This window comes from Littorina saxatilis, linkage group LG15, assembly GCF_037325665.1.
Source record: "Littorina saxatilis isolate snail1 linkage group LG15, US_GU_Lsax_2.0, whole genome shotgun sequence".
NCBI classification, from domain to species: Eukaryota; Metazoa; Mollusca; class Gastropoda; order Littorinimorpha; family Littorinidae; genus Littorina; species Littorina saxatilis.
The window spans coordinates 43,440,925-43,499,822 of record NC_090259.1 but is presented as its reverse complement, the minus strand read 5'-3'; the positions used below and the strand labels follow the sequence as shown (position 1 = coordinate 43,499,822).

General features: G+C 41.9%; 3 protein-coding genes across 9 annotated transcripts in view; 2 read left to right on the top strand and 1 right to left on the bottom strand.

Annotated features, from left to right (window-relative positions):
• Positions 1 to 8,285: 8,285 nt before the first annotated feature.
• LOC138949398 (carnitine O-acetyltransferase-like) lies at positions 8,286 to 30,298 on the top strand. 6 transcript variants are annotated; one of them, XM_070321213.1, is made up of 15 exons: positions 8,308 to 8,416; positions 8,781 to 8,888; positions 12,013 to 12,198; positions 13,382 to 13,462; positions 15,037 to 15,155; positions 16,440 to 16,493; positions 18,550 to 18,718; positions 20,304 to 20,475; positions 21,627 to 21,805; positions 22,235 to 22,335; positions 22,699 to 22,818; positions 23,528 to 23,650; positions 26,052 to 26,250; positions 27,193 to 27,330; positions 29,183 to 30,298. In XM_070321213.1, the coding sequence occupies exons 3-15, from the start codon at positions 12,040 to 12,042 to the stop codon at positions 29,399 to 29,401; spliced, it is 1,833 nt and encodes a 610-aa protein (XP_070177314.1). In that variant the 5' UTR covers positions 8,308 to 8,416; positions 8,781 to 8,888; positions 12,013 to 12,039; the 3' UTR covers positions 29,402 to 30,298. The 6 variants fall into 6 exon arrangements, with proteins under 6 accessions (XP_070177313.1, XP_070177314.1, XP_070177318.1 ...); XM_070321217.1 differs by having other exon boundaries at positions 8,781 to 8,892; XM_070321212.1 differs by lacking the exon at positions 8,781 to 8,888 and having other exon boundaries at positions 8,286 to 8,416.
• A 2,297-nt stretch (positions 30,299 to 32,595) lies between these two features.
• On the top strand, positions 32,596 to 51,987 carry LOC138949395 (dolichyldiphosphatase 1-like). Its single transcript, XM_070321209.1, has 8 exons — positions 32,596 to 32,740; positions 33,346 to 33,446; positions 34,376 to 34,460; positions 35,881 to 35,977; positions 36,257 to 36,349; positions 37,936 to 38,064; positions 41,045 to 41,134; positions 42,695 to 51,987. The coding sequence occupies exons 1-8, from the start codon at positions 32,620 to 32,622 to the stop codon at positions 42,732 to 42,734; spliced, it is 756 nt and encodes a 251-aa protein (XP_070177310.1). The 5' UTR covers positions 32,596 to 32,619; the 3' UTR covers positions 42,735 to 51,987.
• A 3,987-nt stretch (positions 51,988 to 55,974) lies between these two features.
• Positions 55,975 to 58,898, bottom strand: part of LOC138949394 (uncharacterized) — a 49,438-nt gene continuing 46,514 nt past the window's right edge. For both annotated transcript variants that reach the window (XM_070321207.1, XM_070321208.1), the window contains exon 14: positions 55,975 to 58,898. This exon is cut by the window's right edge and continues 568 nt beyond it. The gene's annotated coding sequence lies outside the window, so the exon portion shown is untranslated.

Genomic DNA, 58,898 nt, shown 5'->3' with positions numbered 1-58,898 from the left:
GGGTGGTCGGGTAGGCACTTGAGCTTCTCGGCCTGTACCATAGTCTTGGCTTCTCTTCTCTGACAGAGGGGTTGGATGGTGGTAAGCTTCTCCATTTCCTTGATGGGCGTGGATTTCATTGCACCAGTGATGAGTCGGAGGGCCTGGTTTTGCACACGGTCAAGGGTCTGCAGGTTTGTCTTGGCTGAGGTTGACCACGCTGTGGAGCCGTACTCGAGGTGGGGTCTGATTGTTCCCTGGTATACTGTCTTCAGTATCTTCTCGTTCGCTCCCCAGGTGGTACCTGCCAGCTTCCTGAGTATGGCTAGCTTGCGCCGGGCCTTCGTCTCTGCCTGTGCAATGTGTGGTTTCCAGGTCTGCCGCCTGTCAAAGGTGACACCAAGGTACGTTGCTTCTTCATCCTCTCTCAGAGGAGTTCCACCAAGCCTAATGGTTCCGGCTTTCTGCTTTGGCGACAGTGTGAATAGGGTGGTGGAGGATTTCTCCTTGTTGATGGAGACGCACCAATCTTCTGCCCATGCGTTCAGCCTATCTGCCGCTTGCTGCATTCTGTAGGTGGCAGTACTTGCGTGCTCCTCCTTGCACCAGATCACAAGGTCGTCTGCGTAGAGAGCAGCTTTGATCCCCTTGGGCATCTCAGACACCAGATCGTCGATGAAGAGAAGGAAGAGTGTGGGGGAGAGGACTCCGCCCTGAGGGACGCCATGACGAAGGAGGAACTTCTTGCTTTTGGTCTGGTCGACGTTAACTCTTGCCCTGCGGTTATAGAGGTAAGAGCGAATCCACTGGTACATGTTGCTGGACACGCCTTTCCTCAGCAGTTTTACAAGGAGTCCATCTTTCCAGACCTTGTCAAAGGCCTTCTGAAGATCTATCCAGGTGACGAAGACCAGCTTCTGTTCCTGAAAGGCATCTTCAACTTCTTGCGCCAGGTAAGTGACCTGATCTTCAGTGCTGCGGAACTGTCGGAATCCAGCTTGCTCAGGGGCGAGGAGGTTCCTGGATTCCAGGTACCACCTGAGGCGCTCGTTCACAATTCTCTCCAGGGTCTTCACAACACAGCTGGTGAGGCTGATTGGGCGATAGCTGGTGGCCTTCTTTGGATCCTTCCCTTTTTTTAAGATGGGGATCATGATCGCTTCTCGCCAGAGTTGTGGTAGCGATCCTTCTTGCCAGCTGCTGTTGAAGACCTCGAGTAGCTTGTTCTCTGCTGCACTACCAAGGTGGGTTAGCATCTCGTTGGTGATGCCGTCTGGGCCAGGGGACTTCTTCGCCTTTGACTTTTTCAGAGCTGAGTGCAGCTCGTGGAGTGTGAGTGGTTGACTCATGGCGTCCACTGTCGACTGTCTGGCAGGTCTCTCTCTTTTCTCTCTTCTTGCTTCTCTCTGTTTCTCGGGGCTAACATGGAGGTTGCTCTCAGCTGCATAGCTTTCAGCAAATTGGTTGGCAGCATGCTTTCCAGTTAGCACCTTCCCGTTCTCTTCTAATGTGATCTTTCCTCTGCTGGTGTTCTCATCATTCAACTGCTTGGTGAGCCTCCAGAGCTTTCTGCCATCCTTCTCAAGGTTCAGAGAGCTTGTTTTCTCTTGCCAGCTTCTCCGTCTTGCCTGTAGCTTCTTTTTGAGAAATTTGGCTTTGGCTTCCTGGAGGCGGATGTTGTTGTTTTGTGACGGGTTGACTTCTGCTTCCCTTCTGGCGTCTGCCAGATCATCATCCAGTTCCTGCAATTCATTGCTCCAGTAGGGCTTATAGTCTCTCCTGGCACCCCTGGGAATGGACTCACGCGCTGCTCTGAGGATGCTCATGTTGAAGTCCTTCGCCACCATGTTGATGTCTCGACCCTCGACTCTGATGTCTTTGGTGAGTTCGCTGGTGCGGTGTCTAAAGAGGAACCAGTTCGCTCTTTTGTAGTTCCACCGTGGGAAGGAAGCTTCAGTGCAGGACTCCATGCCCAGGGTCAAAAAGACTGGCCGATGGTCACTTCCACCTAGCTGTTCTCCGACCTCTCTGCTGGTTAGCTGGTGCATGTCTTCCGTGCAGAAGGCTAGGTCAGGAGTTGATGTAGTGTGCCATCTTCTGGAGTAGAATGTAGGGCAGTCAAAGGGACTGTTCAAAAGGATGAGACCTTTGTCGTCCTGCCAGTTCTCCACCTCTTCTCCTCTCCGATCCAGGTGGTCATATCCCCAACTCTGTGAATGACTGTTGAAGTCACCCACCACGATGAAGTTGGAGGCCTTTGCAGGGATCGTGTCAAGGGCGAGGTGTCTATCATTGGGGCAGTAGAAGTTGACAAGATGGAATTCTGATGTCTTCGTCTGGATTCGAATCACCTGATATTCGGAGTCCTCCATGTGCGTTTCTATCAAACAGGCATTGATGTTGTTCCTGATGAGGGTCAGGATTCCTCCTTTGCTTCGGTCTGTTCTGTCGGACCTAAGGCATTGGTAGCCTCTCACTTTGAAGGACTTTTGGGGTGTCAGGTGCGTCTCCTGAATACAGCAGATGTTGATGTTCTTCTCATGCAGGATATGCTCCAACTCTGTCTTCTTGTTCAGGATACTTTCTGCGTTCCAGTGCATGACCTGAAAAGGTCGCTGCTGACTGGGTTTCTTCCTGGTTGTGGTGGTGCCAGTCACTTTCCTCCCGCGTCCCCTGGCGTGACAAGACGGACGGGAGGGACCTCCAGTAGTTGGGGCTGGGTCCCTTTGAGGCATGGGACCCGACGCTGCTCCACCCTGGGGGGTCCTCAATGGGCGAGCGCCATTTCCATCTGTGCTGGTTGATTGTGTCATCATTTGCGTAAGTGCGTGTACCCGTGGTTTGTTAGAATGCGCCGTGCGGCCCGGGTCCTCCGTCTTCAGCATTCGGGGTTTTCTGTCGGGGTTACCTCACCCTTAGCTCATGGCCCGTACGTCCTACCCTGAGAGCACAGGGGGGAGGATTTTCCGGGATCCCACCCGGAGCCAGTTTGGTCCGCGGCCGCAAGCGGCTGATCTCCATATCTGAAGACCGTTCCCCTATCCGCCACCCGGGGACGCGCTGGGTTGGGGGTGGTCGCCCCACTGAAAATCTCACACTGGGTTAAGAAAGATCAGCCTGTCCCACCTGGTGTTTCTAAGACAACCGGCAAAGGCAAGGGAAGACCTGAATGCAAATATGGTTACCACCTGGTGTTTCTAAGACAACCGGCAAAGCCAAGGAAGACTTTACACGCAAATACTGATACCTACTTCAGTAATTGAAATGGAGGGATTCCAAAAAAGGAAAAAATAGTTACCGTGGTTACCACAAGGTGAACATCTGGTTGAAATAGAGGTAAATTCAGTGTATCAACAATATCGCCATAGTTATTACTACAATGTGAACAGCGAGGTGATCATCTGCTGAATTCTGTGTGACCATGGTTACTCCAATGTGAACACCCCGTTTTAAATGGAGTTGAATTCAGTGAGATGGTGTTGCCATGGTTTCAGCAGTGTGAACAGCCAGGTGAACTGCAGCTGAATTTTGTGAGTCTGTTTTACCATGGTTACAATTACGTGAACATCATGGAGGAGAGTATGATTCAGTCACTGATTCACTGTGACCATGTTACTATGGCAGGGATGTTTTTTGCCGTAGGCAGTCGTCAAAATGCCGAAACTTATCTAATATCACTGAAAACTTTGCCGACATTTTGGCAGAATTGTAATATCACTGAAAACTTTGCCGACATTTTGGCAGAATTGTAATATCACTGAAAACTTTGCCGACATTTTGGCAGAATTGCTGAACTTTTTTTATTGTGGGGGAAAAGGTGCAACAAGGACTGCAAAAAATATCTCAAATTGCCAAAACTTTTATGTCCATTTCGGCAAATTTGCTGAAAAAAATAAAATCTTAGCTAGCTCCCTGCACATGTTGAACTTGAGGTGTGTATCACTGTGACTGTAGAAGCATGCTTATTGTGGAAATACTGATCTCACAAAGCCTGCAGTTGCTGGAATGGACGGTAAAGGGATGGGTTCATAATGTCAACATAATGTTAGAACAATTAAAAATGCTGACTCCAGTGCAGATGTCATGATACATGACAACGACACGGATATCTTTTGCATTACTGAATCGTGGCTCCCCTATAAAGGAGCTAACGCTAAGATCAAGGACTTAACACCCCCCGGCTACAAAACGCTGCCTTACTCTCGGGAAGGGCGCGTAGGAGGTGGGATTGCAATTATCATCAAGGAATCCCTTCTCCCTAACATCAAACCAAAAACAGACTTCAACTTCCCCCACCCGTCTTTTGAGCTCGTTGAGCTGACTCTTGTCCTTCCATCTGACACCCTTCACCTCTTCGTCATCTACCGCCCCCCACCTAGCCGTAAGAACAAGCTCACACATATGCAGTTTAAAAACGAGTTCCCGGATTTTCTGGAGTACTGCAATGGGCTTAGGGGCAAATTGCTCATCGTCGGTGACGTCAACGTCTGGTTCGATGATGCGCGCCATCCCCTCACTGAGGATATGTGGGATATTCTCAACGTATTCAAACTCTCCCAAACCATCACCGTTCCAACACAGCGCAACGGACACACCTTGGATTGGGTTGTTTGCCGAGATGATGAATCGATCATCAAGTCTTTGACTATGGATTACACTCTACCCTCGGATCACTACTGTGCTGTACTGGACTTATTTCTCCCTAAACCTGAACATCGCCCTACCTTCGTCATGAGAAGGAATATCGCCGCTGTTGATGTTGCTGCCCTGACAGAGGACATGCTGGCCTCCATCAACTCTTCCGTCCATCCCGCCGCTCATCAACTCGACCAGTATCTCAAAGATGCTCTAGATTCGCATGCCCCGCCAAGACGTCGCAAGGTGTCGTCGCGGTCTTCATGTGAATGGTATAGCGCTGTCGCTGATGAGCTGCGGCCACTGAAGCAGGAGCGACGCAGAGCTGAACGCCGCATGCTGCGACCGTCGAGCACGTACATCGACACAGAGATTTTTAACAGAGCTAAACACCAGGTTAATCGCTTTGTTGAAGCTGCCAAAACTGCATATAACTCAGCCCAGGTACTCGCAGCTAAGACTATGAAGCAGCTGTATTCTGTCACAAATAGTCTGCTTGGTAAAGAGAAAAACTGTCCTCTCCCGACCATATACACTCCAAGTCGTCTACCCTGTGAATTTTCCGATTACTTTAGAATTAAAGTACAGACAATACGAGAAGAACTTGACTCTCAGCTAACCTCTACCACCAGCAAATTCACAGAGAAAAAATTCTCAGGAACATCTTTCTCGGGTTTTCACCATGTGTCAGAATGTTTTGTCAGAGAAAAAATTGCTGAATCCAACCGTAAGACATGTGAGCTTGACCCATTGCCCTCGTGCATTCTCAACCAGTGTATTGATGCGCTAGTTCCATGCATTACCGGTATCGTCAATGACTCGCTGGCCACCGGGATCTTCCCATCTGTATACAAATCGGCGGTAGTCCGCCCTCTGCTTAAAAAACCTTCCCTAGACCCTAACTGCCTAAAAAACTTCAGACCCGTCTCAAATCTTCCTTTTTTCTCGAAATTACTTGAAAAGATAGTTCTCTCTCAGATCATTGGGCACCTCACCCAGAACAAGCTCCTCGACCCCCATCAGTCCGCGTATAGGGCTGGCCACTCAACAGAAACCGCTCTCATCAAAGTTGCAAATGACCTTCTCTTAGCTCTCGATCAAAAGCATGTGTCTGTCCTTTCTCTATTAGATCTCTCGGCAGCATTTGACACTATTGACCACTCCGTTCTCCTGACAAGACTTCACAATTCTTTTGGTATTTGCCACACTGCCTTAGCTTGGTTTAAGTCCTACCTCACAGACCGCTCTCAGATAGTCTCCATTGACGGCTTCCAATCTGCTCCATCCCCGTTGACTTTCGGTGTCCCCCAAGGATCTGTACTTGGCCCGGTGCTATTCATCATGTACACGAAACCAATATCTAATGTCATCTCTCGCCACTCTGTTTCCTATGAAAGCTTTGCTGATGACACTCAGTTACAAAAATCTGGCCCTATTACTGACCTCCCCAACACAATCGAGACAACTAAGAACTGCATCTCTGACTTGAAATTGTGGATGACCGAAAATAAATTGAAACTTAATGACGACAAGACCGAGATCATGCTAGTTGTACCCCCTTCTCTTAAAAAAGAACCATCCCTTCCTGCCCAAATCTCTATAGCTGGAACTGATATTCAGTTGGCTTCTCAAGTACGAAACCTCGGTGTCATCTTCGACGAAACTCTCTGCTTCAAACAACAAGTCTCCACTGTCTGTAGAAATGCCTACTATGAACTGAGAAAAATTAGCTCCATACGCCACTGCCTTTCTTCCGATGCTACAAAAACCCTCATTTGCTCTCTCGTTCTTTCAAGGCTAGATTACGGAAATGCCCTTCTTTCTGGTTCATTTGACTATCTCATTGAAAAACTGCAGAAAGTACAGAACAACTCCGCTAGATTAATCACAAAGACCCCTAAAAGACACCACATCACACCTGTTTTGAGATCCCTTCACTGGCTGCCTGTAAGAAGTCGTATTCAATACAAAATTGCATGCATTTGTTTCTCTTTCTTTCATGGTACAGGACCTGCTTATCTCTCTGAGATGTTATCAAAATATTCAAACCTCTCCTCTCTTCGCTCTGCAACAGATACCAATGTACTTAGTAAACCAAAAAGAAACAGAAAATCAACTAACTATGGATTTGAGAGATCCTTCAAGTACCAGGGACCTCTTGTCTGGGAGAAAATCCCCCGGAGCATTAGGGATTCCCAGTCACCATCTGCCTTTAGAACAGCCCTCAAAACACACATGTTTAAGTTAGACCTCTGAAGGAGATCCCATGATCGGTGAGTCATCGGCGCTGCCACGTGTATTATATACTAAAGTGTGGCGTTCATGAGGATGTGTATGTGCCTGTGTGTGTTGTACTAGAATAACGTATGCGTACATGGAATGACATTGCGGGTTACCTGAACATTGACAATGACGAAAGAAAGATTGTGTGTGAGTGTGTGCGCGCGCGTGTGTGTGTGTGTGTGTGCATGTGTGTGTGCGTGCGTGTGTGGGTGTGTGTGACCATGTTTGAATTTATTCGGATTTAGTTCTCTTTCCTTGTTTGTATTATGATTGTGTAAGTGTAAAGCGCTCTGGGCTCGTCACCACGAGGTTTACGCGCTATATAAGTAATCGTTATTATTATTATTATTATGTACCAGTAACAAGCCAAGAGACTTTTGCTGTAAGGAATTTGTTGACAACGACTGCTTGTATGATGTACTGTATTATATATGTGTGAAAAGTTAGCATGTGAAAAGAGAGAGAGTGAGAATAAGAGAGAGAGAGAGGAAGAGAGAATCATTGTTTATTTGAAGAAAACAAAATAAACATGAAAGAAAATAAAAAATGGTCTTTGTGTAGATATTCACTATGTATGTGTCACAGTGTGTATGTGTGTGTGTGTATGCATGTGTGTCTGTGTTTGCTAATGTGTGTGTCTGTGTGCCTCTCTCTGCATCTCTTTGTCTGTAAAAGAAGCAGATCTCTGCTTAGTCTAATACCCAGTTAAATAAAGAGTTGTCATTGTGAGTTTGGTTGGTTGTGCGCGTAGTATGCATGCATTAGCCCTTAGGCTGGTTGTCGCGACATATGTCGCGCTGCTTTGCGTATACTGTCACCTGGTTGTCACGACATATGTCGCGCTACTGGCTCAGTCTGTTTGGTCGGTTCCGATTACCTCCCATGGATGCGAAAACCTATATGACCGTTTTTTGTTATTTTTCTCTCTGTTAATTCACCAGTGGCTATGTAACATGTGTTACAGAATTGCACCAGTGTAAGGGTTAATAAGTGTGTGTATGTGTGCAAGCATGTATGCCTGAATGTGTTTTAGTGCTGGCTATTGGTAATATATAAGGGTATCAATACAAATTCAGAGAATTAACTAACAAACAAACAAAACATGAACGATTCAATTTCAGACCAACAAACAAATTATTATGCACATCATTTTTTGAGTGAATAACCAAGACATTATCTGACCCAGTACAAAAAAAGGCTGTTAACAAAAATAAGCAGGTACAAATTAAGTCAGACAACCACTCTTAAAAAAAGAAGAAAAAAATCATCACAAATGGAACAGACAAAATAATGTGGCAATCAAATTCTCAGCACATCGTCACGGCCAGCCCACCCTTTCACCGCGACCGAGACTTATATGGGCCAATCAGTGTTCAGCAAAGTAAGCGCATGCGCTGTAAAATCAAAACAATCTTGAACTTTGTACGAAGGTCCACAGCAGACTTACATTGCTTGACAAAGTGTGTCACCGCAGGTGGCAAGGTCCAAAATGTTGCACACAGTCAGACAGCTTCGGCTGGTGAGTTGAAGTTTAATAAATCTGACATGTTTAGGAAATAGGGGAAATGCTGCGACCAAAAACACGGTTGTGGCCGGACCATGCCAGGTGCTGTTCTGTAGCAGATGACAGACACTACAAATAATCCAGAGTAAAACCAGGGCGGTTTGTCGCAAACTAGTCTAAAACGCCCACTTTTCTCAGTCTAATCAGCAACCCGTACTGTCTGTCTTCTGGGTCACAGTATAGCCCCCTCACTGCTTGGAGTTATCTTCTTGCCGGAATGGAAATAGACGTTTATCCTGGTTGAGATAAACCAGTGGCAGTGTACCAATGCTCGTTCCACATATACTAGGATGTTGTGTGTGTGACTTGCGTTGTGTAGGTATGTGTCGGGAAGCTGCGTGTGTCACAATGACAACAACAATAACGGCGAGGGCCATTGCTGCGTCATGTTCCGGAGACTGGGGGCGAAGGGACTTTGTACCCAGGGGTAGGTAGGCAGTAAAGTTCAGACTGTCTTTGCTTGCAAGCAACTAATACAAAAGCTTGGATTACCTCAGTAGGTGAGTGTCTGTGACAAGTGGGCATTGGCTTTCTACCACTTCGTCGACGTATCAGCAGCTTGTGGGCACAGATTTTTGAAAGTGGTGCCAGTTCACTTTGTATACCCAGGGGTAGGCATAAGTCTGCAAAGTCTAGACTCTGGCTTAAATTTGCTTGCAAGCAACTAATACATTATGGCCTCCAAAACTTGGACTAACTCAGTAAGTGAATAACTGTGGAAAGTGATCGAGCTGTTGGTTTTATACCACTTCCTCAACGTACTATCAGGTGGGAACAGATTGGTCAAAGTGGTGCTATAGACTTTCACTAAATTTCCACCCAGGGTGGGTATAGATAGTTTAAAGTCCAGACTCAGACTTTGCTTGGAAGTAACTAATAAATACATGGCCTGCCAAAGCTAGGACTTACTCAGTAAGTAACTGTGAACAATGGGCAGTTGGATTTCTACCACTTCCTGAACAGATTTCTTATTTACTATCAAGTGGGCACAGATTTTGGAAAGTGATAACAGCCCTTTCACTTTTTTTACTCAGGGGTACGTATCAGCAGTAATTAAAGTCCTGACCAGTTTGTTTGCTTCTACGACATGTAAAGTATATGGGCTCAGAATTCATACATTAAAATTATTCTTGGCTGGGTTTTAAAGCTGCTCAAGTACGATCGTACCCTGTATCAGCATCCAGGCTTGTTCTGCAACTAGCTAGTTTATCAACTATAAATGTTAAGATGTGCTTTTTTCTCTTTTTTTTTTAAACTATGGAAGTCGATCAATCTCACTCTCATGTCAGATGTAAAAGTGAACTTTTAGTGTTCATACCCATCATTATGCTGACCATATAGCATCTTGAACACACGGCCAGTACCGTGTAACTGGCCTTGATACGGAACGATCCAAGGGGGGCAATCTCAGTCATCTGAAAGAGGGAAATCCAAACGCAATCCGCTTTGTTCGATTTTATGGGCTTGGACGATAGAGAAAAATAAGAAAAGCAAAAGCTGGAATCCAGTCTGGACGAAACTGCTATCAAGAACGCAGAATTGATTTTTCTGAGTTTTTGTTGTTGCCGTAAGCGCCATGTTTACCGGAGCAGGAAACTCTTCCAGAGTTAAGGCCCCTTCGTTGATGCATGTCAACAAGCATCAGATGTGCGAGAAGCAAAATTGTGCCGCAACTTCGGTTTTAGCTCGACACGGCGATTACGGAAAAAAAAGAAGAAAAAAAAAACCTCAGAAAAAAATCAATTCTGCGTTCTTGATAGCAGTTTCGTCCAGACTGGACTCCAGCTTTTGCTTTTCTTATTTTTCTCTATCGTCCAAGCCCATAAAATCGAACAAAGCGGATTGCGTTTGGATTTCCCTCTTTCAGATGACTGAGATTGCCCCCCTTGGATCGTTCCGTATCAAGGCCAGTTACACGGTACTGGCCGTGTGTTCAAGATGACCATATAGCTGACAGCTATTAATTGTTATGCTGTAACAAATCATATGATGCTGTAAAAGTTAATAGACCGGCCTGCCCCCCCCCCCCCCCTTTTTGAGTCACTTGAGAAAAAGTGACTCTATGTAATCGGTCAGTGTTAGTCTGTCCGGCCGGCCGGCCGGCCGGCCGGCCGTCCGGCCGGCCGTCCGTAGACACCACCTTAACGTTGGACTTTTCTCGGAAACTATCAAAGCGATCGGGCTCATATTTTGTTTAGTCGTGACCTCCAATGACCTCTACACTTTAACGATGGTTTCGTTGACCTTTGACCTTTTTCAAGGTCACAGGTCAGCGTCAAAGGAAAAATTAGACATTTTATATCTTTGACAAAGTTCATCGGATGTGATTGAAACTTTGTAGGATTATTCTTTACATCAAAGTATTTACATCTGTAGCCTTTTACGAACGTTATCAGAAAAACAAGGGAGATAACTACCCTTTTCTGTTCGGCAACACACAACTTAACGTTGGGCTTTTCTCGGAAACTATAAAAGTGACCGGGCTCAAATTTTATGTGAACGTGACTCCCAGTGACCTCTACACTTTGACGTCTGCTTTGGTGACCTTTGACCTTTTTCAAGGTCACAGGTATGTCTTGAAGGAAAAAAATTGAAATATCATATCTCTGAAACTATTCATCGGATTTGATTCAAACTTTATAGGATTATTCTTTACATCAAATTATTTACATCTGTATTGTGTTGTGAATAGCAATTTCTTCCTGTCCATCTGATGCCTCATATAATATTCAGAACTGCGAAAGTGACTCGATCGAGCGTTTGCTCTTCTTGTTATTTTTATTGGTTATTTGAATGAAATGAGTTTGATCAGTAATGTCTTGTCAAGATGTAATGTGAGATTGTGTGACAGCTGCACCATAGCTGAAATGTTTGTTTTCTGAAGAAATACTTCTTGAATGTTTTTTTGTTTTTTCATGCCTGTTGTTATCATGCCTGTTTATACTAGTTTTATGGAGTTGAACCAAAAGTAGCTCCTCTTACAAGTGACATGCACACTGTTTTTATGGTACGACAGATACACACATAATGTGATAATGTAGTACCCTGCGTGACAATTAATTTAAAATGCTCAATGGTATTGCACAACCCTGTTTTGTTTTGATACCAGAAAGTTTGTGGGAATGAATACTGTTTTTTGTTTTTCAGAACACTATGAGTATGAGGCAAAGTGTTTGTACCACAGACATCCAAACCTAGGCTAGTAGGGACATTACCTAGCGTGAAGCTGAAAACAAAATGTTTTTCTGTGTCATCTTCTTAATTTATTTACTTGCAGTTTGCCTTGAAGGGTGAAAGATTTACCAGAAATTTAACCAAACATCATGGAATGGCAGTTTTACTAAACTTATTGTAATAATAATAATAATAATGTTAAATTTATAAATTGCCCCTTTCTTGCCAGAGCTCATGGTGATCCACAGAAAATGAGTAAGTTCATACAAACAGTGAGAGAATGTATGTGAAACAATAACATAAAACATCAAGGCACAGACTTGCATTAAATTTCAGAAATGTACAAACTCACTGATTCTGTGTTTTTTTCTCAACAGGTGAAAGGTGTAGGTGATATTTTCAGGATGTCAGGCGAGATGAAGGTGACCCCGCGGGGTCGCATGTTTTCAGTGCAGTACCAATTGCCGCGCCTCCCCGTCCCCCCGCTGCAGCAGACGATGGATAAATACCTGCGCAGCGTACGACCGCTCGTCACTGAGGAGGAGTTTGCAAACACACAGCAGGTACACACACACAATGATATGTAACACACAGATTGAGTCACAGACATACACATACATATTATTATTATTATTATTGTGATCATGTTTATGCGCCTAATCTAGATATAGCCCTAGGCGCTTACATATTAATTTCTGCCGTTTGAAATGGAATTTTTTACAGACAGACAGACAAACAGACATTTTTTTACACACAATATATAACGCATTCACATCGGCCAGTAAAGCTCAGTAGCCTATTAGGCGAGCATTCACCTTTCACGGCCTTTATTCCAAGTCAAACGGGTATTTGGTGGACATTTTTATCTATGCCTATACAATTTTGCCAGGAAAGACCCTTTTGTCAATCGTGGGATCTTTAACGTGCACACCCCAATGTAGTGTACACGAAGGGACCTCGGTTTTTCGTCTCATCCGAAAGACTAGCACTTGAACCCACCACCTAGGTTAGGAAAGGGGGGAGAAAATTGCGGCCTGACCCAGGGTCGAACACGCAACCTCTCGCTTCCGAGCGCAAGTGCGTTACCACTCGACCACCCAGTCCCATATCCATGTTGTCATGGAATTTTGGCGCAACTCATTTCTTGGCGACTTTGATGTTTTTGTGCTTTAGACTAAGTAAATCATTCTTCATGAGAAATATTCTCTTAAGTATAGTTGAAATTACATGATTTGATATTCTTTTATTGTTCTATACATGCTAGAAACAAATATAAACACTATATCATAAAAAAGTTAATCAATTTTGTCCTTCTTCTGAAAAGTTACGTCAAAATTCCACGACTACGTTGATATGTACACATAGAGTGATTCAAGTGACCCATTGAAATTTTTGATTTGCCAGTCAGGTATTTAGTTTTATGTCACAGTAGTGTCTTTGTTTGAGTCAGGCTGAAGAGTAAGGATAAACAAAGAATCAGAATTATGGTTGACAGCAGCAGTGTTCACACAGAACAACTCTTAAATCTTAACATTGATTTCAGTTTGCAGTGTCAATTGTAAGGCCAAGTCAGACTGACCTTCTGAGTTCAGTAATGACCTGTCGATTTTAATGGGGAATTAAACAAGTGGTCCATTTTGTAGTGAGCCTAGGTTATTCTCTGTTCGTTTTTATACGTAGTCAATTTTTGTGTTTCCAAACTCGGACTCTCAACTGGATTGTATGTTTCTCTTTGTGTGAGTGCAGATCGTCAAAGAGTTCTTGAAGTCTCCTGGACCTGAACTGCAGAGGATTCTGGAAAAGCGAGCCGAGGAGAAAACCAACTGGGTAATCAATCAATCAATCAATATGAGGCTTATATCGCGCGTATTCCGGGGGTATAGTTCTAAGCGCAGGGATTTATTTATTTCCTTTAAACAGTATTTTATTCGTAAACAGACACATGATAATATAACAACATCATTAAGAAGGAGCACAACAAGTTTAAAACTTATGGTAAGTGCTCACATAAACATTCCTGAAATTTCATGGCGGATTATGATCAATGCGACACATTTTTTGAAAAAAGAGATGAGACAAAAAAAAATATATATGTATATATATATATATAAAAAAAAGGGAAAAAAAAGGAAAAAAAGAAAGGGAGAAAAACAGCAAGGAAAACTTAGTTTGAATTATCGAACACAATCTGTGTCAATACCGAAAACGAAAACAATTACAAAACGAGAACGAAAGACACAACAAAATATCAAAAAAAAGATGGGCCCCAAGTAATATATTTAGAAAAACCCACACCAACATCGAACTAAGGTGTCCCAAAGCGGTTTGATTTCTCAATATAGCTTTGGACAGCAACAAAAATAGCACTATTTTCAAATATGGAAATGTTTGAATCACCTGTCAGGAGTGTGTCAATATTAACAAATTCTGGAGCTAATGTACCGATTGTTGCGGTTCTTGCATCATTAAACAGGGGACATGATAGCAAATAGTGATGAACAGTTTCAGCAAAATATAACCACAAGAACATTTTATTTATTTTATTTTATTTTATTTTATGCGATTTATTTATGCCGTGTGAGATGGAATTTTTTTTACACAATACATCACGCATTCACATCGGCCAGCAGATCGCAGCCATTTCGGCGCATATCCTACTTTTCACGGCCTATTATTCCAAGTCACACGGGTATTTTGGTGGACATTTTTATCTATGCCTATACAATTTTGCCAGGAAAGACCCTTTTGTCAATCGTGGGATCTTTAACGTGCACACCCCAATGTAATCGGGTTTTAAAAGGAAGGAATCTTAATATGGGGATCAATTTACAGAGGGTATGAAGAGAAAATCTTTAAAAAAAAAAAAGCTAGGCCTTAAAATTGGGGGGTGGGGGGGGGATGGATAATGTACATTGAGGCTCTTAGGGATTCCAGTTTGTTTGTTCGTTCATGGGCTGGAACTCCCACGGCTTTTACGTGTATGACCGTTTAGGCAGCCATACGCCGCTTTCGGGGGAAGCATGCTGGGTATTTTCGTGTTTCTATAACCCACCGAACTCTGACATGGATTACAGGATCTTTTTCGTGCGCACTTGGTCTTGTGCTTGCGTGTACACACGGGGGTGTTTGGACACCGAGGAGAGTCTGCACACAAAGTTGACTCTGAGAAATAAATCTCTCGCCGAACGTGGGGACGAACTCACGCTGACAGCGGCCAACTGGATACAAATCCAGCGCGCTACCGACTGAGCTACATCCCCGCCCCAGGGATTCCAGTGTGACTAAACAGTCGTGAAGAGGAGGGCTGCTTGGGGTCTAACACAAAAGCTTCATCTGTCCGTCATTACACTGGCCGATGTGTCGTACTGTGTTTTCACAGCGGCCTACGTTGCATGTTTCAGTTGTCGGAGTGGTGGAAGAATGTTGCCTACCTGGACTATCGGATCCCTGTGGTGGTGAACTTTAACCCTGCCGTTGTCTTCCCGGAACAGAGTTACCGTGGCAGCAAGGAACAGCTCAGGTGAAGTATTTACTTGCTTTAGTGTTTGTCATAGTTATTCTCTTGCCATTTTTGTCACATTTAGTCATAAACTTGACTAAATGTTTTAACATAGAGGGGGAATCGAGACGAGGGTCGTGGTGTATGTGTGTGTGTGTGTGTGTGTCTGTGCGTGTGTGTGTGTGTAGAGCGATTCAGAGTAAACTACTGGACCGATCTTTATGAAATTTTACATGAGAGTTCCTGGGTATGATATCCCCAGACATTTTTTTCATTTTTTCGATAAATGTATTTTATGACGTCATATCCGGCTTTTTGTAAAAGTTGAGGCGGCACTGTCACACCCTCAATTTTCAATCAAATTGATTGAAATTTTGGCCAAGCAATCTTCGACGAAGACCGGACTTCGGTATTGCATTTCAGCATGGAAGCTTACAAATTAATTAATGACTTTGGTCATTAAACATCTGAAAATTGTAATTAAAATTATTTTTTTATAAAACGATCCAAATTACTTTTATTTTATTTTTCATCATGTTCTGATTCCAAAAACATATAAATATGTTGTATTCGGATTAAAAAGAAGCTCTGAAAATAAAAATATAAAAATTATGATTAAAATTAAATTTCCGAAATCGTTTCAAAAACTATTTCATCTTATTCCTTGTCGGTTCCTGATTCCTAAAACATATAGATATGATATGTTTGGATTAAAAACACGCTCAGAAAGTTAAAACGAAGAGAGGTACAGTAAAGCGTGCTATGAAGCACAGCGCAACCGCTACCGCGTCAAACAGGCTCGTCACTTTCACTGCCGTTTGCACTAGCGGCGGACTACGTTCAGTTTCATTCTGCGAGTTCCACAGCTTGACTAAATGTAGTAATTTCGCCTTACGCGACTTGTTTAGTTTTAAGGAAGGGACCACCAGGGTATGTCCTTTTCCCATTGTTGGTTTTGTTTGGTTGTTTGGAGTTTTTGTGTGTTTGTTTGTTTGTTTTTTGGGGGGAGATTTTTAGTGCACTTTGAGTTGCATAGGTTTGCTTATTTTGAAATCTTTTATTTTAACCTTTAATTGTGTCGTTTTCTTTGTGCTTTTATTTCCTACTTTGGTAGTGTGTTCATGCAGTTAGCTGGCACGTTTCACTTTCACATCATGGGAGCTACAGACTTTTACTTTATTTTTTTTACATGTCAGAAAACATGGAACGTCTGAGAGTAAAAACTTCTTACCCTGTTAAAGTTGTTGAAGGAAGACCTTTATTTCCTATTGCTGTATGTTAGTGTGTGCGTTTGTGTGTGTGCAGGTTTGCTGCCAAGTTTGTGGCAGGTGCCCTGGATTACAAGATGATGGTGGATGAGTGAGTATCTTAATGTTTGTGTGTGTTTGTAACCCTTAACACTATTAAGTGCTGTTCACATGGCAGACTTTCCACCAACTTTCTCTGAACTTTCAAGTGATTTTAGTCGGCGCCGAGTCAGTCAAAACCGCTGCCCATGTGAACATTATAAACGCTCAAACTAGTTTTAAGCAGCGATTCTCGCCCACCTCAGCTATCGGAGCTACCTCCTAATTTGTTTGTTTGTTTGTTTAACGCCCAGCCGACCACGAAGGGCCATATCAGGGCTGTGCTGCTTTGACATATAACGTGCGCCACACACAAGACAGAAGTCGCAGCACACGCTTCATGTCTCACCCAGTCACATTATTCTGACACCGGACCAACCAGTCCTAGCACTAACCCCATAATGCCAGACGCCAGGCGGAGCAGCCACGAGATTGCCAATTTTAAAGTCTTAGGTATGACCCGGCCGGGGTTCGAACCCACGACCTCCCGATCACGGGGCGGACGCCTTACCACTAGGCCAACCGTGCCGGTCTACCTCCTAATGGGTTAAGAGCAGTTTGGAGAGCTATATATAACTATATTTATAACATGGTGGATACAGCTAACCAATCAGTAAACACAATAAAGAAAGTTTGCACAAAACCTGCGCAAAGTCATGGGCGAGTCGAGCAGCTGTTAAATCAAACCTAAATGGTCAGGGCCGTTCACATGGCACACTTTCTGCCCACTTGGCCTTGGAATGCGGACGCGCGCACGGGGGTAAGGCATTGGCCTCCTAATCGGGAGGTCTTGAGTTCGAATCCCGGTCGCTGCCGCCTGGTGGGTTAAGAGTGGAGATTTTTTCCGATCTCCCAGGTCAACTTATGTGCAGACCTGCTTAGTGACTTAACCCCCTTCGTGTGTACATGCAAGCACAAGACCAAGTGTGCACGGAAAAGATCCTGTAATCCATGTCGGAGTTCGGTGGGTTATGAAAACACAGAAATACCCCGCATGCCTACTCAGAACTTCTTCTGGACAACTCGGATGGTCTTCTGCGTAGTGGTTGGCACGAGATTCTTTTTCTTCTTCGACAGTTCATCCTCCGATACTGTAGCAAAACGTTTCATCTTTTTTTCACTTTCGAGTATGCGGACGACTGAACTTGACCGCTAAAAAGTAGTCCTTTCGGAATCATTACGCCGAGTCTGAACATGAGGTCTGAACATTGTTTTTAGGCAGGATCTAAGTGAAAGCGAGGCTGTTCTTATCTCTGTATACAGTCGAGAGAGAGAGAAATACATGTCGAGACATTACCTGTGTAGATGCTTGGAGGCAAACCTCTGTGCATGATGCAGTATTACTATTGTACGATATGGTGCGAATGTTTCAGACAAACATTACCTGTGGAAATGCTTGGAGGCAAACCTCTGTGCATGATGCAGTATTACCATTGTACGATATGGTGCGAATGTTTCAGACAAGCATTACCTGTGGAGATGCTTGGAGGCAAACCTCTGTGCATGATGCAGTATTACCATTGTACGATATGGTGCGAATGTTTCAGACAAACATTACCTGTGGAGATGCTTGGAGGCAAACCTCTGTGCATGATGCAGTATTACCATTGTATGATATGGTGCGAATGTTTCAGACAAACATTACCTGTGGAGATGCTTGGAGGCAAACCTCTGTGCATGATGCAGTATTACCATTGTACGATATGGTGCGAATGTTTCAGACAAACATTACCTGTGGAGATGCTTGGAGGCAAACCTCTGTGCATGATGCAGTATTACCATTGTACGATATGGTGCGAATGTTTCAGACAAACATTATCTGTGGAGATGCTTGGAGGCAAACCTCTGTGCATGATGCAGTATTACTATTGTACGATATGGTGCGAATGTTTCAGACAAACATTACCTGTGGAGATGCTTGGAGGCAAACCTCTGTGCATGATGCAGTATTACTATTGTACGATATGGTGCGAATGTTTCAGACAAACATTACCTGTGTAGATGCTTGGAGGCAAACCTCTGTGCATGATGCAGTATTACTATTGTACGATATGGTGCGAATGTTTCAGACAAACATTACCTGTGGAAATGCTTGGAGGCAAACCTCTGTGCATGATGCAGTACTATCAGATCCTCGCTGCCTGCCGTGTGCCTGGCCACAAGAAAGACACCCACGTCATCTACCCCTCCAACGAACCTGACCCGCCAAAACACATCGCCGTCATTCACAACAACCACGTGAGTTACTGTGCAAAGCAATACACATCCAAACATATCAATTATCCAAACATATCATCCACAGCAACCACGAGAGTTACTGTGCAATGCACTATGCATCCAAACATATCAGATATCCAAACATATCATTCGCAACAACCAAGTGAGTCACTGTGCAAAACAATGCACATCAAAACATATCAATTATCCAAACATATCATCCAAAGCAACCACGAGAGTTACTGTGCAATGCACAATGCATCCAAAGATATCAGATATCCTAACATATCATTTGTACCAACCACATGAGTTAAAAGTGCAGAGCAATACACATCTGAACTTATCAGATATCTAAACATATCATCCACAACAACCACGTGAGTTACTGTGCAATGCAATACATGTCCAAACCTATCAGATATCTGAACATATTCTTCACATCATTTTTTGCGAGTTGCTGTGCAATGAAATACCAACCTAAAGTATATAAGGCCACACAAAAAAATAGGTCTGTTTACGGTAACCCGACCGACCCTATTTTTTTCGCGCGACCCTAGACTTTTTTTTGGCATTTGGGGGAGAAAAAAAAGAAAAAAAAATCTTGTTTTTTTTGCAAAATAACGTAAAAATATGGTTTTTTGGAGAAGAAAAAAAAAGGAAAAAAAACCCGACCTACCGACCCTATTTTTTTGGCCTATGTTACCGTAAACAGACCTTTTTTTTTTTGGGCCTAAGAATGTCGTTCACAACCATGGGATCCCCTGTTCAAGATGATATTTATGCCAACATATATTTTTCGTCTTTCCTCTTCTGGGTTCATGAGCTCAAACTCCCATGTGTTTTGCGCGAGTGGATTTTTACACCTAAGATCGTTTTATTCCCCCGGCTATTTGGGCAGCCATACACGGAGGTTGCATGCTTTTTAAGAATTTCTTCTTTTATGACATCATTTTGTAAGATTTTTGGCGGTCGTAAAAGAGGGGACTTCACTGTATCACACATATTGCTGATTGGCCGTACACCTCGCGCCCCCTAATTGGCGTAGAGGTGCGTCCCCGGGGTGGTGGATGGGGGAGCCTTCTCTACTAACTTCTGAGAGAAGGTCGCATCACTCTCGATGCCGTGAACCTAATTAGGATCTTTTTCTTGTTTCTTCTCTATTTCTGCCTCCCCAAAGTCCTTTTACTTTCCTTTTCTCACCCATAAAATTCTTCACTTATTACCCTTGTTAAGTGGTTCTTGTATAGAATATAGTCAATGTTTGTAAAGATTTTAGTCAAGCAGTATGTAAGAAATGTTTAGTCCTTTGTACTGGAAACTTGCATTCTCCCAGTAAGGTCATATATTGTACTACGTTGCAAGCCCCTGGAGCAATTTTTTTATTAGTGCTTTTGTGAACAAGAAACACTTAACAAGTGGCTCTATCCCATCTCCCCCCTTTCCCCTATCCCATCTCCCCCCTTTCCCTCGTCGCGATATAACCTTCGTGGTTGAAAACGACGTTAAACACCAAATAAAGAAAGAAAGAAAGATTGGCCGTACAGTCCTGAAAACCTTGTTCTTCATCCTCTACTGGCATTAAGATATGTTTGCGTGTGAATTGCAGATATTTTCAGTGGATGTGTACGGCAATAAAGGGAAACCACTCAACACACACCAGCTGCAGAAACAGTTAGAGATAGTAGCAGATCAGTCGAAGCATGAGAGTCCCCCTATCGGTATGCTGACAACGCTGGATAGAGACACTTGGGCATCGACGTATGCTGACCTTATTAAAGGTATGTGTGTGCTTGTTGTTTTACAAAAGATGACGGAGGCAGACCTGGGAACCTGTACGATTTTGCCGTACTTTGTACGCATGATTGTCCAGAATACGATCAGTACAGTCAGTGGGAAAAAATACGACGTAACAAATTCCTAGCCTACTTTTCTTCATAAGCGCATCCCGAAACCGATCCAGTATTTTGACACATGATTACAGTTTTTCTCAGTAAACATTGAAAGAAGCATTTGTTTTAACTGTATTGGTGAAGCATGTTTGAATCATGGATGTTAAATGCTGTGTGGAGTACGCTCATTTTTCTGAAAATACACCAAGTTTGTTTGAGAATACTAAGTGCAAAACAGGGGTTCCCAGGTCTGCGGAGGATAGAACAGTGGTATTTTTAAATATCAAGCATCAGAAAACAAAACAGAACGGTCATTTATGAACCATCTGGACTCGTACACCGAGACAACACTCTATATGTCTGACTTAGTGGCCTTGAAAGTGTAGAGTGGTTCATTCTTCAGAAGAATTTTAGACGCACGACGAATGCAGAAGAAGAAGAAGTAAGCGCAACAAAATCATGTCATTGGTTGATAGTATGTGTGTTTTAGACAAATAGAACAATGAAAGGCAACCATGAATTAAAAAAATGCAACACGATCCTGTCATGGTTAATAATGTCTGGGTTTCAGACAAGAAGAACGGGCGGGGATGTAGCTCGGTCGGTAGCGCGCTGGATTTGTATCCAGTTGGCCGCTGTCAGCGTGAGTTCGTCCCCACGTTCGGCGGGAGATCTATTTCTCAGAGTCAACTTTGTGTGCAGACTCTCCTCGGTGTCCGAACACCCCTGTGTGTACACGCAAGCACAAGACCAAGTACGCACGAAAAAGATCCTGTAATCCATGTCAGAGTTTGGTGGGTAAATGAAACACGAAAATACCCAGCATGCTTCCTCCGAAAACGGCGTATGGCTGCCTAAATGGCGGGGTAAAAACGGTCATACACGTAAATTTCCACTCGTGCAAAAAAAAAACCGAGTGTACGTGGGAGTTTCAGCCCACGAACGCGGAAGAAGAAGAAGACAAGAAGAACAACACAGGCAACCATGAATTAAAAAAATGCAACACGATCCTGTCATGGTTAATAATGTCTGGGTTTCAGACAAGAAGAACAAGGCTGCCATGAAGGAAATCCAGCGCAGTATCTTCGTGCTGTGTCTTGATAAACCCCTTGGGGACGGCAACAGCCCCCCACAGCGAGCCCTTGTTGCCGCAGAAATGTTGCATGGAGGGGGAGCACGTCTCAATTCCGGCAACCGCTGGTATGACAAAACACTACAGGTAGGGAGAAACCAAGCGGATTGTTTAGTACCCTGAACATCTCGTCTGGGTGTGCAGGCTCTCACACGTACGCACACACACACACACACACACACACACACACACACACACACACACACACACACACACACACACACACACAACACACACACAACACACAACACACAACACACAACACAACACACAACACACAACACACACACACACACACACACACACACACACACACACACACTTGAATTTATCTGATTGGCCCATGCATACGTCGATGCCCAATTGGGTTGGACTGAATAAAGTTTGTGTTGTGTCAACAGTTTACAACAGGAATGTACAAGGTATCATTGTCTAATTAATTTGGTGATTTATGAAGAACGTGTTTTGCACTCATAGAGAATGTGTGGGTTTGACTAGTTTTGTGTGGTTGAACAGTTCATCGTCGGGGGGAACGGGGCCTGCGGACTGAACTACGAGCACACCACCGCTGAGGGTCCTCCCATTGCTGCCATCATGGATCATGTCCTCGACTTCACGTAAGTGTCTTTGTACTGTGTGCATGTTTACCACACTCTGGTCGTTGAGTACACTTAATGGGAATGTTTACAACATTTTGTGTGAGATTTTAGTGTCATTTGTGTTAGTTGTTTTGTGTGCATGTGTGTGTTTGTGTTTTTGTGTGAACTTAGTGTGTTTGTAAAGCTGACTTTGTAAGTGTTAACCATACATTGTATGAATATCTGATGTTACTTTTGATGGGAATGGTTTGAGTGTCTGATGTTATATGCCAAGCTGTGTATCAGTGCTTAATGTTGCACTGGACATTTACATCCGTATGTGATGTTTTGCTGGACACTGTCTGAGTGTGTGATATTCATCACAACTCTGTCTGTTAACAGTCAGAAGAACGCAGAGGACACTTTGCCGGCAGCGGATGTCGCTACACCGCGACGCCTTGATTTCAACCTCACCCCTAAAGCCACCTCTTGCATTGCGCTAGCAGAACAAGAAATGACATCGTAAGTAATTAAACAGATTGAAATGCATGCACATGGGCAGGCTTACATGCTCCCCCCCCTCCCCTTCCCTAGCAGACATGCCCCAAGAAAAATCAATAACATCCAATAAAAGTAAATGTTTGTACATTTTTTTGTCAAGCCGATGAAACTTTCACACCTTGTTGCTAGCATTGTCTTAACTTAACTGCTTGTCTCCCAGGTACGGATATATCCGTACCCACTCATATGGTTCTATCTGACCACGTACGGATATATCCGCTCAGACTGTTAGCTTCAGTTGCTTCCTGTAACGTTGATCTAACGCCTGCATTCCAGACTGTTGATACACAGTTACTACAATTCTGAGTGACCTGCTGCAGCACAGCTGGTCTCGGCTAAAAAAAAACTTGGTCAACATAGGTGGGGTAGAAAGTGTTAAGAGACGATGCTTGGAAATAACTCGGTCGGGTTTGAATGGGTTTTGAAAGAGTGACTACTGTTGGAAAATATGAGGCACGCTTTTCCACGTGACATCATAGGCCAGTCACTGACGAGGGGTGTGTTTCTTACATGCGGTCCTTGTCCTACGGATCAGGTTCTGTTCTTCAAGGAAAGTGTGTGTGTGGGGGGGGGGGGGGGGGGGGGTGGGGGGTGATCTTAGAAGAAAAGTACTAAAATTGACCTACAAGCGTGTCAGTCTGACCCAGACTTTGATTTCATTATGTTTCAGACTTGTGAAGGATGTGCAGATTACAGTGTTTACGTTCAGCGACTATGGCAAGGACTTTATCAAACACTCCCGCCTCAGTCCCGACGCTTACATCCAGGTGGCTCTGCAGCTCACTTACTACAGGTAACTTTTTTTGTTTGTTTAAGTTACACTTTCACTTTACTACGGGTAACATTTTTTAATCTTTTTTGACAACTACATGTAACAAAACACAAATCATTTTCACAGGATTTTTTTTTTTTTTTACATTTTAATTACTTAATTATCCTATAGCTGGGAAATTTGGGTCGCTGTCTCCAAGTGGAAAGCTAGCAGCACCAGGAATCTCAGTCACTCAGCCAGGTGCTCAGTCAGTCGTTTGGAAGAGCAAATATGGGGTAGATAAGAGGGGAGATAGGTGCACGGAGTTTTGGTTTTGTTTTTTGTTTTTTACTGGGCTAGCTCAGAGGTGTAAGCCTTAACTGGGTTTAGTTTAATCAATCAATCAATATGAGGCTTATATCGCGCGTATTCCGTGGGTACAGTTCTAAGCGCAGGGATTTTTTTTAAATTTAAAAAAAAATTTTTTTAATGCAATTTATATCGCGCACATATTCAAGGCGCAGGGATTTATTTATGCCGTGTGAGATGGAATTTTTTTACACAATACATCACGCATTCACATCGGCCAGCAGATCGCAGCCATTTCGGCGCATATCCTACTTTTCACGGCCTATTATTCCAAGTCACACGGGTATTTTGGTGGACATTTTTATCTATGCCTATACAATTTTGCCAGGAAAGACCCTTTTGTCAATCGTGGGATCTTTAACGTGCACACCCCAATGTAGTGTACACGAAGGGACCTCGGTTTTTCGTCTCATCCGAAAGACAAGCACTTGAACCCACCACCTAGGTTAGGAAAGGGGGGAGAAAATTGCTAACGCCTTGACCCAGGGTCGAACTCGCAACCTCTCGCTTCCGACCGCAAGTGCGTCACCACTCGGCCACCCAGTCCACAGTTTATTCCTTTCTGCACTATTAAATAGAAACGGAACATTTGAAAGGTGAAAATTGTGCCACCGAACTGGTTACAGTCGAACTCGCTTAAGACGAATCACTGGGGATCGGAAAAAAAGTTCGTCTTAACCAAAATTCGTATTAAGAAAATTGATTGATTTTTTGTTAATTTTTTTTTTTTAAGTCTTGTACATTTTATGGTGTTTCAATTTGTTTCTTTCGCAACTTTCATGCTGCTTCACGTTTAGACAATAAAGTGACATATTCAGTTACATGTTCATGTGTGTCTCATGTTGAGTGATGATTGTTGAGTTTGAGTGAGAGTGAGCACACAGATGTTTCATCCAGTTGTTACGTTTTTGGTCACACACACGCACACACTGACACTGTCCACATTCGCGGTGTTCCTATCATTTGTCCGGAATCACTTACCTTGGCGACGGGTAGCAAACCTTGGCCAATTTAGTTTTTTGTTTGTTTGTTGCAACATGATGTTCAAATCCAAATCGAAAGCACTGACTGACTGATAAACTATCGCGAACCGGCGAACGCAAACGTTGAGAGTGTGGTTTCCCTTGTCCAAGGGAAACCACTCTGGCATCTATATTTTTTGGCAATGGCTTCCTAAACATTGATGTTTCGTTTTTGGTATTCGCGAAGGAAATAAACGTCAGTCAGTCATTCATGTTCAGTGTCTGAGCTATCAATCACTTTGATTCTAAATTTGAAATTGTTTTGTGAGTACAGTGTAATCAGTTTAACTTTATTCAGTGATCGGTTGAGCGATGGTTCAAGCAGTCGACGCAAGGGAAGACTTTGACACATGTATTCAAACTTCTCAAATTCCCATGATATGTCGATCTCGGGACGAGTTTAAAGATTTCGTCATAAGCGTGAGTAAATTACAGACATTATGCATGCTTGGGAATCCAAAAAGTGCTCGTTATAAGCATAAATTCGTTATAAAGAATTCGTTTTAAGCATTTTTTTTAAGCATGAAGAAAGAGGTATTCAGTTGGGAACTTAAAACTAATACGTTATAAGTCAAAATTCGTAACTAGCGTGTTCGTTTTAAGTGGGTTCGACTGTATTGTGTTATTGCTTAACATGATTCTTTTTTTCTCAGGTCTTAGTTTGGTACTAAGGATAGCTACGTACATTTACTTTAATGTTTGCATGATAGGAAATACTGTAAAAGGTAGCAAGATTACTAAACATCTGGCAGGATTTACAGCAACCACCTGGCTGATCTCACAGTTTTACAAAAAATATGAAACGTAGCATAGTTTCAATGACTTTTTTTCATTATTACTGTCATCAGAGAACACTTTTCTTTCTTTATTTGGTGTTTAACGTCGTTTTCAACCGTTCAAGGTTATATCGCGACGGGATCAGAGAACACAAAGAAGCAGTTTTTCGAGCAAATCTTGGTTGACGATATTTGAGCCCCCCTATCCCCCACCCCACAACCATCTCAACATCTGCCCATCTTTAACTGTTGAACTGCAAACTTGTTACTTTCCAGGCTGTTCAAACGTCCGTGTGCCACGTACGAGACGGCCTCACTGCGACGCTTCCAGCTGGGACGGACGGACACCATTCGATCGTGCTCCGTGGATACGCATGAGTTCACACAGGGCATGGAGAACCGTTCATTGCCAGACGCTGCCAAAGTGGCCTTACTCCGACAAGCCGTCAAGGCGCACAGAAAGTACACTGATGAGGTGAGTTAGCTTGGAATCTGAAGTGTGGATGTTGAAACTTATTGAGCGCAGTAGCATAGTGGATAAAACACCCGCCTCCTTCTTCTTCTTCTGCGTTCGTGGGCTGAAACTCCCACGTACACTCGTGTTTTTTGCACGAGTGGAATTTTACGTGTATGACCGTTTTTTACCCCGCCATTTAGGCAGCCATACGCCGTTTTCGGAGGAAGCATGCTGGGTATTTTCGTGTTTCTATAACCCACCGAACTCTGACATGGATTACAGGATCTTTTTCGTGCGCACTTGGTCTTGTGCTTGCGTGTACACACGGGGGTGTTCGGACACCGAGGAGAGTCTGCACACAAAGTTGACTCTGAGAAATAAATCTCTCGCCGAACGTGGGGACGAACTCACGCTGACAGCGGCCAACTGGATAGAAATCCAGCGCGCTACCGACTGAGCTACATCCCCGCCCAGACACCCGCCTCCCATGATGAAGGTTGCATGTTCGAGTGCCGTCAAGGCCCACAGAAAGTACACTCATGAGGAGAGTTAGGCTGAAATCTGAAGTGCGGATGTCATACGTTATTTGTATTTTTGACCAATATGATATTTGACACAGATTGAGACTCTACGTCATTGTTCTCCGAGACTGTGCTGGTGGTCGAGGTGAACAATGACTGTTGAGATCTGTGTCAAATGTCATATTTTGGTCAAAACCCTAAAAACAAAGAACATTTATGTGTGGATTCATTTTAGTTCGAATTCCTTTTATTTTTAGGATTGAATGCACAAAAACATGCATTCTTTTGCAATCTCGACCAGCTGCCTTAATGTGAGTTTTTGTCTCGGTGACTTCAACAATTCAGCAGTAGAATATTAATCATAAGGTCACTGCCCAGGCTGTCTATGTATCAGTATTGTATATCTTTAATAGATTGCAGTACACTTGATGGTGTGCAGGCAGTCAGTGGTCAGGGTGTTGACCGTCACCTGTTGGGACTGAAGCTGGCGGCCATAGAGAGCGGTCAGAACATCCCTCAGCTCTTCCTGGACGATGCCTTCACCGAGAGCACTTACTTCAGGCTGTCCACTAGCCAGGTGTGTGTGTGTGGGAGATGTGTTTGTGTGTGTGTGTGTGTGTGTGTGTGTGTGTGTGTGTGTGCCATAGAGAGCGGTCAGAACATCCCTCAGCTCTTCCTGGACGATGCCTTCACCGAGAGCACTTACTTCAGGCTGTCCACTAGCCAGGTGTGTGTGTGGGAGATGTGTTTGTGTGTGTGTGTGTGTGTGTGTGTGTGTGTGTGTGTGCCATAGAGAGCGGTCAGAACATCCCTCAGCTCTTCCTGGACGATGCCTTCACTGAGAGCACTTACTTCAGGCTGTCCACTAGCCAGGTGTTTTTGTGTGTGTAAAAGGGGATGTTTGTTTTGTGTGTGGGAAGGGGTGTCTGTGTGTGGTTGTGTTTGTATGTGTATGTGTTAGTGTAGGTGTGTGAGTATGTGTGTGTACAGGGGGATGTGTGTGTGTGCGTGTGTGTGTGCATGCGTGTGTGTGTGGGGGAGGGGAGTTCATGTCACATTTGGGTCAGTGTATAGGGAGGGGTGTGTGTTTGTGTATGTGTGTACATGTCTGTCTGTCTGTCTGTCTGTCTGTCTGTCTGTCTGTCTGTCTGTCTGTCTGTACCAATGTGCTACCTATCCCTTTTGTGAGAAGCCTGGTACTAGAAGGGAACACAATTTGAATAAGTCAAAGGTGTCACTTTGTGAGAGGGACTGCTGTAGATAACGGTTTCACCTCTAAGGTATACAGGTAGGCATTGCTTTGTGGTGTTTTCAGCGCACAAGGAACTAAATTATCTGCTCATTTGCTTGTGTCTTCCCTGCAAGTTGCTGAACATTTTGTCAAGATAAGTGTCGTCTTATTAGTGTTGGTCTGTGCACTTAAAAACAAGTCGTGTAAGGCGAAAATACAACATTTAGTCAAGTAGCTGTCGAACTCACAGAATGAAACTGAACGCAATGCAACGCAGCAATACTCGTAGCATCGTCAGTCCACCGCTCATGGCAAAGGCAGTGAAATTGACAAGAAGAGCGGGGTAGTAGTTGCGCTGAGAAGGATAGCACGCTTTTCTGTACCTCTCTTCGTTTTAACTTTCTGAGCGTGTTTTTAATCCAAACATATCATATCTATATGTTTTTGGAATCAGGAACCGACAAGGAATAAGATGAAAGTGTTTTTAAATTGATTTCGAAAATTTAATTTTGATCATACTTTTTATATTTTTAATTTTCAGAGCTTGTTTTTAATCCAAATATAACATATTTATATGTTTTTGGAATCAGAAAATGGTGGAGAATAAGATGAACGTAAATTTGGATCGTTTTATAATTTTATTTTACAATTTTCAGATTTTTAATGACCAAAGTCATTAATTAATTTTTAAGCCACCAAGCTGAAATGCAATACCAAAATCCGGGCTTCGTCGGAGATTACTTGACCAAAATTTCAACCAATTTGGTTGAAAAATGAGAGTGTGACAGTGCCGCCTCAACTTTCACGAAAAGCCGGATATGACGTCATCAAAGACATTTATCAAAAAAATGAAAAAAACGTCTGAGGATATCATACCCAGGTACTCTCATGTCAAATTTCATAAAGATCGGTCCAGTAGTTTAGTCTGAATCGCTCTACACACACACACAGACAGACAGACACACACACACACACACACACACACACACACACACACACACACACACACACACACATACACCACGACCCTTGTCTCGATTCCCCCCTCTACGTTAAAACATTTAGTCAAAACTTGACTAAATGTAAAAACCTGGGTCGATATATCAGTGAACGTAACTTTTTAATTTGTCAATGATTAAACGTTCCTACAACATACGTTTCTTGTTTTTTGATTCTATATTATCTGTCTTGTACACAGGTGGGGGCCAAACACGACGCAGTGATGGCATTCGGACCGTCCGCACCCGATGGCTTCGGGTGTTGCTACAACCCCCAGAACACACGACTCAACTTCGCCATCACCGCATTCAACATATGTGCGGAGACCGATTCCGACAGGTTCGCCAACGTCTTAAAATCCAGCCTGACGGACTTGCACGACTTGTTAGCGGCCGCACCTCAAGACTCCAAGCTGTGAAACTGACGAGTTGCTTAGCAGTGTGATTGACATGTGTGATTTATTAGTTGTGGTCCAAGGAGTTAAAGCTGTGAAATTTTCCAACGCTATGAGATTTGTGTGATGGACGTGCATGATTAATTCATTCTGATTTGCGCTGTTCTGAATAGCCAGAAGCATGCAGGGCTGTAGAGTGTAGTCAGTTGTGTTACACACATGCCGGACATCTTAGTCGGTGCCTCCCAAAAACAGAGTTGTTTTTCTGTGATGCTGATGACTGTCTTAATCTTGCATAAGTTGGTTCTTTAAAGTGGCATGGGAGAGTTGAAAAAGTGTGATTAGCGCCAGGGATTTGCATAATTGTGATCATTCTGGCTCTCGAGTCCAACAGTTACAGGACACTATTCATTTACAAGCCAGTCTGATGAATATTGAATGCTTCTTTGCTTAAACATCCCCCCCCCCCCCCCCAAAGCTTACTTTAGCCAAAGCAGGGAATGAGTAGTATGTGTTGTATCAGTGTTGCTATGAGGTGTGTGTGTGTGTGTGTGTGTGTGTGTGTGTGTGTGTGTGTGTGTGTGTGTGTGTGTGTGTGTGTGTGTGTGTGATTTTGCGAAAGAGACAGGAGGCAGTGAGTGAACAATTTGAACTGTTGTAATAGCTGAATGATTGCCCATTGATACAACTTTGAAATGGCATAAGTAGGATTTTTGTAATTCTATTACCTATGGTAGGAACAGCTATACATGGGAAGTGCTAAAGGCAATTGTAAGTGGCATTTCTAGGAGTATGTGATCTGTTGTGTTTTTGTTGCATGTGAATTAATTATGCTTGTGATTGAATCTGTATGTGGAATAATTATGCTTGTGATTGAATCTGAAAATTGATAATCCCAATGATTAAAAAACTCGAAAGAAATCTGTGTTGTAGCAAGATTTTGTTGTTCTGTATGTGCTCTGATACCATTTAACCTCAACTATTTAACCTTCACCGTGGGCCGTGGACGACCCAGAGCCTCACAAAATCGTCTTTATCTCTGAAACTATATTTGGAGCTTTTAATTGAGACTTCATGTAATCACCATACTACCTTCCCATTGCCCAAATTTTGAAAGATTATCTTTGTAAACAAACAAAAACGATGATGTAATTTGAACTACACAGTCCGGATGATATGGGACGTGGACGATCCACATGGAATTACGTAAGGAATTTTACATTTGTAATCTTTATTTGGATGGCGTGGGTCGTGTACGACCCATATTTTTATGTTGAACCCTTCTTTGGAAAGTATGGCGGGTTGTACACGACCCACATAATCTGGACTGTGCAGTCCGCAGCGTGATCTGGTGAAGTTTAATCAATCTACCAACCAACCAACCATTCTATGTGTGAAGTGATACCATTAAACCACAACAAACTAACCCGCCAATATAAGGTCGCAAAAACAATTATCTTTAATTGACCCCGTGGAGTGCAAAAAGCTCAAACTATGAAAATCTGTCAATTTTTATGTGCTGACAGTTAATTGTTAGCATGTAACTAGGAAATGATTTGTGTGACTTGTGTCCCTTTGTCACAAACCCTGTCGCATATATTGTTGCGCTCCAAAAAGCAACCTTGCCTTCATTCTAAATCAATTCACAAGAGATAGAGAGGACGAATGAACTTTAGAGAACAGACCCGCATTCATTCTAGCCAGTGGAAAAGAGAGAGAGTGAACGTGAGACAGAAACAAGTCGCGTAAGGCGAAAATACAATATTTAGTCAAGTAGCTGTCGAACTCACAGAATGAAACTGAACGCAATGCCATTTTACTCGTAGCATCGTCAGGCCACCGCTCATGGCAAAGGCAGTGAAATTGACAAGAAGAGCGGGGTAGTAGTTGCGCTAAGAAGGATAGCACGCTTTTCTGTACCTCTCTTTGTTTTAACTTTCTGATCGTGTTTTTAATCCAAACATATCATATCTATATGTTTTTGGAATCAGGAACCGACAAGGAATAAGATGAAAGTGTTTTTAAATTGATTTGGACAATTTAATTTTGATAATAATTTTTATATATTTAATTTTCAGAGCTTGTTTTTAATCCGAATATAACATATTTATATGTTTTTGGAATCAGCAAATGATGGAGAATAAGATAAACGTAAATTTGGATCGTTTTATAAATTTTTATTTTTTTTTACAATTTTCCGATTTTTAATGACCAAAGTCATTAATTAATTTTTAAGCCACCAAGCTGAAATGCAATACCGAACCCCGGGCTTCGTCGAAGATTACTTGACCAAAATTTGAACCAATTTGGTTGAAAAATGAGGGCGTGACAGTGCCGCCTCAACTTTCACGAAAAGCCGGATATGACGTCATCAAAGACATTTATCAAAAAAATGAAAAAAACCTTCGGGGATTTCATACCCAGGAACTCTCATGTCAAATTTCATAAAGATCGGTCCAGTAGTTTAGTCTGAATCGCTCTACACACACACACACACACACACACACACGCACGCACATACACCACGACCCTCGTTTCGATTCCCCCTCGATGTTAAAATATTTAGTCAAAACTTGACTAAATATAAAAAGACCAGCGAAAGCGGCTCTAACCCAAGATTTTCATTTGTTGCTAGGTCAACCTAATTGCCATGTTAATTATACTTCTAAACTACAAAGGGAAGCGAAGGAAAAGACACATGTACAGATACACACACACACATGCACACCAACATACACACACACACGCCAACACACACATGCACACACAAGAAGGTGCTATAGACAGGTCATAAACACTGACACTGACATAGACCTATATTAGACTAGAGTCCCTGCACTGACAAAAGAGGGACAGACAAATGAAAACAGAAGTAATCAAATAACAGACAATAAGAGGTCTAATCATTGTGAAGGAGCAATTGAAATTTGCTGACGTGATCCATTGAGGTGGCAAACCACAGGCAATCAAAGTTGTTCTGTCTGTTAATCAGTAAGGTACAATTTCATAAAAAACGAATCCTCAACTTTCATTTTGAAAACGGAGCTAGCAGTTGCTTGATCTCGCAAATCGAAAACAGTATTTCCAAATTTGGAGTTTAACGAAAATAGGATAACCATTGTCGTGAAAACCTTAATGATACGTCCACTCCCATATACCAAGAAAATTATGCATAACATCTTTTTATTCTACCGACACTAATACGAAACGACACTCCTTGTAACTTAGTATGTCGTGTCAAGATGGCTGACTCCGAAAGTCCAGCAACGCAAGGTGCTTTTTCAGATGCTCAATCAGGCAGCCAATGTGACGACATGGCGAAATGGAAGGCAGTTTCCTTAACACACGTCGAATACTTGAAAGGTATGGCCTTTTTCTGGCGTCTTGTGATCTGATTTGGCTTGTATCACGGATCGTTTAGTCGTGTTTTGCGAACGCTCAGGTGGGCAGTCACCTGCGTTGAGTTGACTAACCATGGACGCGTGTACTGTACGGTCTTTGTGAACAGCATGGATCTTACGGTTGCGTCAAGTTTACATCAACGATGTGGTGGTGGAGATCATTTTGGGCCTATTCATCGATTAACGAGATGCAGCTACCATGAATCACTTTAGGCATCCGAATGCATAAATCCATGATGTTAATTACATTCAAATAAAATCATTAATTTGATTTAAATACAGTGGCACCCCCACCCCATTTAAAGATCACCCCACCCCATTTAAAGATCCCCGATGTAAGATTTCATGTCCTCACTTTAAGACTTTGTTTTCTCAGGATAATGTAAATTTACATCCATTGTAAGACTTTTTAGTAAGACTAAGAGCCCATTTCTTTAAATACCTAATTTGTTCCCACAGTTTTAGATGTCTTAAAAGGGGGGTGGGGGTCAGGGTATGTTGCTCTTTGATGGACAATAGTCAAGATGTACAGTGCACATACATGTCCTGTGTTTTTCCTGTCCGCAGGAGACTTGTTTGGTCAGCTGCTGGCAGTGTCTAGCCTTCTACCAGTGTGTTTCTGTGTCAGTTTTGTCACACTCATTATCTTCAGACGAGACCTACATACGGTGAGTTACACTTGCAGTGTACAAAGTGTGTCACGGTGAGTTACACTTGCAGTGTACTAAGTGTGTCACGGTGAGTTACACTTGCAGTGTACAAAGTGTGTCACGGTGAGTTACACTTGCAGTGTACAAAGTGTGTCACGGTGAGTTACACTTGCGGTGTACAAAGTGTGTCACGGTGAGTTACACTTGCAGTGTACAAAGTGTGTCACGGTGAGTTACACTTGCAGTGTACAAAGTGCGTCACGGTGAGTTACATTTGCAGTGTACAAAGTGTGTCACGGTGAGTTACACTTGCAGTGTACAAAATGTGTCACGGTGAGTTACACTTGCAGTGTACAAAGTGTGTCACGGTGAGTTACACTTGCAGTGTACAAAGTGTGTCACGGTGAGTTACACTTGCAGTGTACAAAGTGTGTCACGGTGAGTTACACTTGCAGTGTACAAAGTGTGTCTGTTTTGTGACGTTCACCTTGTTGAGACGAAGCGCAATGAGTGGCAAGGTAGAGTGTTTGACTGGCGGTTTTGTGCTGAACGTATTGTGCATACATTGAAGCTTGGTCTGTACTGATAAAACGTACAGTGGGAAGATTGAGAGAGATCGAGTCACAGAGAGAGAGAGAGCCCTGTAAGTGTAACTGTAGGCTTACTGTAATTTCTTTTGTTGGAACACACAACCAAAAGAACTGAACGGAACTTTATTCAACTAGGAAAGGATGAAGATTTGAGGCTGGGCCTATGTTTACAATCTTTCTTTAAGTCAATTAAGACAAACACACAATGCAAAGATGTTCCTTTTTTTTCTCAATGATAATGATGCATGTTTATGAAGAGAGAGGGAGTGAGATAAAGAAACTTGACGAGAGAGATTTGTAATGTAATGTAATCCTCTTTTTCATTTCATATCATGTCTTTGCTGTCTTTTTTTCCAGATGTGTTTTTTCCTAGGTCTACTGTGTAATGAATGCTTGAACTGGTTCCTGAAACACCTGATACGGGAAGCGAGGCCCCGCAGAGGTAAGACAAATCAAATTTAATGCACCATTAAACTGGTTATCAAAACAGTTGGTACATTAGGGAGCAATCGAGACCCTGTAGAGGTTAAACAAATCAAAATTTAACCCCTTGACTGCCTTAAGACGGGTATACCCGTCATGTGCCTGTGCAGCCGCAGCGCCTACGTGACGGGTAAACCCGTCATCACAGTTCCGGGATTTTCCAGAAATGCTACGTCACTGCTGACACACAAATACCAGCCAATGGCTTGGTAGGATACCTCATTCTCATGAATAAACATAAATGGTGACGCGGTTTTGCGTCTGAAGGCTATATTCGGCCTTGGCGGCAGTGAAGGGGAGAGAAGGCTCGACTCGTCAAAATGGCTAACGGTGACAGTCGACCGGGCCCTAGTAGGGAAAAACAAAGACGGACTGACGCTACTGGCGGTGCAAATGATTATGGATACTGACAGGGGAAGGGGGAGATCTTCTTTCGGACGATACGTTGGAAACAGGTAGATGACAGTGATTATGATCCTTTCTTCGAGCAAGCAAAACAGCCACCTGTGTTTGATCCACAGGCACCGGAAGATGCGCCGGACCGATTTTTCAAAAGTTCATATTTGAACATCATTATAAGCCAAACTAATTATTATTTCCATGTTTAGACACTAAAAACAGATTCTTGGTTCAATTTCCTTTAACAATAACATAGGTTTTACTAACCTAGTCTTTCGGATGAGACGAAAAACCGAGATCCCTTCGTGTACACTACATTGGGGTGTGCACGTTAAAGATCCCACGATTGACAAAAGGGTCTTTCCGGGCAAAATTGTATAGGCATAGATAAAAAATGTCCACCAAAATACCCGTGTGACTTGGAATAATAGGCCGTGAAAAGTAGGATATGCGCCGAAATGGCTGCGATCTGCTGGTCGATGTGAATGCGTGATGTATTGTGTAAAAAATTCCATCTCACACGGAATAAATAGATCCCTGCGCCTTGAGTCCGAGTCTGGAGATACGCGCGCGATATAAGACTTCATATAACCTACCTACTGCCAGTTTGGAGCTAGAATTTTGTGTGAATTATTACAGCCCAAACTCCAAAATTCCCTGGCAATCAGGAATGCACATAAGTAAGTTTTGATTGGCAGCGAAAGGGTTAAACTGGTTTTTAGAACACATGACATGGCCAAAAGAGGTGTTGCAGGGGTAGAGAAAAATAAATGAAGAAGTTGTTTAGATTGTAGAATACTTAAAGAGATTAGTTGAGATGGAAATTCTGATTCGATTCCAATTGTACCAGATTCCAATCTCAGCCATGCCATAGTCATAGATATTTATAAGATTTTAGGGGAATCATTTTAGAGGCAAGAACGAATCGTTTCACAGTGATATCACAGTGATAAAGTACCTGTGGGTTTCTCTTTCATCAGGCAGGCAAAACCTTTACACAGAATTTGGAATGCCATCCAGTCACTCCCAGTTCATATGGTTCTTCACAACGTACCTCATCTTTTTCATTTGGATAAGGTAAGTTTTTATGCTATCATATTGAACTTTTGTACTTCTTGCCAGCATTGACAATGACACTTTTAAGACTCATTTCTGCTTGAATGTCTGATCAGTTGATTTATTTAGATGTATTGTGTTATTTGAGGGTAGCCACTACAGCGACAAAAGTGTTTTGTTTTTTTATCCTTGGTCATTTTCATTCTCATTCTTGATTTTGAACCCCTTCTGGTTACTCTGATGTATTTATTTTTAGATCAGAATTAATCATAAGCTTTGGCTTTTTAACTTTTTTTCCAGAGTACACAGAAACTACAACTTTCTGGATGATTTGTGGAAAATACTGGTGTGCGTCGGTGGTGGTTGTTTGGCAACAGTGGTAACATACAGCAGGTTTGTGTCAGCTTTTCTTGGACCTTGACTTTGTAAATGGCACTAAGTATGCTGGATTTAGACGTTAAAAAAACTGGTGACCATGGGGTGACCTTTTAATGCAGATGTTTTAGAACTCTAAACGTCTGTAAACGTCTCTGTAAACGTCTGTTTACTTTATTTGCTTTAATTATTTTTGTCATCTTCTGCATTCATGGTCTCAAAGACGCATGCAAACTTGTGTATTTTGCACGAGTTTGTTTTTAAATGTATGACCGTTTTGACCTTTATTTAGGCATACGAAAAAGTCTGATTATTTTTGGTTTGTGTGACTTTGTGAGGTGCGTTGCAATTGCTGTAGTGAAGTTTTTCAACGTATGTTTACGAACAAACGATGAGCAGGACTCACAGAACTGATGTTGGTTTTTCCCAGGATGAGGGGCCTGGGCTGTTTCATGATAAGTGATGTTTGCTTTGTTTGAGGGTGAACAATATTGGTAGTTAGGTTTCTCCACAGACCCTCTAAACCTGCAGGACTTTCAAAAGTTTTGCAAAACCTTAAAGGTGATCGTCTACATTTTTGCTTTTTTTCAATAATCTTATGGTTAGATTTCGCTAAAAAGTTATGTCAGATGATGAATGAACCCTGGGGACATAAGTTATAGAAAAAAAAATATATGTAAAAAAAGATTTTATTTTTGGGTAGCGTGACTCACGCTTGCAATATTTTGTTTTCTGTTTGCTGAGAACATGTGGTTTGCCTAAAAATACTGACCAATCAAATTCATGTCACTATGCTTATAGCCACGCCCAAACAAGTGCAGCAACAGTTTGACACTGGAGCGCTGTCCACGCTTTTTTTTAAACGCACGAAATGCACGGGATTTGAGAGGAGTTTTGCGCTTGGCATTTTCCAAATAAGGATATCCTACTATGAGTACTACGCTGGAATACTACAATGAATTTTCAAACGGCTACACTGGCTTCGTCTTTCCTGATCGAAAGGGGGTGTATTGTTGATAATTGTAGATAATAGACTCTGCATTTTAATGGTCAAATGGCGATTTCGGTATAAAAATGTAGACAAGGACCTTTAACAAAAGCGTTATTTATCATATCAGTTACATTCACGTCGTACATTCTTGTCGGTATAGATCTATCAGAAAATTGTCTGGTCACCAATATCCAGTCGAGTGTACGCTCTTGTTCATTCTGTGTGGAAGCAAGTTGATGATTACCGTCTGTACATGAGAACTATAGTACGCATGATAACGCACATTTAGTGTGCCACGGGACCCCCTTCAAGAATTTCTACTCCTAGTACTTTTTTTCGGCTTCTGAAGCAGATATAGGATTTAGGGACGCACAGTTTGTGGAGCCCTGGGCCGAGTTGCACGAAAAAGTTAACAACTGGGTGGGAGCCAGCTCCAGTATTGGATTGGTTGAAATTAAGATGTGTTGTGATTTCAACGAATCAGACTCCGCGGTTTGTTCTCTCTCGTTTGGGCGGCACCCACTTTTGGTCCGTGCACCTCAGCATTGCTAGTGTTTCAGGACAACAGTCGACAGTGTATTGTTCAAGATGAGTAATACTATCTTTGTTCCAGGGTATATTTGGAGTACCACACATTCTCCCAGGTCCTATGGGGTGCTGTTGTCGGGGTGACGGCCGGCAGTTTATGGTTCGGTCTCATTCAGTTGGTTGCCACACCACTCTTTCCTCACATAGCATCAAGGTTTGTTTTGGTTTTTTTCTTTTGATTTTTAATTCATTTTTCTTCCCAATGTATGTTCTTGGTCCAGAAACTTATTCAGTGAACCCCCCCCCCCCCCCTTTTTAAGACCTTCAAAAATGTGAGAAAACTGGGTCTTGAAAAGGATGGAGTCGTAAAAAGGGGGGGCAGGTTTCACGGTAATCAGACTCTTTGATGTGTGTAAACTTTGCCTTCAAATTACTTGCTTACTGTGTTGATTTTCATCATTTTTTCTGCTTGGCATGAGTAAGTATGGTATTTGCAATACAAAAAAATAAATAAAAGCTAAAATGTTTGTGTTTGAGCAATTATTTGAGCGCGTTTTTCGAAGCGAACGTGTGAATCCTGACAGACACCATTTCCTTCTGTCACATGACCCCATCTCAAAGTGTGATTCAACAGACACAAAAATAACACACAAAACTTATGATAATGGGGTTATTAATTCAATTAATACACAAGGTTAGTCTCTGACTAGAGAAAATAGGGAAACAATATCAAATGGGAGCATAAAACCGTTTCTGGAAAAATTTTCAATCACCACCGAAAGTGTCTGTCAGTAAAAAAACCACGTGCTTTGTTTGCAAAGCAAAGCCTAATTTTACACATCGCGTGCTTTTGTCTGTTATTCTTGCTTGTGAACATCATTTTATTGATGTTCTTCACTGGAAAGCAGGTGTATCATCAACAGTATCACAAAATCGCAAAGAATGAACATTTTTGTTGTGATCCGACCGGTGTCTGTAGACTGAATCACACGTTCGGCAAACTTCGTTTTTAACGGAAATAACCGAGCCTTTAATCGGAAACGACGTTTCAACCGCTTCATATCGTCTGCAGGAAGAAAAAGAGGAATGCGATACCCAGTGAGTAAAACATTTAATCGTTTTTAGTGCCTTTTGATCAAGTTTTGTTGCGTCTGTCAGCAACGTTCGTCAACCCAACGTTCGGCACAGCGACGCACGCATACGGATTTGCAGCGTTTGCATTCGGAAAGTGAGGGATTTGTGAGTTCGTTTGCATAATTTCAATCGCTAGTAGGTTTTCCCTTCGTCTCCCATTCTTGTGTGTACATGTTATTGGCATTTCATTGTGTAAATTGAAAGTTTGTGAGTAACAGTAGTAAAATCTGTCGAACGTTGGCAACGCTGACAGACGGAAATATCGAACGTTGCCTTCAATGACAGACTGGCTTGGCGATCGTACTTTCGATTCGTAGGAACACAATATATAGAGACAACAATGTGCGCTCGTTACCACAACGGTCATGAACCGGTGTAACACAAAATTTTTACTCCACGAAAAATTGACTCGGACGGAGTAAACTTCCAGTAAAAATCTTGTACGAAAAAAGAACTCACAAGGAACTAAATTTTTACTCCCCAAATATTTACTCCCAGTAAACATCTCGTACGAGAAACTTAGGGCCTACTCCTTCGTTTATAATTCGCGCAATATCCCATTTACGTGCAATCCCGTTTTGCCGCCGTCCCAGTTTGGCGACATTTAACAAGCCAAGCGTCATTTTACTACCGCATCCCATTTTGGCGCAATCCCGTTTCGCCGCTATCCCATTTTTTTGAATTTTTTTTTTCTTTTTACATTTAGTCAAGTTTTGACTAAATGTTTAACATAGAGGGGGAATCGAGACGAGGGTCGTGGTGTATGTGTGTCTGTGTGTGTGTGTGTGAGTGTGTGTGTGTGTGTGTGTGTGTGCGTGTGTGTGTGTAGAGCGATTGAGAGTAAACTACTGGACCGATCTTTATGAAATTTGACATGAGAGTTACTGGGTATGATATCCCCGGACGTTTTTTTCAGTTTTTCGATAAATGTCTTTCATGACGTCATATCCGGCTTTTTTTTTTAAAGTTGAGGCGGCACTGTCACACCCTCATTTTTCAATCAAATTGATTGAAATTTTGGCCAAGCAATCTTCGACAAAGGCCGGACTTCGGTATTGCATTTCAGCTTGGTGGCGTAAATATTAGTTTGCAAGTTAACCGTTTTTATTAATGTGTTCAAGGAGTATGTTAAAAATTATTATCAATGGTTGCTTTAAACAGCACCTTTGGGCAGTTATTATGCACTGAAGTTGTAAAAGCATGTTTTGGGGTTTTTAGGATATAGCGTCTTGGAACGCCAATCATCTTGGAAATACGAATGTTCATATAATTTTTTTTACTGTTTTGGATAGATAAAAAGTTGAACTCTTGGTGCAAACTGTTTTTTGGCCCCTGTTTGACTATTTATTATTTTGGAATATTGTGTGTGAGAGGGAAACTGCAATCCTCAATATCATGAAACGTGCCGGGGCTAAATTTGCAGAGGTTATGAACAGAAAATCTTAGAAAACAGGGTCTTGAAAGGGGGGAGGGGGGGTGGTCTAAGTGTCGGCGTATGTCACAGAATAGACTGCCTGTTTCTTGAGTGAAGCTGTCTGATTATTGAGCTAGGAACAATTAGAACATGATTTTACACCAAAGATACACCACTTTCTATTTAATAAATTTGAAAGTTTGACCTTCTATTTAATGAATTAGACAATTTGACTGTATATTTAACACATTTTGCAATTTTACTTTCTTGATATCAGACATAAGTAACATTGCAGAAGAATAAGCAGTGAGTCTCTCAAAGTATAATTACTTTTTAAATCTCACATTAATCGTCATATCTCAAATTGATGCTAACAGTAAGTGCTTGTTTTGTCATTAGTTATTAAAACAAAAACTAGCATACTTGTCATCAGACATCTTCCTAGCAACAATGGTACTTCAAACTCATTGCCGATAACTTTTTCAACATTTACATAGTAGTGCCAGAAAAATGAATCGTCCTGGCCGTTGCTTTTCCTGGGTGGATCGATTGCAATTAAAGACTGTGATTGTTTGAAGGTGATGCGATGTGATTTTTTATTTATTTTTATTTGTTTGAAAGAGATGTGATGTTTATTTCTTTTCAGCCCTCTGGGTGAACTTTTCATGTTGAGAGACTCCACATTAATTCCTCACGTCCTGTGGTTTGAATATACGTCATCTCGCTCAGAAGCAAGGTAAAGACTTAAACTTAGATCTTTCTTGTTGTGGCGGGGTGGTAAGACGTCGGCCTCTTAATCGGAAGGTCGAGGGTTCGAATCCCGGTCGCGGCCGCCTGGTGGGTTAAGTGTGGAGATTTTTCCGATCTCCCAGGTCAACTTATGTGCAGACCTGCTAGTGGCTTATCCCCCTTCGTGTGTACACGCAAGCACAAGACCAAGTGCGCACGGAAAAGATCCTGTAATCCATATCAGAGTTCGGTGGGTTATAGAAACACGAAAATACCCAGCATGCTTCCTCCGAAAGCGGCGTATGGCTGCCCTAATGGCGGGGTAAAAACGGTCATACACGTAAAATTCCACTCGTGCAAAAAACACGAGTGTACGTGGGAGTTTCAGCCCACGAACGCAGAAGAAGAAGATCTTTCTTGTCATCTCTTTTGTCTATCTCACTTCTTCTTCTTCTTTTGCGTTCATGGGCTGAAACTCCCATGTACACTCATGTTTTTGGCACGAGTGGGTTCTTAAGTGAATGGCCGTTTTTACCCCACCATTAAGGCAGCCATACACCGCTTTCGGGGAATGCATGCTCTGTATTTTTGTATTTCTATGACCCCCCGAACTCTGACATAGATTACAGGATCTTTTCCGTGCGCACTTGGTCTTGTGCTTGCGTGTACACACGAAGGGGGATAAGGCACTGGCAGGTTAGCACATAAGTTGACCTGGGAGATAAGAAAAATCTCCACCCTAAACCCACCAGGCGCGGCGGCTGAGATTCGAACTCACAACCTTCCGATTGGGAGGCCAGAATATTTCTTGTCTATCTCACTACACCCTTCACTGGATCCTCCAGAGTCCCCTTCCTATACAAATCAGACTTCACAAGCATATCAAGCTGTCTTCACTCTTTTTCATACAAATTACAACCCACTTTCTATTATGGTCCATGGTCAATGAGTCATGCCCTGTTGTGTGTTTTCTACCTTCATATGTTAGCTTCTGTGTCTTGTGGTTGTGTAAGTGATTTGCTGAAGATATGCACTGCATGTCTAACCCTAACCCCAAGTGCTCAAGCCTAAAAACAATTGTGTGGTTTTGGTAACCCAACATAACCTACTTTTATCCTGCCGACCTTAACTTTTTTCTAGGAGCACACGCACCCTACAGAGACAGAATGTACAAGTACTGACCACAGACTTAACACTTTCTACCCCACCTATGTTGACCAAGTTTTTTTTTAGCCGAGACCAGCTGTGCTGCAGCAGGTCACTCAGAATTGTAGTAACTGTGTAGAAACTGTGTATCAACAATCTGGAATGCAGGCGTTAGATCGACGTTACAGGAAGCGACTAAAGCTAACAGTCTGAGCTGATATATCCGTACCTGGTCAGATAGAGCCATATGTGTGGGTACGGATATATATCCGTACCTTGGAGACAATGAGTTAATGTTCTTGAGCGCTTTAAAAAAAAAAAAGAGCAACGACAAGGTCAAAGACAGGTCTCCTTAACCATTCATTTTTTTGTTTGTTTTGTTTTGTTTGTTGCCTTACAGGTGTGTTTTCTGTGTTTACAGGAGTCGACAGAGAAAGGTGACATCCCGGAAGTCCCAGTGACGCAGAGTCTCCTTAGCAGCCAAGCTTCATCGTCCAGTGTGTTCGACCAACCAGTACCACAGTTAGTGTGTGACCAACAACAGTGACATTGAGTGTGTGACCAGCTTGCTTCACATTCAGTGTGTGACCAGTAATATCAGTATGAACTATGTTCATTTTGTGATCAACCAGAGACACTTTGAACATACGAATTGGAGGCCAATTTGCTTCACCTTCAACAAGATGCAGTGTGATTTTTGAGACCAACTTGCTTCCCATTCAAGCAGATTGTGTGTGAGACCAAGAGTGACAATGAAATTCAGTGTTGACATACAAGAACGATAGCTGACAGTGATACCCAGTGTGTGACCCGTTTGAACCGTGTTCACTTTGTGACCAGCCAGAGAGCATGTGACCAACTTGCTTCGCATTCAGTGTGTGTCAAACTTCTTCTCCTTCGTCTGCGTTCGATATTCATGGCCGTCATATCCTCAGGTCGGTGGCTGCCATGAATTCCGCAGTCTTCTGCAGTTCGGCAGCGGGTCCCCAGCGCTTGGTGCCGAGGCTGGTGTCTTGTGGCCAGTATGGCAGTAAGCCAGATGTGGGCATGTCTGTAGAATGTGCTCAGGGGTTTGCTCCTCTGTGAGCCGCACTCACATTGGGCTGTCACCGAGTCCCAGACCCGTTTTCTCCAGCGGCCATCCAGCCATCCTCGTGTTAAGCTGTGGTCTGTGTGAGATTATGTACAGTGTCTCCATCCTTCTTTCAGTGCAAAGCTTCACATGCCTGATTCTCACTCTCAGCAGTCACCGTCTGTCACCAGCGTTCATCGGGATGCTTCACATGTCTGATTCTCAGCAGTCACCGTCTGTTTCTCAGCGGTCATCGCCTGTTGTCAGCATTCATCGGGATACATGTCAGATTCTCAGCAGTCCCTGCCTGACAGTGTTCATCGCGATGGTTCACATGTCAGATTCTCAGCAGTCACTGTCTGTCGTCAGCTTCCATGGGGATGCTTCAGGTGTCATGTTCTTACGCAATCACAGCCTGGTTGTCATTTTTCACTGCAAAGCTTGTCAGTCAGGGTTACGTACATCAATCGGCACAAGTCACGGTCTTCTGTCTTCACTGAAACACACGTGATGCTTCATCATTGTCAGGTTCTCTACTGGTACTTATACTATCACCGGTCTTCACTTACCACGGTAGTTAGCAGCTACTGGCCTCGAGCACGCTGGCTTCATGTGATTTTTTATGACCATTCTAAATTTTTAAATCTTGGCTGGAAGCAGGAGACAACGGAACCCCATCACAAAGAGTTGTGATTAGAACTTGAGAAGGGTAAAACAGCGTTGGTATTACATGTAGTAATAGCTTAGGGGGGGGGGGGGAGGGGGTGTTACTCTGAGAGAATGATTTGGCAAAGGTTAGTTGCTGAGACATTAGCTGCACCAAACGTACCAACTTAGTTCATCTTAGTGATGTTGATTTTGTCATCAGGAGACATTTAGAACCTTAGGAACTTATCCAAAAACAAAGAGACTGCCAACGTTCCAAAAATCAGAATCAAAAAACAAGAAAGGTAGGTTGTTGGAACGTTTGTTATTGACAAAACAATACATTCACAAATATATTTGTGTAAAAATATATCTGTGCACTTAAAAGACCGTTGGGTCGATATATTTGTGAATGTATTGTTTTGTCAGTAACAAACGTTCCAACAACTTACCTTTCTTGTGTTTTCATTCTTTATTCCTTTGGAACTGAGTCATAACACAGTCATGTAAACCGTGCAATAGTAAAGTAGCAGTGAGTTGGGAAAAGTCAGTGTTCATCTCACTTCTGTACCTTGCATGTGTGTAGCGTTAACAGCAGTTAAATCCAACATCGTGAGATTTGAATGAATGCACAGTGTTTCAAGTACATAGATTGAAACGTTTAGACCAGAGTAGCTAATTATGTTACATTCAAAAACTGAGCAAGATCATGATTTAAATTTATGATGTTAAGGAGATTTCTGCTTGAAGAGACATCCTTCTCCAATAACTGTACAAAGGAATAGTCTTAGAGTTAGAATTCAGAGAGCTAAAAGGTGAGAGTTTAAGTGTTGTTTGTTTGTTTGTGATATGTTTTATGCTAAAGCACTTTTACCGAGTGTATGTCGCACTTTTACTGAGAGTATGTCGGATGCTTGGGCTGGCGTTTTTACAAAATAAAAGTCAGTATCATTTTAAGGTTTGTGACTTGTTTGTCCAAAGACTACACATGTATAATAGGCACCAGTGGAACAGGTTTGCTTTCGGTTTCACTGTTTTGTGAAATGTTTCTTTTGTACAGATAATTTTTGCAGACCCAGTATCCTTCCCTCCTGTACCAGTACTGCTTTGCAAATGCTTTTAGGTATACCCTATAATTAGCCCCATGGAGGTGGTACCCCATACCAGGCAGGTACATGTATCACATACTGAAAGAAATCCCCACTTTTAACAAAAATATTATTTTATGGAGCTAGGTCAGCAAACCTTTTGTTTTTGATTTGCATATATATACATATATATGTGACCCTCCACCACGGAATGAGTCGCATGTCACCTTTGCATGATTTTCTTATTTTTACATTTTCCTAAAGAGTTTGTTATGCTCTATCCAGTGGTGAAAACCGTTTTAGAAAAGAGCGACAACTTTTTGAGTTTGTTTGTTCGTTCATGGGCTGAAACTCCCACAGCTTTTACGTGTATGACCGTTTTTACCCCGCCATTTAGGCAGCCATACGCCGCTTTCGGAGGAAGCATGCTGGGTATTTTTGTGTTTCTATAACCCACCGAACTCTGACATGGATTACAGGATCTTTTTCGTGCGCACTTGGTCTTGTGCTTGCGTGTACACACGGGGGTGTTCGGACACCGAGGAGAGTCTGCACACAAAGTTGACTCTGAGAAATAAATTTCTCGCCGAATGTGGGGACGAACTCACGCTGACAGCGGCCAACTGGATGCAAATCCAGCGCGCTACCGACTGAGCTACATCCCCGCCCAACTTTTTGAGTTATAAGCCTGTGACTAAGGTGACCCTCACACTTACCAGACACCCCCCGGACTTATAGTACTGCGCGAGGTGACATGCGACTCATTCCGTGGTGGAGGGTCACATATTACATATGATGAAAGTGAATTGCATGAGCATTTGCTTTTCTTGTTGTTTACAGTGAGGTAGTACATGACATGCTTGCCGTAAGCTTGGATCTGTAGGAACAGTCTAGGATTCTGTGTTGCAGGGTATGGGTAATTGAAAATCCTGATAAGATCAAATCTGAAACAGATACTAAGAGAGATAGACTAGACTGCTAATGTTCGAAAATCAAGAAGTTAAAACAAAAATAATTTGGGAACGTTTAATCAGAACACCAAACATTAACAAGAAGCTTGATCTGCCGATCTTTTAAGTTGACGAACAAGACACACAGCAGACAAATAATAATAAAATGTTGAACACCAAGCTTGGGATGTTTGGTATGCTTCTTCAAAGATAATGACATGCAATGATCTAATAATAATCTTATATAATCTAACAAAATATTTCTTGCAAGATATGTTCAGAGGTTATTGTACACGTACGTACATGTATGTTTTTCTCGTTCAGATTATTGACAAACTGTCTTGCTTCTTTTTTCCTGTTTTGTCACAAAGGATAACATTTTCACTGGTTCAGCATTTTATGCAAGGGCAGCAACTGCATCCATTTTGATGAAATAGACGAATTCTGGAAATAACTCTGTCATGATTTTAGGCGCTCTGAAAGAGTTGAGCCCCTGACAATGAGATAAATATTGACTAGAGAAGTCGAGCGATCAAGGCAATCACAGGCAAATATAAAGTTCCGATGCATATTTTATGCAGTGTGTTGCCCTTTTCATTTGCAAATTTGACAGCTCTCATGATTTGCTGTGACCGGCACGGTTGGCCTAGTGGTAAGGCGTCCGCCCCGTGATCGGGAGGTCGTGGGTTCGAACCCCGGCCGGGTCATACCTAAGACTTTAAAATTGGCAATCTAGTTGCTGCTCCGCCTGGCGTCTGGCATTATGGGGTTAGTGCTAGGACTGGTTGGTCCGGTGTCAGAATAATGTGACTGGGTGAGACATGAAGCCTGTGCTGCGACTTCTGTCTTGTGTGTGGCGCACGTTATATGTCAAAGCAGCACCGCCTTGATATGGCTCTTCGTGGTCGGCTGGGCGTTAAGCAAACAAACAAACAAACAAACAAACGATTTGCTGCAACAATGGTCGCTGGCCTGCAGTGATGGCTATCTTTGTGTTTCGTACAGGGTGACATGAGTACTCCATGATCACTTCAAGCCATTTGCAGTGAATCGTGACCTTCGATGTCTATATTTTCCAAAGATAAGGGCACCATAATTATGAAGCAGACATTGACATGGGGGGCCCGGTAGCTCAGTTGTTAGAGCACTGAACTTGTGATCCTTGGGTTAGGGGTTCGAATTCTGGCTGGGAAAGACACGGGTCAACTTTATGGGCAGACTCAGAGAGGGTATCCATCTCCCCCCCCCCCCCATTGCACCTGAAATAACTTGGTCATTCTGCCATAAGTGCAGGTGGCTGATTACATCTCAACAGGCCAATACCAGGGTAGTGCGATTCTTGTTGAGGAAGCTAGCCGAATTTCCCAGCGATGGAATAATAAAGTGATAAAAATTAAATGAAAATAACATACACATCTAATTTTATTATGTTCACCTTGATTGCACGCCTTCACTGACAAGCAGTGCATTTCTGTTTGTCTCGCTGTCGGGGGCACAACTCTTCCGCAGCCAGGTCAAACCTTGACAGAGTTATTTCCCATCATCGTCTCTTGAAACTTAACCTCAAATGTGTACAGCTCTTTGGCCTGAGCACGCTCAGTGAAAAGCAGCGTCATTGTTGTGAGTATATGTGTACATTTATTAAGCAATCTTGTTTCTAAGTGAGGAAAATTAAAGTGTTTAAGAAATATTATTATCAACTGTTTTATGTGTACGGTGTGGTTAACCGACTCATTTTTGTTCCCTGAGACACTATTTGAATAATAATCCACTTTCTGCATGTTTTGAGAACTTATTTAACGTTCTGCTTCTAGACTCAGGAGAGGAAAAGTGAAATATTCTTTGTAATGTGTCGCGAAGACATCTGAAACAGGTGTTACCCTTGGTTGCCCGTGGTTGAGATACTCAGGAGTCAAAGCTTTTCATCATCTGCTGAAGGGAGAGCTTTGTCAAGCAAATTGAATAGGTATAACGGGCTCAATGGTTTTAATCATTGTCTGACTATTTAGGTTTTAACGTCCTCTTAGACCAACTGGTCTATATTGGGACAGGTATTGGTAATACGCTGAAGATATGGTGTGATACTTGGACTCGAACAAGCCCGCTGTGGCTGTCTTCTTCGACACACCAGCATTGGGTTTGTCTCGTCAAAGTATCGAAATACGATCATGATAATCAGAGACGAGAGATGATGCATGCGTGTCTTCGTGTTTTCCAAGCCCTGAGACTTTCGCTGTGATTGTGGGGTCTTTTTCGTGCGCATGTGTGCACACGGGGGTGTTCGGAAACCGAAGAGAGTCTGCACAAAGTTGACTCCGAGAAATAAATCTCTCGCCGAACGTGGGGATCGAACCCACGCTGATAGTGACCAACTGGCTACAAAGCCAGCGCGCTACCAACTGAGCTACGTCCCCACCCCTTTAATCATTGTGTGTCTGCAGACGGAAGAGTCAGGCAGTTTTAAAGACAATCAAGGGTGAAATGTTCAAGATTTGTCGAATTTGTTGGAGGTATCAATCCATGGATTGGAGTTAAAAAAAAAATTAACAGTGATCAAAATTTTAAGATCAGTCAGGGTAACTTCGATAAAACAAATATGTTCAGGCATGGGAATTGTCCGCCAAAAGGCAAATTTCCGCCGACATATTTTTTTTGTTCCGCCGAAAAAGGAAAAGTGTCTGCTGAAAAAATAAATGGGGGAGGCAAAAATGGTTCTGAAAACTGAATTTAATGGCAAACTTGGAGCTCAGGTGACACCAAATTGCACCATTTGGGTTGTTTAGAGAAAAGAATGACGGGGGGGGGGGGGGGGGGGGGGGGCATGCCCCCGGACTCTGCTATTACTTAAAAATGTTCAGCCTTTTTTACTTTTTTCAATTCCCATGCCTGTATATTACAGACTTACACTGATTAAAGCCAGCAGAATAAAGTTTTTGTTACAGTCATTTGATCGTTTACCCTTGTACAGCATTTTAACCATCACAAATGGCTGAGTTTGAGGCATGCTTCGTGAAGTCAGGTCTGGCTGCCAGTGAGTATCATCTGAACATTGTCATAATACATGTAATACATTTTGAAACCTTGAAAACAATGTTTTGTATATTTGCTGTCTATAACCTGGGAAAACAGGTATTTACGCTTCAACACTTTGAAAACCTTATTTTCAACACTGCACTAAAGTATACGTTGGACATGGCTAATCATGGTTTCCTTTTATATTCCTCTTGAAACAATGTTATCTGTATGATTTTTATGTGGGTAATGTGTTTGATGGTTCATGCTGTTCTTTCTGTGTGTGTGTGTGAGTAATGTGTGTGTTTGTGTGTGTGAGTAATGTGAGTGTTTGTGTGTGTGAGTAATGTGTGTGTGCACACACTTTAGTCATGACTGTAGATTTCTGTGTTTTCTACTTGATCTTGTGGCGAAAAAATCAGTACATGTACAGTGGAACCCCACCCCCCCTCCCTCCCCTTAAAGACCTCCAAAAATCAGAGAAAATCAGGTCTGAAAAAGGAGGGAGTCTTAAAATGGGGGTAAATTTACACAGGTTATGAACAGAAAGTCTGAGAAAACAGGGTCTTAAAAGGGAGGGAGTCTTAAATTGGGTGTACATTTACAGAGATTTTGAACAGAAAGTCAGAGAAAACAGGGTCTTACGGGAGATTCTACTGTAGCCACCAGTGGCACTTTAAGAAAGGAATTCATCAAGTAAGCAAGCAGTCAGGGTGTTTATTTCTTGTATGTGCCCAAGTTGAGGGATGGTCTTGGCCAGGCCTGATCGGAGATGGTGAACTACACTGTCTAAACTGAGTGTGCCTTTGAAGGAACAGTAAGCCTCCCGTAAACCATCACAGATACTGTCAGGCTTTTACACACAGTAAGCCTCCCGTAAACCATCACAGATACTGTCAGGCTTTTACACACAGTACAAACACCCTTCCATTTGAACGCTCACCAAACGGGAACATCCTAGGTGCCCTACGTGAAGAGCGAGCAATTTTCAAAGAATTTATTTGTGCGTGGTTTATCTTACCCCTGAGCCATCGTGAACCCGTGTGATCCAGTTTCCCTTTTTCACAATGCAGTCGTCAGTTTGTAATTTGAATGCGGCTCGCTGTGAGCTTATCTGCAATAGCACATTATTTATGTACCTGTGACTTTTCATGAAACAAACGAATGTGGTTCATAAGAACTCTAGCGATGTCTTTTGACTGCCTATAAACCGCCGTCTGCTACGAAAACCACGACCTTGCGTGACCCTGCTTCCGGGCATTTCTTTTTTCAAACTTTCAAAACTTCGAATTGTACTGATCTTGTCTTGATGAAAAAAGATTTCTTTTATGATTTAAGAATGTTTGTGTAACAAGCTGTCAATTTATTATTTAGATTTTAAAAGTTATGTCTAGCGCCAAAACGCACCACGGTCCGATTCATTCTGTTATGAGGTTGCGCTATATAAATGCTCATTTATTATTATTATTATCATTAGGCCAAAAAAAAAAAATTGTCTGTTTAGGGTAACCCGACCGACCCTATCGATTTGGCGCCGACCCAAAAACTTTAAAAAAAAAAAAAAAAAGAGGTAAAAATGCTAAAAAGAGACATTTGGCGTTTCTTCCTCTCCCTTTCTCTCTGTTTTATTTATACGTTAGTTTTGAAACATGTATTCATCAAATATAAGATGTGAATGTTCAGCCAACATAGCATTTACACACAAAAAAAAAAAAAAAAAAAAAAAAAAAATTTACCTACCTACCGACCCTACTTTTTTGGGTCATGTTACCCTAAACAGACAATTTTTTTTTTTTGCCTTAAGTAACTCATTTTTGACCTGAGTTCAGGATGGGTCCGATTGAGATGGTCTCAATCAGAAAAATTAATTCTTTGAAAATTGCTCGCTCTTTACACGGGGCACCTAGGATGTTCCCGTTCAGTGAGTGTTCAAATGGAAGGGTGTTTGTACTGTGTGTAAAAGCCTGACAGTATCGGTGATGGTTTACGGGAGGCGCACTGTGTCTTTAACATGGGATAAGAGCATCTTTCGTGTACACTACATTGGGGTGTGCACGTTAAAGATCCCACGATTGACAAAAGGGTCTTTCCTGGCAAAATTGTATAGGCATAGATAAAAAAAATGTCCACCAAATACCCGTGTGACTAGGAATAATAGGCCGTGAAAAGTAAATATTCGCCGTAATGGCTTGAGATTTACTGGCCGATGTGAATGCGTGATATATTGTGTAAAAAATTCCATCTCACACGGCAGAAATTAATATATGTAAAGTGCTTAGAGAACGTCAAACGCTATATAAATCTCCCATATAAATAAATCAATCTTTCCACTTGAATACATACAACATATCAACATCCTCGACACTTCCTGTGCAGTGAAAAACAGGTTATGAATTAATTTGCAAGTTGACGTAGCCTAAGCAGTCTGCGCAGAGGGAAATTATTTTTGATGATTTATTTGTTTTACTTACACCAGTTGCATTTTTGGGGAGTTAATTTATCCAAAAGTTCTTACTCTGCTGAGGAAGGGGTGAGGGTGTTGATTTGTAGTATGTGTCGAAGTGGAGGGACGTTTTTATCCCATGTATAAGCTAACCTTGAATGGTTGAAAACGACGTTAAACACCAAATAAAGACAGATCCCATGTATAGGCCTGATCAGATCTGAGATAGTGAGCAGAATTTTTTTTCAGAAGGACCGCAAGTAAAGTGTGTGAAAGAGGTTTGTTTCAGTATTACACACAAATGAGTACATTTGTTTGATGCGAGAGATTCGATGATTATGACTATTCTGTGAGCGTGAGAGTTGATGCACAAAATATACACAATCGAGGTTTATTTTAGGCCAAACAAATGTTATGTATTTGTGAACTGTTTGTGCATTTCATGAACTTTGTGTGATTATTGTGTATGTGAATGTTTAAAATAACTTTTAAACTTATCTCTGGTTTTTTTTTTTTTTTTTTTTTTTTGGGGGGGGGGGTGGGGGGGTTGAGACTGAGAGTGGATGCGAAGTATGGTAGATTAACAATGAAAGGCTTTTACTCTTAGTCCATTAAATATACATTAAAATGGCAAAATGTGTTTTGATGTCTTCGATGCTTGCCTGCATGCAGAATGCACGCCAAATCAAAAATAAATTATGTTAAGGCATGAAGTGCTTTCATACTGCATTAAGCGATATGGTAAAGCTAATTAATTTGACAACACACAACATGTAGTGATCTGTTAAAGTTTGATACTTTGTTTTTGAGCAAGAGACTGCCACTTTTCCCAGATTGTAGAAACTGATTCACTAATTACTACCTGTGACGAAAACACATTCATAGGTCTTTGTGTCCACCCCAAAAGTGAATGAAACAAGAAATTCCTCCGAGGTAGGAAAAACACCCCCGTTGGTCAAAGGGAAATAACCATTCTCACTGCCACCAACTGAGAAGGTTATTTCCCTTTGACCATTAACATGTCCCTCTATAAGTCCTTGTAGAATCTTAATCCACCAATAACTCCCTAACCGTGTGTTTGACTGGTCCCAATTTTTGTAAGGACCGTCTCAGGAATGTATAGAACCTGTTCACCAAGTTTGGTGACGATCGGTCCGTTCATTCTTGAGATCTATATGCGAACACAAACACACACATCAAGCGAATCCTATACACACCCCTATACCGGGGGTGTAAATACATGAACTACATCATTGTGTGGGTAGATACAGTAAATGCATTACTCAGGGATCTCAATACAGTGGAACCCCCATGTTAAGACCTCCAACAATCTAAGAAAATCAGATCTTAACAAGTCGCGTAAGGCGAAAATACAACATTTAGTCAAGCTGTCAAAGTCACAGAATGAAACTGAACGCAATGCAATTTTTCAGCAAGACCGTATACTCGTAGCATCGTCAGTCCACCGCTTGTGGCAAAGGCAGTGAAATTGACAAGAAGAGCGGGGTAGTAGTTGCGCTGAGAAGGATAGCACGCTTTTCTGTACCTCTCTTTGTTTTAACTTTCTGAGCGTGTTTTTAATCCAAACATATCATATCTATATGTTTTTGGAATCAGGAACCGACAAGGAATAAGATGAAAGTGTTTTTAAATTGATTTCGAAAATTTAATTTTTATCATAATTTTTATATTCTTAATTTTCAGAGCTTGTTTTTAATCCGAATATAACATATTTTTGTTTTTGAGTCACTTGAGAAAAAGTGACTCTATGTAATCGGTCAGTGTTAGTCTGTCCGGCCGGCCGGCCGTCCGTCCGTAGACACCACCTTAACGTTGGACTTTTCTCGGAAACTATCAAAGCGATCGGGCTCATATTTTGTTTAGTCGTGACCTCCAATGACCTCTACACTTTAACGATGGTTTCGTTGACCTTTGACCTTTTTCAAGGTCACAGGTCAGCGTCAAAGGAAAAATTAGACATTTTATATCTTTGACAAAGTTCATCGGATGTGATTGAAACTTTGTAGGATTATTCTTTACATCAAAGTATTTACATCTGTAGCCTTTTACGAACGTTATCAGAAAAACAAGGGAGATAACTAGCCTTTTCTGTTCGGCAACACACAACTTAACGTTGGGCTTTTCTCGGAAACTATAAAAGTGACCGGGCTCAAATTTTATGTGAACGTGACTCATTGTGTTGTGAATAGCAATTTCTTCCTGTCCATCTGATGCCTCATATAATATTCAGAACTGCGAAAGTGACTCGATCGAGCGTTTGCTCTTCTTGTTGGAATCAGAAAATGATGGAGAATAAGATGGCCGTAAATTTGGATCGTTTTATAAAACAAATTTTTTTTTTACAATTTTCAGATTTTTAATGACCAAAGTCATAAAGTAATTTTTAAGCCACCAAGCTGAAATGCAATACCGAAGTCTGGCCTTCGTCGAAGATTGCTGGCCAAAATTTCAATCAATTTCATTTAAAAACAAGTCGCGTAAGGCGAAAATACAATATTTAGTCAAGTAGCTGCCATTTTTCAGCAAGACCGTATACTCGTAGCATCGTCAGTCCACCGCTCATGGCTAAGGCAGTGAAATTGACAAGAAGAGCGGGGTAGTAGTTGCGCTAAGAAGGATAGCACGCTTTTCTGTACCTCTCTTTGTTTTAACTTTCTGAGCGTGTTTTTAATCCAAACATATCATATCTATATGTTTTTGGAATCAGGAACCGACAAGGAATAAGATGAAAGTGTTTTTAAATTGATTTGGACAATTTAATTTTGATAATAATTTTTATATATTTAATTTTCAGAGCTTGTTTTTAATCCGAATATAACATATTTATATGTTTTTGGAATCAGCAAATGATGGAGAATAAGATAAACGTAAATTTGGATCGTTTTATAAATTTTTATTTTTTTTTACAATTTTCAGATTTTTAATGACCAAAGTCATTAATTAATTTTTAAGCCACCAAGCTGAAATGCAATACCGAACCCCGGGCTTCGTCGAAGATTACTTGACCAAAATTTCAACCAATTTGGTTGAAAAATGAGGGCGTGACAGTGCCGCCTCAACTTTCACGAAAAGCCGGATATGACGTCATCAAAGACATTTATCAAAAAAATGAAAAAAACGTATGGGGATTTCATACCCAGGAACTCTCATGTCAAATTTCATAAAGATCGGTCCAGTAGTTTAGTCTGAATCGCTCTACACACACACACGCACACACGCACATACACCACGACCCTCGTTTCGATTCCCCCTCGATGTTAAAATATTTAGTCAAAACTTGACTAAATATAATGAGGGTGTCACAGTGCCGCCTCAACTTTTACAAAAAGCCGGATATGACGTCATCAAAGGTATTTATCGAAAAAAAGAAAAAAACATCCGGGGATATCATTCCCAGGAACTCTCATGTCAAATTTCATAAAGATCGGTCCAGTAGTTTGGTCTGAATCGCTCTACACACACACACGCACAGACACACACACAGACACCACGACCCTCGTCTTGATTCCCCCTCTATGTTAAAACATTTAGTCAAAACTTGACTAAATGTAAAAAGGAGGGAGAATTAAAATAGGTCTTAAAAGGGGGGTTCCACTGTACCCTGTAATTTTCAGTAGTTTACCACCAAAATACCAGAAATGGGCAACTGGTTTATGGCATACTGGGCGCAGTGGCGTGGTGGTAAGACGGCCTCCTAATCGGAAGGTCGTGTGTTCGAATCCCGGTCGCTGCCGCCTGGCCTGGTGGGTTAAAAGTGGAGATTTTTCCGATCTCCCAGGTCAACTTATGTGCAGACCTGCTAGTGACTTAACCCCCTTCGTGTGTACACGTAAGCACAAGACCAAGTGCGCACGGAAAAGATCCTGTAATCCATGTCGGAGTTCGGTGGGTTATAGAAACACGAAAATACCCAGCATGCTTCTCCCGAAATATAGAGTGCTGTCCCTTCTGCGCCGAGCGGCTGCATTTCAGGGCTCTCTCATATTTTCGTACTGTGCGCCTTGAGTCGCCATGTGGTGAGATATGTGCGCGATATAAATTCTCATATTATACTGGTTGGTATTTCATTTGAACAGTCACTGACTGCTTTAGGCAAGGTTTTTGCCCATTGACGTAACAAGGTGATCTTTTTCTGTGAGAACTTGAACTCATCCTTGTACAGAAATACAAGTTTCAACCATGAATGCAATACATTTTTATTGTATTATCAAAAAGGAGGAAGTAAGTGTTAATTATCAAATCTAAAATCAGACCTAGATGAGATTTTTTGTTTTTTTTTAACCCTGAATCGAAAAAAATCAGTGATTCTTACATTACTAGTGTTGCTTACATCTTAGAAATCAAACGTTGTGCAATTTTGGTATAAAAACCTAATACCAAGTTTAATGTCAAGCAAAGCCTATACATTCACAATTACAAAAAAAAAACACAACAAAGAAAATACCTTGCACACAAAAACAGTATGAACTCTTCTTCACACAGATTTTTTTTATTCACTTTTAGTATGGCTCAAAGCACATTCATGTATGCGGTGAAAATGATAATACCCTGTCATGGAATCAGCATCAAACAAACTGACAAAGATAAGTCACAACAAAGAAAATACCTTACACACAGAAACAGTATGAACACAGATTTTTTTTAATTCACTTTTAGTATGGCTCAAAGCACATTCATGAAATCGGTAAAAATTATCATACCCTGTCATGGAATCAGCATCAAACAAACTGACAAAGATAAGTCAAGGTTCATCAAGAGAGAACGAACGTTTAAACAAAATTCAACAGGGAGCACAACCAATTTCCGTATAAATACACAAACACAGTAAGCAAGCAAACTAAACACAAAAAAGTCAAACAATTCAAGCAGCCAAGACAAAACAAATCGGAAAAATCAACTTGGCCCTTTTCCTTGGAACATTCCTTTTCCTTAACACTTTCTACCCCACCTACGTTGACCGCCAAAGTTTTTTTTAGCCGAGACCAGCTGTGCTGCAGCAGGTCACTCAGAATTGTAATAACTATGTTGGAACTGTGTATCAACACGCTGGAATGCAGGGGTTAGATGGACGTAATTACAGGAAGCGACTGAAGCTAACAGTCTGAGCGGATATATCCGTTTCTGGTCAGATAGAGCCATATGAGTGGGTACGGATATTTATTCCCCCCTCTGCTTCTTTCTCTCCGTAAACTTGTAGGGCTAGTTATTTTTCGGTAACTTACCCAACAACCAAAATCACTTACCCAACAACGGGCCTGAATCCTCGATAGCTCATGGGTAGAGACTGTACACATTGTGGATCTACTTTTTGCGAATCAAAAATTCAGAACACTCTAATGTACAAAATATACATTTCTGGAGCAAACAATACAACCGTACCGCATTTAAACCAGCAACTACAGGCTTGAACACATGAATCTCAATATAAAATCCATGAGTTTGGTTGTTTTCTGAATTCAGATCTGCCGTGCACAATCGTTTATCGCTAGCAAGATTCCAAGGAAAAGTAACTCTCATACTTTGTCTAGCGACACGAGTAGTTCCCCTTCCAGATATCGGCTGCATCGACAAGACTGCAATCCGACGGTCAGTTTTCAACAATATTTCATTTTATAAACAGATCACACGCAATCAATTGCAAACATTCAATCAACTTAAAGAACATGCAGCGGTTTCATACGCTATTTTGCCCCAGAAAACTGAACTTCATACAGTTTTTAACGTTGGAACACGGGTGTAAAACTTCGTCTGCTAGTCACATTCGAGGAAAGAACATTTCCCGAGCGATACCAAAACATGAACAGAACACACACTTTCTGCCTTTACCGCCACAGCAGAATGACAACATAACTGTGGACTTGATTTTAGTTCAAAACATGGAAACTGACAAGAAGTGTTAACAGAATGGAATGATTTGCACGGAACTATACAACCGCGCATTAATCGATCGCCTGCGCAGGTAGACTGGTTGGGTGAATATGATTCGATCAAACTTTCGCACAAAAACTCTTCTTTTCTTTGAATAACTGAAGAAAGGAGGAATAAAGAGGTTACATACCCCGTCTCGGTGATTATCAAAAATAATGGTTTCAGTTCGCGGTCATGAAAAAGCTCGCTGAAGCTCGCATTTTTCATGATCCGCTAACTTCGACCATTATTTTTGATAATCACTGAGACTCGGCATGTAACCTCTACGTCCGTACCTGGGAGACAATGAGTCGGACCGTACGATTTAGCTCCCTGGAATAATATTTTTTTTTTTTTCTCCCTTTCGTATTGTTCTTTAGGCAAATGGTCCCTTTTCTTTGGAACCGACACTTAATTGAGCTCAAATTTAAATCAGCATAGGAGCAAGAGACTGTAGGTAAAAAGAACTACTGTAGAACTAAATATCAACAAAAATGTACTCAACAGCAACATGGACATTTAAACATGAACGTGAACTGGTTTTGACACAAGGTCTTCGTCAGCAACTAAAAGGAGATATGACAGAAAGAGACAGAAGAAAAAACATTTTGAAAAGCTTTTGCTCGCATTTCAATCTTTAAAAAAAAATGTGTAAGCCTGGTATCTCACAGTAAGCCATATATGTATTTTTGTCTGTGTATACAGTACACGGAAAGGAATGTGCATTTAAATACAAAGAACAAATAAACAGCATGCACTCCACCATTTTTCTTCCATGGAGGAGTTATAACTCAACCAGTAAATATACATGTACATACATGAACACATACACACAAAATTGCATTGAAATGGCATTGTTGTTAACCCGTGATTTGTAAAATGTTTTACAAATCACGTAAATGCGCCCGATATTTTCTTGTCATCTCCAAAGTCAAGGGATCTATTAGATTTTTTTTCTTCTTCATTACTTTATTGTTCCATCGCTGGGAAATTCGGGTCGCTTTCTCCCAGTGGAAAGCTAGCAGCAACAGAGTCACGCTACCCAAAAGTCAAGGGATCTATTAGATTTTTTTCTTCTTCATTACTTTATTGTTCCATCGCTGGGAAATTCGGGTCGCTTTCTCCCAGTGGAAAGCTAGCAGCAACAGAGTCACGCTACCCAAAAGTCAAGGGATATATTAGAAAAAAATTTCTTCTAATTTGTTATGCTAAAAATTGTAATATTTTACCTATCCGGCCCACCACCCAGCATAGAGGCTCTTAACAACAAATACATGTATTAATAATAATAAAAGGCATGTATTACTTTGTGGAATGCAATAATTTTACATTTTAACATTTTTACAAATCGTGTAATTTGTAAAAAGTTTTTACATTTTTACATATCACGGGTTAACAATTGTTGAGGCAAGCAGAAAACACAATGTTCATCAACGTGTTCAAGTGCAAAATATGTACAGTGGGAAGACTGTATACCTTATTATAAA

Excerpts from the sequence above, each read along its gene's own strand:
- LOC138949398 (XM_070321212.1), top strand. The coding sequence starts at position 8,387 with ATGTTGCACACAGTCAGACAGCTTCGGCTG. Across the intron at positions 8,417-12,012 it reads CAGTCAGACAGCTTCGGCTG|GTGAAAGGTGTAGGTGATAT; the intron begins GTGAGTTGAAGT and ends TTTTCTCAACAG. Across the intron at positions 20,476-21,626 it reads GTATGCTGACCTTATTAAAG|ACAAGAAGAACAAGGCTGCC; the intron begins GTATGTGTGTGC and ends TCTGGGTTTCAG.
- LOC138949395 (XM_070321209.1), top strand. The coding sequence starts at position 32,620 with ATGGCTGACTCCGAAAGTCCAGCAACGCAAGGTGCTTTTTCAGATGCT. Across the intron at positions 33,447-34,375 it reads TCAGACGAGACCTACATACG|ATGTGTTTTTTCCTAGGTCT; the intron begins GTGAGTTACACT and ends CTTTTTTTCCAG. Across the intron at positions 34,461-35,880 it reads GGAAGCGAGGCCCCGCAGAG|GCAGGCAAAACCTTTACACA; the intron begins GTAAGACAAATC and ends CTCTTTCATCAG.